This window comes from Hyperolius riggenbachi, chromosome 6, assembly GCF_040937935.1.
Source record: "Hyperolius riggenbachi isolate aHypRig1 chromosome 6, aHypRig1.pri, whole genome shotgun sequence".
In the NCBI taxonomy this organism is placed as follows: domain Eukaryota; kingdom Metazoa; phylum Chordata; class Amphibia; order Anura; family Hyperoliidae; genus Hyperolius; species Hyperolius riggenbachi.
Genome location: NC_090651.1, coordinates 311,061,187 through 311,133,275, shown reverse-complemented (window position 1 = coordinate 311,133,275; position 72,089 = coordinate 311,061,187). Strand labels below are relative to the sequence as shown.

The following is a 72,089-nucleotide window of genomic DNA, read 5'->3' as shown; positions in this document are numbered from 1 at the left end:
GCCGCAGAACTATATGAGAGGTTAATAGAATTTATAAACGTTTATCTTATGGTTCTTTGTTGCGCTGATTAAGCAGGGAGGAAGAAGGGGTGCATGAATAAGGGCCGCCAGGGTATTTGGGCACCCAATATCGCCTAGTAGAATATCAGTATCATTTAGGGCTCAGCCACACTATAAGCACTTTTCTGAGCACTTGTGATTGGTTAACGCTTTGAGCGTTTTAAAAAAAAAAAATTGCTCCCATTCACTTTCATTATAATTGCGGTAAAAATCGCAGCGATCGCGTACATGAAAAATCGTGACGATTTTTTACTGCAATTTTAATGAAAGTGAATGGGATCGATTTTTAAAAATCACTCAGAAAGCGCTAATCAATCACAAGTGCTCAGAAAAGAGCTTATAGTGTGGCTGAGTCCTCACCAATATTCTACATTTTAAAAGTGTAAATTATTGTATCTAACTATCGGAAAATAATACCAACACTATTCTCACACAGAACCTTCCTTTACTGATGCCTAGCTTTAACCACCCCCCATGCCTAACCCTTAAAAATACCCCCCCCCCCCCTCCATGCCTAACCCTTAAAAACACCCCCTTCACACCTAGCCTGAACCACCTACCCTACAGCTAACCCTTAAAAACACCCTCCCTATGCCTAACCTAACCCCCCCCCCCCCACGCCTGACCCTTAAGAATACCAGCCTCCACATTTAACCTTAACTGCCCCCTCACACCTATCTCTTAAAGCATCCCCCTCCAAGCCTAACCTTAACCGCCCCCCCCCCCCTATACCTTTAAAACACCACCCTCCATGCCTAACCTTAACCACCACCCATGCCTAACCCTTAACCTTCCTGGCGGTAAGCCCGAACTGAGTTCGGGCTATGCCGCCGGAAGGCACTGCTCAGGCCCCGCTGGGCCGATTTGCATAATTTTTTTTTTGCTGCACGCAGCTAGCACTTTGCTAGCTGCGTGCAGTGCCCGATCGCCGCCGCTACCCGCCGATCCGCCGCTATCCGTCGCGCCGCAGCCGCCCCCCCCCCCAGACCCCGTGCGCTGCCTGGCCAATCAGTGCCAGGCAGCTCTATGGGGTGGATCGGAATCCCCTTTGACGTCACGACGTCGGTGACGTCATCCCGCCCCGTCGCCATGGCGACGGGGGAAGCCCTCCGGGAGATCCCGTTCTTTGAACGGGATCTCCGGATCTCCGGATCTCCGATCGCCGGCGGCGATCGGAGGGGCTGGGGGGATGCCGCTGAGCAGCGGCTATCATGTAGCGAGACTTTGTCTCGCTACATGAAAAAAAAAAAAAATTTTAAAAAAAAGATTTGCTGCCCCCTGGCGATTTTTTTGCAAACCGCCAGGAGGGTTAAAAACACCCTCCTCCACACCTAACCTTACCCCCCCCCCCCCACCTAACCGATGCCCGCTGGCAGTCCGCTGCTATTATGATAATTTTGGGCCACCTCCATAAATGCCATTATAAATAGCTATTTATTGGGTGCCCATTAGTGTGAAATTTGCAATTTATCGGGCATCCAAATTCACACTATAGCCACTTTTTATAATGGCGCCAATGGCAACTCCAAAGTTTCTTATGATAGTGGGTGCCCAAATTTTCCCTTTCAGGATGGAACTCACTAGAAGGTGTAAAAAGAGACACCCTCTGCCAAGCCCACCGAGTAGCTCACAGAATATGGTGGCACTTTGGCTCCTCTATAAAGGGAAACATACATCTCTCACTTAGACATTCCAATGCAAGAAGGAGAAAACCTTTTATGGGAGTCATAATAATGGATGTTTCTTTTCGTAAAATGCTTTTTGTTCTCTTACTTGATCTTAAAGGAACCCATTAACAGTGCAATGTTTAGCAAACAATACTATTAGGCTGTCTTCATATTTATCCCTGCAATTTACGGACATGTTTTTCTGTGTTTTTTCACATTTGCAGTTGTGCGTTTTGCGATTTTTCGCATCCGATCCTTTTTTTTTTAGCTTACGTTTTATGCAAATTTTCACATTCCGATTTTTCCATACATACTAATGAAGTTAATGATGATGCGATCAGCAGAAGCCGGCACTAGGGGGGCAGTGCAAGAGAGGTCTGTGATTGCCGCTGGAGCCAATGAATCAGGTGAGCCATTGCTGCTGCTTGTGACTATACACACAGAGCAGAGGGGATACAAGGGACAGCGGAAGGGACACAACAGGAAGCGGGAGACACATAGGGGACAGAAGGACAAACATGGAGGACAGAAGGACACACATGGGGACAAAAAGACACTCATGGGGACACAGGAGGACACATAAGGGATACAAAAGGACACATGAGGGACACAGAAGGTACAAGGGGGACACAATAATTGGGGGAGAACATCTACAAGGTACTTCGGGACCATGGATGCATCACGTTTAGTATATTTTTTTCCCTGTTTTTTTCCCTCTAAACCTAGGTGCGTCTTATAGTCCGAAATATACGGTACTTGTGAAGCGTCTTATAGTCCGAAATATACGGTACTTGTGAAGCGTCTTATAGTCCAAAATATACGGTACTTGTGAAGCGTCTTATAGGGCATGATTCACAAAAGAGTGCTAACTGTTAGCACGGGCGTTTTCGCATTGCGCGCGATCACGAATTTGCACGTGAAACGATACCGTTTTTGCGCGCAAACGCGAATTTTCGCGCGAAACGATAATGATTTCGTGGGAAAATTCGCGTTTGCGCGCGAAAAAGTTATCGTCGCTCGCAATGCGAAAATTCGCGCGAAAACGCCCGTGCTAACAGTTAGCACTTTTTTGTGAATCAAGCCCATAGTCCGAAATATACGGTACTTGTGAAGGACCAATTTTATAGAGGTATAAATAAATATTATTCCTATTAATTAGTTCCCAGTACTCTGTATACCTTCCGATCAAGGTGACATGAATGGTGTCAAACAATTGCATAATTGCAGTATTTGTATAGCGCCTTTCTCCTGTCGGACTCAAAGTGCTTGCGAGGCAGCTCCTAGAGCGCACTCAGTAGGCAGTAGCAGTGTTAAGGAGACTTGCCCAAGAAATTCCTTACTGGTGCTGGCTTACTGAACAGGCAGAGCCGAGATTTGAACCCAGGTCTCCTGTGTCAGAGGCAGAGCCCTTAACCATTACACTATCCAGCCACTGCTCCACCATGACTTTGTTGTTTGAGTGCCATAGCCATGAAGATGATGACACAAAGGTGATTTTCCTGCGACAGACATCGCTGGCAGAGAATTGCCCAAATGCTGCTTAAGTTATAGTAAATGGAATTTCTAGCGACTGGAGCATGGTTGCTATATTGCTAGCTGGAATGCTACAGAATTTGAATTACTAGAAATAAAGTAACAAACTGTTCTGTGGTGAGCAATGCTGTTCATTGTAATGTTCTATGCTTTGTACAGGGGCGGACATACGGCCGTGCAGGCCGTGCCGCCGCACGAGGGCCCCTGAAGTTCCGTTTTCTTCAGGGGCCCATGGCATTAAGTACTTTTTTTTTTTTTTTTTAATATTTTTTTTTTTTTTATTATTATTTTATTCCCGGGGGCCCCCCGACTCCTATCCTCCCTCCCTCCCTCACCTCGGGGGCCCCCTCCCGATATGCGCGGCGGGAGAGCGAGCGAGCGGCAAATGCAGGAAGGGCTCTCCAGGCATCCGCTAGAGGCCCAGCCGCTTGGTCTCCAATATGTCTCCAGTTGGAGACATATTGGAGACTCAGCGGCTGGGCCTCTAGCGGATGCCTGGAGAGCCCTGAAGACTTCCTGCATTTGCCGCTCACTCTCCCGCCGCGCATATCGGGAGGGGGCCCCCCGAGGTGAGGAAGGAAGGGAGGGAGGGAGGATAGGAGTCGGGCCCCCCACCCGGATAGCTACCCACCCGGCTACCTACCCACCCGGCTACCTACCTACCCACCCGACTACCTAACCACCCACCAGGCTTCCTACCTACCTACCCACCCGGCTACCTACCCACCCACCAGGCTTCCTACCTAACCACCCACCCAACTACCTAACCACCCACCCGGCTACCTACCCACCCGGCTACCTACCCACCCACCAGGCTTCCTACCTAACCACCCACTCAACTACCTAACCACCCACCCGGCTACCTACCCACCCGGCTACCTACCCACCCGGCTACCTACCTACCTACCCGGCTACCTACCTAACCACCCACCCGGCTACCTACCTAACCACCCACCCGGCTACCTACCGGGCTAGTTACCAACCCACCCACCAGGCTACCTACCCACCCACCCGGCTACCCGGCTACCTACCTAACCACCCACCCGGCTACCTACCTAACCACCCACCTGGCTACCTACCTAACCACCCACCCGGCTACCTACCGGGCTAGTTACCAACCCACCCACCAGGTTACCTACCCACCCACCAGGCTACCTACCTACCCACCCACCAGGCTACCTACCCACCCACCAGGCTTCCTACCTACCCACCCGGCTACCTACCTACCCACCAGGCTACCTACCCACCCACCAGGCTACCTACCTACCCACCCACCAGGCTTCCTACCTACCCACCCGGCTACCTACCTACCCACCCGGCTACCTACCCACCCACCAGGCTTCCTACCTACCCACCCGGCTACCTACCTAACCACCCACCCGGCTACCTACCTACCCACCCACCCACCCGGCTACCCACCCACCAGGCTTCCTACCTAACCACCCACCCGGCTACCTACCTAACCACCCACCCGGCTACCTACCGGGCTAGTTACCAGCCCACCCACCAGGCTACCTACCCACCCACCCACCAGGCTACCAACCCACCCACTCAACCAGGCTACCAACCCACCCACCCACTCACCCACCCACTAGGCTACCTATCCACCCAACCACCCATGGGAGCTGCGCGCCGGATGGAGGCTGGGACAGGAGGTCTGCTGCTGCAGGTGAGTAAATGTTTTTGTTTTATTTATATTAGCAGGTGTATGTTCTGGGCAGGTCTGCCACATGATTGCATGTATTTTCTTCGCAAATCTGCCGACATGATTGCATGTATTTTCTGGGCATATCTGCCGACATGATTGCACGTATTTTCTGGGCATATCTGCCGACTTGTTTGCACGTATTTTCTGGGCATATCTGCCGACTTGATTGCATGTATTTTCTGGGCATATCTGCCGACTTGTTTGCACGTATTTTCTGGGCATATCTGCCGACTTGTTTGCACGTATTTTCTGGGCATATCTGCCGACTTGATTGCACGTATTTTCTGGGCATATCTGCCGACTTGATTGCACGTATTTTCTGGGCATATCTGCCGACTTGATTGCACATATTTTCTGGGCATATCTGCCGACATGATTGCACGTATTTTCTGGGCATATCTGCCGACATGATTGCACGTATTTTCTGGGCATATATGTGTATTTTCTTGAGAAAACCTGCACAATTATGTGAATTTTCTGGGGAAAGGGTCACCAAAACTTGGGCCCACTGTCTTTGCGTTGCACTTTTCAAGGGAACCTGAGGTGAGAATAATATTGAGGCTGCCATATTTCTCTCCTTTTAAGCAATACCAGTTGCCTGGCTGCCGTGCTGGTCCTCTGCCTCTTATTCTTTCAACCATAGACCCTGAACAAGCATGCAGCAGGTCAGGGGTTTCTGACAATATTGTCAGAACTGAGAAGATTAGCTGCATGCTTGTTGCTGGTGTAATTCAGTTTATTACTGCAGCCAAATAGATCAGCAGGGCCGCCAGGCAACTAGTATTGTTTAAAAGGAAATAAACCCTCACCCCGGGTTCGCTTTAAGTTACAGTTAGCTCCGCCCTCATCCGGTCATTGCCACGCCCATTTTTTTGCCGCGGCGCTACGCGCCGCAGGTTGTAGCCACGCCCATATTTTGCCGCGGCGCGCTACGCGCGCCGCAGGTCATAGGGGGCCCACAATTACAATTTTGCACAGGGGCCCACTGCTGGCTGTGTCCGCCACTGGCTTTGTATGAACCTTGCTGGTGGTGTATCATTAGATTAGCAAGAGAGTTGCCTATGTTCTACAGCCCCTCGATGTATTGTAACTCTAGCAATACGAAAAGCAAAACTTGCCTTCAAAAAGCTATCTAACAGTTCACCTCTGAATGGCTCCATGTCAGAATCACCTCCTTTCATCCCCCAGACAAATCATTGGAAATGTTCCTCTCTGCCCAAGAGCTTTCTGTGCCCCTTTGTCACAGTCACCTGCCTTCAGCCCTTAGACAAGCCCTCATGATTGCCAAATCAACCCTCTATCAAAGCCACCTGCCCCCAAAACACAAAAAAAAAATTCTTTAGGGCCCTTTCACACTGAGGTGGTGTGGTGCGGAAATTCTACCCTACTCCACCACAGCCTAATGAAAGTCTGTGGGGTAGTTCATACTACGCTGTACTCTGCGCCGGAAGTGCCCTATCTAACGCAAGTGCATACCTACCTTGCCATGTGGCTCCTGCAGCGACCTGTGGAGATGTGTGGCGGACCGGAAGTCATGTTAGTCTATGGCGATGCAGGTTTTTTTAAAAAAAAATTGGCGGCGGCATTGCGGCGGGCATGCGTGGAAACATATTTTTACAATACGCTTCCACATTTCCAAAACATTAAGTTACTGCAAGCTGCTTCACTTCCTGTTTGAATGTAGGCCAGAAGGGGATTACCGCATACTAAATGCGGCAGCTTGTCCGGTCGTGGTTAAAAACCCATTAAAAAAAGCAGTAAAATGCACTTCTCCAGCATCTCCATTGAAATACATTATGTGTGATTCAGATGTGTCTCACAGAAATATGCAGCAAGTTGTACGTTTCAAAAAATGCACAGTGGAAAATGCAGAGATATACTTTTTTATGTGGCTCATAGACTTTCATTGTGTACAAAAATGCATGTGTTTTCCACAACACAGGTCATTCTGCTACTAGTGCTCCTAGCCTCAAGGTATACAGACCAGGTCCCCCCAGGGTCTGATTTACCATAAGGCACTGTAGGCACATGTCTACAGGCGCCTGATGATGGAAAGGTGGCTCACTCCCCTCCCCTAGTGCCCCCCCTACCTTCTTCCCTATGCAGAGTCCCGAGCAGAGCGTAAATTAGAGGTTACTCACCCAGCTCTCTGCATTCCACTGATGAGATCTCCCTCCAGCACCACTAGCTAGTAGCTATTTAATACTGAGGGTGCCTCTGGCTAACTAATGCTAGGTGACACCTGTAGCTATGACTTGCAAGGGAAATAAGGGAGAAGTGACATCTGGGACAGCCAGGACACTTGCGGTGTCAGCGGGTGTTTGTAGGTTCATGGAGGGAGAGGTCTAGGGTGCACGACATCTGTGCCTATAGACCCCTGTGATGGAAATCTGGGCCAGGGTCCCCTAAACACCTTCTGGAACCAAGGCTCAAGCCCGTCTTGCCACTCTTGTTCTGCCCCATCCAGTAACCCCCCCCCTCGCACTTACTCCTGCTGTACAAACATAAAAGGATTAAGACGAAAACAGGCCTTAGGCAAGATGGCAGTTTTTGCCCACCGCTGAAAATCACCTGGCTTTTTTTTTTATAACATTTGGTGGGAAGTAACATCCATCAGGCCCCGAGACTCATGTTTTTATTCCCATCTGCATTTAGAGAGGAACTTTAGTTAAAAGGGGAAACAAATAAATCAATACATTGCAAAGTGAGAAGTTAAAAAATAGAACAGCGATCAAGAAATGATTTATATTTGCCATGTAATTTGTTCATGTTGTTTGATCCACAATCAGCCTGCATTTTATCATCTTTTATGCTGGCAGACATGAATAAAAAAAAGACAACACGAACTGCCGTTATCTATAACCACACCCCCTAACAATGCTAAAAGTTTTTTGTTCTGTTTTTTATAGATATACATGCACAGAGGGAGATACTGGTTGTTTGTCAGTTGGAAACAGCCATTATTTCCCACAATGCAACGAGGCTCCCACAGTGTGATGTCAGGACTTAGGTCCTGACATCACAATGTGGGAGGGGTTTCACCACAATATCAGCCATACAGGCATCCCTGATGATCTATTCAAGAAAAGGTGAAGATTTCTCATGGAAAAGGGGTATCAGCTAATGATTGGGATAAAGTTCTATCTTTGGTTACAGTTCCTCTTTAAGATGGCCAGATGAGTCGATGATCCGGCTCTGCATAAAAAAGAATTACGATAAGATAATACAAAAATAAATTCATGTTTTTATTCCTATCTGCATTTAATATGGCGGGAGGACTTTATTGAATACTGGATAAAACTGTTTTATTTAGTGTTTTCCTATATTTGCCTGCAGTCGGGCTTTGAGTTGCTCAGAAGCAAGAGGTTAAATGTGCCTTTGGAATTTAGCTCGACCTAAACTGACATATTAACTTCACTGAGCATCTTTGAACAGATGTTGAATCAAACATGAAAGGGAATTGTTTACTGTTATTGGCCAGCAGGAGGCAGTGTTAGCTAAAATCTAGCCGCCTCTTCAGATGCTTAGCATATAATCAGAGACCAGCATTACAACTCTGGTATGTCATTTAAATCAGATCAAACCAAAGATCTTCCTTTTAGAACAGATCAGAATACTTTGTGTCTACAATAGTTTCATTTTAAAATGTGCTGTAGTTCTCGCTGGCATGAAAAACATTAAAGCAGATCTGAACTCAGAACTTCCTCTCTGCTCTAATAGATATGCAACAGCATAACCTGCGATAAATCTGCAGTGTCTACTTCCTGCTTTCATGGCATCAGACATATACTGGTAGTTAAAGTGGACCTGAACTTTTGCACAGGACAGAAGGAAAACAGAGAAATGCACCCTGTATGCATTTAGAAAGTTTAGCCTGTTTAATTCAAGCTCTATTAAAACAGCACAGGAGATTTGGGTAAGCCGGTGCTACCATAGGCCGTAATAGGAATTACCGCTATAGTGGCGCTCAATGAGTGGGTGCCGTCAAAAGACAGAGCTTAAATTACTTTAAAAACACTGTAATTCGACCGCCAGCAATATCTGGCAGCTGAATTACATCTTTCCCCCACTATCCATGGCAAGCTGGAGGGGGAATAGTCATTAACGCTGCTGGGACTTATGCAGGAGCAGGGTGAGCTGTATATCGGCTTCACCCTGCACCCCCAAATCTCCAGGCGGCTATTTCATAGGTGTGCGTTTAATTCCTCCTCATTTGTTTCTAATCACACGCAGTGGTGTAACTAGAACTCACTGGGATGGCAGAGATGGCAGAGAAGCTCATTTGAAAGCAAAGGATGTTAACCTGTGTCTGCTTCCATTACATTTGGAAGAAGAAACAGTGCAGATGTATTGCAGGATTTGTATCAGCTGTAACAAAGAAATGTTTTTCTTTAAAGGTCATTATGCTTTTGCGTATCTTTTGAGGCAGAGAGGAAGTTCTGAGTTCAGGTCCGCTTTAATAGCCCGCGTTTACCAATTAGCTGCTCTGCCAGGGCAGTCAGCTGACACAGCTAAGGAGATCAAATTACAACTTGTGCTTAGAAGGGGGACTTAGACAGGCTAAACTCAGTAAATACATACAGGGTGCATTTCTCTATGTTTTCCTTCTGTCCTGTGCAAGAGTTCAGCTACACTCTAAGGGCCCATTTACAATTAATCAGTTAGTGTGCGTTAGTACGCATTTTTTCCATAGCAGTGCATTGTGAAAAAGATTTCAGTTAAAATGCGTTGAAGAGAAACCGTGACCAAGAATTGAACTTCATCCCAATCAGTAGCTGATACTCCCTTTACCATGAGAAATCTATTCCTTTTCACAAACTGATCATCAGGGGGTGCTGTATGACTGATATTGTGGTTATACCCCTCCCACAAGAAACTCTGAGGACCATGATACTCCTGGCAGTTTCCTGTCTGTGAACCCTGTTGCGTTGTGGGAAATAGCTGTTTACAGCTGTTTCCAACTGCCAAAACAGCAAGCAGCAGCTACATCACTTTCCAGCAGTAAAAATGTCACCATGTGATAAATGTCAGAATATAAATCAGGGATTTTAAATATTTTACAATGGGCAAACACTGACTAAATCATTTATACATAATTATTGTAAAAATGAAGCACTTTTTTTATTACATTATTTTAACTGGAGCTCCTCTTTAAAGAGAACCTGAACTGAAAATAAAAAGTCAAAATAACCATACACAGGTCATACATACCTCCTGTGTAGTCTACTCCTCAATTTCTTTCTCCTCTCCTGCATCCCATTTGTCCACTGTGATCAATGGAATTCTCCGTCCTCCATTTTAAAAATGGCCATTACCCCATAACAGCTTCCTGGTCAGCACACAGTTAAACTGTAATATCACCCACTTGAGCCATAGGCAAACACGGACATTACCTTACACATTCAGTTGTAACTGACAGCTGCTGATCTATAACTGACAGCAACTGGTATATTTCAGTTCTGACAAAATATTGTCAGACCTGGAAGTGATCACTGTAAGAAGAAAATGGCAAGCTTCTGAGAGGAACAGATGGTGAGCTTAGTATGTAATATTCATTTGCAGCTACTTCATGTGTTTATTTTAAATACGGTAATTTTACTCACTTCAGGTTCCCTTTAAAGGGAACCTGTACTGAGTAAAATTATTTAACCACTTCGCATCCAGACCTTGTTTTCCCCTTATTGACCAGAGCAGTTTTGACGCTTTAGCGGTGTCCCTATTCAATCAGCAATAACTTTATCCCTACTCACTACACCTAAATGATCTATATATCGTTTTTTTCAAGACAAACCAGGCTTTCAATGGGGGGTATTTAGTCCCAAGAACAATTTTGTTTTCTAGGCATTTTAATTGAAAAAAGGGAACAAAAATTAAAAAAATGCATTATTTCTCAGTTTTTAACAATTCCAGTTTAAAAATAAAAAGTACCACAGTTTATAAAACCATTCCACCAGTTAATGTCCCCCCTAATATAGTCAGATGTGCCCCGAGTATCAGCCCAACCTTCCCAGTTTAGCCAGATGTGACCCCAATATCGGCACCCCGGGATAGTCAGATGTGTCCCATGTATCTACCACCCCCCAGTACAGAGAGACAGTAACGCCGCCAGGATTGGCACCCCTCATTATAGGCAGTTGTGTCCCCCGGATAAAATTTCCCCCTTTATAGCCATATGTACCCCCAGAATTGCCCCCCCCCACCAATTATAGCCAGATGTGCCCCCAGTATTAGGTTACCCCCTCCCCCAGATAATCAAATGATCCCCCATTTTTAGATGTCATCCCCCCCAGTTACCCAGATGCCTGGCAGTTTTTTGCACCCCCAAACCCCCCCCTCCCCCCCCCAGTGTGGGTAGCCAGATGTATGACACCTCCCCCCCCCATTAGGCAGCCCCTCCGTGCACAGATGCTAAAAAAATGTAAATAAAGCCACCTCTCTCACCTTACCTCGTTCCAGCGATGAGCCTGCAGCCCGAGCATCCGATCCCAGCTCTGATCTCAGCCGCGTATTGCCGGTGACCCGGGTCCCGGCTTGATGACGTCATCAAGCCGGGACCCGGGTCACCGGCAATACGCGGCTGAGTTCAGAGCTGGGATCGGATGCTCAGGCTGCAGGCTCATCGCTGGAACGAGGTAAGGTGAGAGAGGCGGCTTTATTTACATTTTTTTTAGCCATCTGTGCACGGAGGAGGGGGAGATGAAGGATCACGCTGTTTGTTACAGCGGTGATCGTTCATCCGCGGGGGGGTCACTAATTGGCTACAAGGGAACATGTTCCCTTTTGCCAATTAGTAAGGCAACCGACAGTGCCGGGGGGTGCGCTCTGAAGCGCACCTGTCCCTGCACAAAAGGGCTTAAGGCAGGTCAGTATATCTACGTGGCTGTGGCTTGGAGAGTGCCACAGCTGACGTAGATATACTGTAGTGGTGGGGAAAGTGGTTAAAATAAACACATGAGGTAACTTCAAATGAACATTAAATAGTTACCATGCCATCAGTCCCTCTCAGAAGCTCACCATTTGCTTCTGACAATGATCCCTTCCAGTTCTGACAACATTTTGTCAGAACTGAAATATATCAGTTGTAGTCAGTTATGTATCAATTACTGTCAGTTATAGCTGATGTGCCCGGTAATGTCTATGTTTCCCTATGGCTCAAGTGGACGATGTTACAGTTTATCAGTGTGCTGACCAGAAAGCTGTTATGGGGTAATGGCCATTTTCAAAATGGAGGACGGAGAATTCCATTGATCACAGTGGACAAACAGGATGCGGGAGAGGAGAAAGAGATTGATGAGTAGACTACACAGGGGGTATGTATGACCTGTGTATGGTTATTTTGACTTTTAATTTTCAGTTCAGGTTTTCTTTAAGTGTGAAACCTGGACATTACTTTGAAAATCAGTTTTCTTTCAGTTATAACTGAGAGCAACTGATTACCGTAAGTGTAAACAGGGCCTAAAGCAGAACAAACTATTTCACAGCCTGTGAAAGGAGAGGTCTAAATCGGTGTCAAAATTAAAAAGCCCTGGTATCTATTCTGGATCCTCCTCAAGGATTTCACAAAACAGAGCACTGCTTAACTATTTCCAATTAGTAGATATTTTAAAAGGTGTCGCTGGGTGATTTTTTCTCCCTCCTGTAGCACTGGGCTCTGATGATAAGAGGGAAGACGAGACTGATATTAAAGGAGACAGGAGACCGGATAGAGAAGTAATTTGATTTCAGATCAAAATGCTATCAACCGAACGTATTTGTTAGGCACCTTTGAAATCCCACTGGCTGTTTTGAAAATTCAATTTTAATCATGGTGGGGTGTGCTGGAGATCAGCTGTACCGGGCAAGTCAGCGGGGAAGGCTTTCCAGGGCGCACATTAAGTCCCGTTTATACGGCTTGTTTAATGCTCTGCCAGTGATAACGGCTATTAAAACATACAGACCTGTCTGTGAATTGATTTTTTATTTTTTTTTACCCTGCTCATGTTGTGCTTATCCGAATTATATTACTGGAAAGAAAATGTGACTGAGAATTTCGCATTTACGGATAACTGTGCTTCCGACATTTATTATATCTTATTGTATATTTTTATCTGTAAATCTGTAAGATTTAAAATAGCCCCGGATATCTAGCTTTACTGATTTTGCTTCTAAAAGGAGATATGAGAAGACAGCAGAGCCCAATTATTTGAAAACAGCAGCTACACCAGAGTTGGTGCATCCATAGGGGCAAATTGGGCAGTTGCTCAGGGCCTCAGAGCAGGTTGTGTGGGGCCCCCAGGTATTTCTCTTCAGTTAAAGGGACAGGGAAGAACACCAAAATGCCATAATGAACTTACCTGGGGCTTCCTCCAACCTGCCCGCCCCCCTCCTTCTCCCCCCGGAGACCATGAGGTCCTTTTTTGACCTCTGGGCTCCCTCTGTTCTCCCGCTGGTGGCTACATTAGCCACGCAACGTCGCCAGGATTCATGCACAACTGGGTATGCAAGTCCCCTTTGTGCGTCTGTCTCGCTCACGTGCTTATCGCCATGCACAGTCCTCGAAAGAGTGAACCATGCCTGCGCAGAACACTTACTTACAAGTGCGTGAGCAAGACAGACACGCGGGGGGGGGGGGGGTCGCGCATGCACAGTTGCGCATGACTCCTGGTGAAGTCGCACGGCTAATGGAGCCACTGGCAGAAGAACGGGGGGAGCCCAGAGGACGCCGAGGGACTTCACAAACTGGGGGGGGGGGGGGGGGGGGCGGGGGAAGGCTGGAGGAAGCCCCAGGTAAGTTCAATATTGCAGTGTCGTGTTCTGTTTAGGGTCCCTTTAATGGCAGGTGCCAAATTTACCATAAGGCTTTGTAGGCACGTGTCTACAGGTGCCTGATAGTGGAAAAGCAGTTCACTCTCCTCCCATAGTGTGTACCCCCCCCCCCCTCCTATTAAGAATCCTGAGCAGAGGGTAAATAAAAGGTTACTCAGCCAGCTCTCAGCATTCCACTGACGAGATCTCCATTCAAGTGGGGGGCACCACTAGCTACTTAATACTGAGGTTACCTAATGCCTGGCTATCTAATGCTAAGGGACACCTGTAGCTACGACGGGCAATAAAAATAAGGGAGAATTGACAGCTTGGACAGCCAGCACACTTGCAGTGCAGTTTGGCGGGGGTTTGTAGGTTCATGGAGGGCAAAGTCTAGAGTGCCAGGACATCTGTGCCTATAGGCTCCTGTGGCCTGTTTAATGGTGTTCCCCAAGTTGAGCGCTCTCACCTGTCTTTCTGTCGCCCCCTTTTTTCTTCCTTCAGCATCTTTCCATCTCCTTCCATGTGGCATCTTTGTCCCCATGTCCTGCCGGCATTTTACGTACATGCATATCTGTAGGGGCTGGAAAAGAGGCATGAGTGGAGATGGAGACACAGGGATCCTGAAGAAAGAAGGAGGCTACACGCTGGCCGAAGAGGTAAGAATTCTCTGCTGCAGCAAATGCCACCTAAAACTGCTATCTTGGGGTGGGGATGGGGGAGACAATGCCACTAATTGGGGGGGTGGGTTGAACAAAAGACACTTAATGGTCCTGTCATCCTGTTGGGGATAAAGGTGCACCTAATAACACCATACAGGCAGTCCCCTACCTGCAAACGACTCAAGTCACAACGTTTCAGAGATACAAAGTTGTCTTCATGTACAAAATATATACAATACTGATTTTTATATTACATATTTTTCTTGTTATACCGCAAGTTTCAGTGTTTTATAAACTGTTATGTAAACTATACAAACCACTTTGAAAGCACATTGAAAACAACCCAAAGTATATACTATATGTCCAAATCCGGAGTTGTCTGAAAGTAAATAATTTATCCCCATTTCAACATGTTTAACACACGGCTCAACATGCAAACAAATTCAACTTGTAAAAAATCTCCCGGAGCGGAACCTGTTTGTAAGTAGGGGAGGGCCTGGATTGCGAGGGTCAGTGGGGACCCATGTTAATTTTTGCCCAATTTTATCTAGACTCCGCCCTGAGCAGCACAAAGCCAATAGCACCTAACTGTCCCTTTTTCTTTGGGAACCAAATACCTCTGTCCCTCTTTCTTCCTCGTTTGTCCCTCTTCTGTTTAAATATATGTATTTTTCTACTGAAAAATGTTTAATTCACTCTAAACTTGATTTCCATCCTTCAAACTGATATATTTCTAATTTTCAAATGGTAATTTGAAGGGAAACTAATTATGATAGAAAGGTCTAGCGTGGTCTGAATGATACAACTACATCTTTTGCTTCAGAATTCTTTAGGATATGCATGAGGTGGGGTGTGGTGGGTGTGGTTAGAGGTGTGGCAGGGGCGTGTCTTAAAGTGTTCCTCTTTCTCATCTCAGCATGTTAGAAGCTATGCCAAGCCTTGTTTTCTCTCTTTATCTGCAGTGGATTTTGTACATCCTAATTCCTTTGTTTTGCTACCTACTAAATTACAGACAATATGCTTTTATTGCCTGGAACCTTCATTGCTAATATCACCACCACAGGATTTTAGTACAAGCAGATGTGTTCCTAGGCAAGGAATAATAAGGCAGAATGAAAATGATCAGTAAGTAATAAGAGGATCCAATGAGTCTATTTATAGACGTAAAATATAATTTTAGATCTCTTATACCAAAAATACACTGCCAGGCCATTTATAATGAGGAGATGATGCATTTCACTAACAACGCATCACATATTTTGGTTGTCAAGGTCTATTCATTTTGATGGGTGCATAGAGGGGCTCGTACTCTGTAAAACGCACATGTCCCTAAGGTATTTTCCCACACATCTCAAAACTGTTCCAGTAGGTTAATTGGCTTCGCCCTAATTGGCCCTATACTGTGGTATGGACATTACATTGGGAGCCCCTCTGAGGGCTGCTAATGGCATGAATTATTCAATGTACTCTATACAGTGCTGTGCATAATGTCAACACTATATAAATGTGTAATAATAACAGTTCCATGAGAGTTAAAATGGTGATCACTGTGCAGGTAACATTAATGCTTTCAATGCTGTAAATTGCGCTTATGTTGTGGCCACCATAAAAAAATCTCCTGGATGAAAATGGGTGATTTTGTTGCTATGTACCTTATTCAGGGCCCGTTTCCACTTGTGCGGTGCGAATCACCGCGGTAAAAATTTTCATGCGGATGCGAATTTTGCATGCGGGTGTATGCGAATTTTTGTGCAAATTCGCATGAAAATTCGCATGAATGACGCTGTATGCGAATTTAACCATGGCAGTGCCGGTGTGTATTTCCATTGATTTCTATCCGAATTTGCATGAAAATTCACATACCAAAGCCGCAGGCGATTTCCCTATTCGCATGCATTCCACTCGCAGGCGAATTCTGCGGCTCTCTTGTGCGTTTTTTCACCACTGAAAAAAACGCACCTCAACAACGCTACAGTGGAAACAGGCCCATCCACTTGCATTACATGTGCGAATCCGCATGCATTAGACGCATGCGGATTCACGATAGTGGAAACGAGCCCTCAGTGTATTTGTATACACTGAGATTGGGAAGCTGCATTATTTTAGCACACAGATGCTAGTGCTGAAAGATATAAACCCAACTCCAACAAAATGTACTTTAGTTTTTGATAGTATTTAGAGTTGTACTGCCATCTCTCAGCTTCTGTCTTTGGGACCTACTTCACTAAAACCTGTCTAGCAGTATGGTTGGGCCTGACTCTTCCATAAAACAATGGTTAGGGCCCTTTTACACTTAATCAGTTGGTGTGCGTTAGTTTGCGTTAGTACGCGTTTTTTCAACAGCATTGCATTATGAAAAAGATTTCAGTTAGAACATGTATAGTGGGAACTGAGCCATAGGGAAACATGGACATTACTTTGAAAATTAGTTTTCTTTCAGTTATAAGGGCCCTTTCACACTTGATTCACAAAGCGGTGCTAACCTAGCACCGTTTTTAAAATGAACTCACGCACAAAGTCCCGCGGGCACAGTGTGATGCACGCAAAAACGTTGCATCGCGGTGCGATGAAAACGGCGCACCTGATGCGCCTATAAGGTCGCATGGGGTGCGACATTAAGGTCGCACCCCATGCGACCTTATAGGCGCATCAGGTGCACCGTTTTCGTCGCACCGCGATGCGACATTTCGCACGCACCACGCCGTGCACGCGCAAAGTTTTGCATGTGGGACTTTGCGCGTGAGTGCTATTTATCCCGCCTAAACTAACTTTAGGCGAGATACAGGGCTTTTCACAAGCGTGCTAACACTTAGCACTGCTTTGTGAATCAAGCCCTTAATGCGTTGGTACGCGTTAGTGTGCGTTTGTGGCCATAGCAGTGCATTGTGTAAAAGCTTTCAGTTAAAGGACCACTATTGCGAAAATCATAAACATTTTAAATAACATCAACACATACAAATAAGAAGGACATTTCTTCCAGAGTAAAATGAGCCACAAATTACTTTTCTCCTATGTTGCTGTCGCTTACAGTAGGTAGTAAAAATCTGACCGAATTGACAGGTTTTGGACTAGCTCATCTTCTCATGGGAGATTCTCGGAGTTTTGTTTATTTTCAAAAGCACTCAGTAAAGGGCACTTGCTCTGCCCAACTCCCAAAAAAGTGTGAAAACAGGTAGGGGGGTGGCTGTCTGCATCTTCATACAAATTCTTTTTCAGGGATGGTCTCTTTAGAAATAATAAAAGCCTTGCAGAGAATCCCCTTTGAAGAGATGGACTAGACCAAAACCTGTCAGTTCTGTCAGATTTCTACTGCTTGCTGTAAGTGACAGCAAAATAGTAAAAAAAGTAATTTATGGCTCATTTTACTCTGGAAGAAACATACTTCTTATATGTATATGTACAATTTTCGCGATAGAGGGCCTTTAAAAACGCATATAGTGGGAACTGTGCCATAGGAAAACATGGGCATTACTTTGAAAATCAGTTTTCTTTCAGTTTTAAATGAAAGCAACTGGTTAAGTGTAAAAGGGGCTCATCCAGCAATAACATTTACATGACTGCAGCATCACTGGCATGCGGGATCCCTCGTTGGCACCTCATTGCTTCCCTGCGAGCGTATTCCTGACGTCTTCTCGGTGATCTCCGTTCTCCTTCCTTCATCGTTTCCTGTCCCTCGTGGTGTCGGGCGTACGCAGCATCATGACATCAGGCAGCAAATTCAAATTTTTTTTTTGTATTGGATGCAATACAAACATCAAAACTTTTTTTTAATTATATTGCATGCATGCCATGGTCCGCCAAAATGCTTACAATATAAAGAACGCTTAAAGGGACTCCGAGCAGTGCAGAAACTATGGAAAGATGCATATCATTTTAAAGCTCTCTTTCTCCTCTTTCCAATGATATATAAACCACCGCCCTCCGCCTTTTAGTTTTTGCTATTTTCGCGATCGAAATTGCCGCGCCGCGATTTCGATCGCGAAAATAGAGAAAACTAAAAGGTGTAGGGCAACGATTTAGGGGTCGTCAGAAAGAGTAGAAAGAGAGCTTTAAAATGATATCCATCTTTCCATGGTTACTTGTATTACACAGGGCGACTTTTTCTCAAAGTCAGCAGCTCCATTCAGCAGAATGGAGCTGTTGACTTTAGGAAAAAGTCGCCCTGTGTAATACAATGTAAACATGGAAAGATGGATATCATTTTAAAGCTCTCTTTCTCCTCTTTCTGACGATACTTAAACCGCCACCCTACGCCTTTTAGTTTTCTCTATTTTCGCGATCGAAATCGCGGTTGCAAAAATAGCAAAAACTAAAAGGCGTAGGGCGGCGGTTTATATATCATGGGGAAGAGGAGAAAGAGAGCTTTAAAATGATATGCATCTTTCCATAGTTTCTGCACTGCTCGGAGTCCCTTTAAACCATTGCACCTCTTTCGGTACAAAAATTGTGTGTCAATTAAATGCCGCGGAGCTTACTGCGAGCCCTGGTTGTGCCGTCTTGCGTCATCAAGACTGAGAAAGCGGTCGGGAAGGAGTCAGGCGGTACCTTTTACTGTCTTGCTGGTTGTGGAGCTGCATACATGCGCAAATATTTGTCAGGATTCCCAGGTCTTGGGCCCCGTATGTAAGTTTTATTGATTTTTATTTCGCTTTCTTTATGGCTTATGCTAGGTTTACACTTAGATCTGCCGTTTGTTTGCTTGTTTTATCTATACCGGATTCCTGGATGCTATACCTGGGCTAAGATAAGGAGTGCTGGACATCTGGATCCCTTGGTGATCGTTTCTTGGCTCCCTTTACCACGGAATACGAGACACACAACCTTATGATGTGGGTTGTTAACAGCTGGTAAGCTCCTTTTAGTCCTTTGGGTGATGCTCTACCACTTGAATTTATGAAATGGAAGATCGCTGTAGTGAAGTATAGCTGATTGTGAATTGTAGGACTCACGTTATATGTGCTGATTTCTTATACTATTATACTATTTCTGTGCAGACTTTTGTCTATTGTCTATTGTCAGCAGCGATAAAATGTTATATGTATCCTGCAGTGTATGTATCTTAGTCTAGGGCCAGTCTAGGGTTTTTTTTTTAAACAAAACACACTACAAATAGCAGCAGCAATCAAATAGCAGCAAAAGAAATCTCTATTTGTGAGAAGAAAAGGGGGTGAAATTCATTAGGGTGCTAAGTTGTATGACCGAGCAATAAACCAGGGCTTTTCAATCTTTTCACTAATTGTACCACTTTTATCACCTGAAAATTTACAAGTACCACCCGTGTGCCTGCGCAGTAGAGCGCACCCGATCAGGCTTGGCTGTTTCCACCAGAATCCAAGCAGAGAGCTGCTACTGCATTTGCAGGTATGCGGACAAGGAGATGTTTGGGTGTCCTATCGCTGGATCCCCTCTACTGTGGAGGAAGGGGGAAGCCTCTTTAGCCCCCTGATGTCCTCGCTGTCCTGCCCTGCAGAATAGTTCAGACCTCAGATCAGCAGTAACCTGACTATCACTATGCACCATTCGCCTGGCTGTCTCTTCACCACTGATCTGAGGTCACAGGGCAGCACAGCGAGGAGCGAGCGAGGGGGAGCTGAACTTTGTGGAGGCAAGATGGGAACAGGACAAGTGGCAGGCAAACCTGAGGTGTACCACCTGGCTCACAGCAAAGTAGCACTGCAATAAACCATTAAAGTTGTGACGTGCCGGACCTCAAGTGGTTAAAGAAAAGTAAAATTTGCACACTAGAAGGATTTGTAGTAAAATTCAAATACTCTGGCCAAATTAGCACATATCACTGGAGAAGACCTTGATGTGGAAGGTAAGAGAAGGCGGAAGTGGTAGGGAATAAGATGGACAGATGACATTTATGAAGCTGGCCGCTGCCAAGGTGATGGCCACATTCTGAAGCTTCATTCTTGATAAGTTTTGTTGTGTTGGAGATTTCATCATCCAAGGCATTTGTCTACAAGAATATGTCAATTTCTTAAATGTTATGGCGCCACAGCTGCGCAATTCATTCTGGAAATGTGTGTGCAGTGTTAGTCTATGGAGATTCCCTCTGGGTCCCCTAAAAGTAGACTAGCGCCTGCAAAACTGCTTTAGGGCTCAAACCCACTAGCAGCCTTTTCTAAACGCTAGTGATTTTATAAAGCTCTTGGAAATGCAATGCTATTGGGGATTTTTATAAAAGCACATTACTCAAGTGGTATCATACCCATAGCACAACATTAGCATTAGCAAGAGCTTTTCAAATCCCAAAGCGCTCATAAAAGCGCTCCTAGTGGGTTCTAGGTCCTGAAGTCTTCAGATTTCACAAATGAATTTTCCATTGAAATGTGCAATGAATGTGTAGGCACTGCTTTTCAGCTTGTGCACGCTGTAATCCATGGGTCCCTCTTGCACCTTCTTTTTATTATGTTCACTGACTGATCATCCACTGTCAGGAACCAATGATGCCTGCGACAGCTGTATTTCTCCAGTGGTTTAATAGATATATACCCACGGCAAGACAGCTAGTGAGCACTGAGCAGCGGCTTTGGTTGCACACTTAAGAGCCATTCCCTAAGCTATGTTGACTCCATTAAGGCTGCAGATAGGGGATCCAACATCAGACCTAGAGGATGATGGACAACCAGGTTACAGCCAAAGCATCTCAGGCTATTCTATCATTGATTGTGTGTTATAATTAGTCTGACTCTTCAGATGAGGTTTTCTATACATACATTTATCATATTGGCTTCGTATTGTACCTGTGAGCAGGGTTAAAGCTAAAGATACTAATAAGAAAGCATATTTATAGTGCTGTGGAGGATGTCGGCACTATATAAATACTAAATAATAATAATAATAATTTATAGAACTTTGTTCTAGATTAAAAAAAAAGACTTGAAGGATCATTATCACGACAAATTGTGAAATTTGAAATACATGAAAATGCATACATAAAAAGTACTGTGTACAAGAAGAGTGAATTGTGCTATAAATTAATTTTCTCCTATGTTGCCAGAACTTATATTAGGTAGCCAATCTCCCTATGGGGGATTCTCGGGGGTTTTCTTTACTTTTAAAGGCACTTAGTGGACAGCAGTTGCTCAGTCGCCTGCCAGAATAGTGTGCAAACAGGTAGGGGGGGTGGCCTGCATCTTTATATAGATCCTTTCCTGGGGATGCTTTTATAAAGAATAATGAAATACTGAGAATACCCCATGAAAAGATGGACTAGTCGAAAACCTGTCAGTTCCATTACATTTCTACAAAACTACAGTGACAGCAACACAGAATAAAGGGAATTTATTCTAATCTACTTACATGTATTTTAAATTTTAATTTTTTTTGTTGCATTAGCGGTGCTTTAAAGCCCTTCTTCTCTATATTTTAACGCATATTTACTGTACTTTTATAGCAATTTGCAGCAAAGGAGGAGCTTGCTAGGAGGAAATGGGCAAGGGTGCATATTCACTTCTTGCCTCTCCTTATGCCCCCTCCCACCAAAGCACACAGAAGAATGTAAATAATGCATTATTTGCCATATAATTGCTACATTCTTTCCTCAAGCTCCCATGCTGACTGCCTCAGTATGTCTGGCAGCTGGAAGAATCGGCTTTGATGTCACTAAATGTTAGGGCTTGGTTCTTGGTTTGGTGCTTGTGTTCTGCTACAACATGAACAATACCAACACCTGTGAGATTTATTGCCAGGTTTTTGGCTCTGGGATGGCACTGAGCTATACCATAGCCAGTGATGTTGCTCAGAAAATTCTGTCACCCAATGCTTGGATTTCCAGCTGGGGCTAAAAAAAAATAATGTAAGTATCTTTTAGGGTTAGGTGTCATTTGGATGGGTTAAGGAGACACGTCAAGGCTCTGAGAAAGATTTTGAAGTAACCTCATGGGACAACTGTGCACACTCTAGATTCTCGGCCAAAGTAGCCGTTTGGGTTCCATCTACTGTGTGAATGAGAGTTTAGTATGAGGGGGTATGATAGGGGAAGAATAGGTTTAGACATGAGGGTTAGAAGGTTACAGTTAGGCCTCAGAAAAGTTAACGTTATGGGGCAGGATGGGGTAAGGGGTCCTATAGGACTCAAAGTGCATGATGCCAAATATCGCCCATTACAGATCACTGCTGTTCAGTACAGACTAGGGATGCTCATTCGGATTTCACAGAATTTAAATTTCCAATCAGAAAATGGAACTCGGAAATCAGATTTCTGCAGAAATGCTGCATTACTGCCATTCGGCAACTTTAGCCCAATCACAGGACTAGAAATCAATGGACAAATCAGAGAATGCAGAAACAACTCGGAAGTATTTGGCCAATCAGAAAATGCGAAGAAAATGACCAAAAAAAACACTACTCGGAAATCCGAACTTGGAAATCGGATTTCTGTAGAAATACTGCATTACCACAGCTCCGTAATTTTAGCCCAATCACAGAACTCGGAAGCACTGGACTAATCAGAGAACGCAGAGTCAACTTAGAAGTATTTGGCCAATCAGAGATGCAAAACATGACCCCCCAAAAAAATACTCGGAAATCCGAACTCGGAAATTGGAAACTGAACGGAATTTCATGAAATCGGTAATTGGCATTGGCGGAAATTGGAATCTCTGTGGAATCGGAAATTGACATTTCCGACCATCCCTAGTAAAGACAGGCAGTGGGGTTTTCAGTACCATAAGTGGCCCAGTAAGGAGGGGCCAGTAATGGGGGGAGGAGAGGAAGAGACAGTATGTTACCTGCCTCCTTCTTGCGAGGTTTAACGAGCAGGCATAAGTGAAAGCTTCCCAGTTTGACAACTCTGGGAAGGGAAAACAGGTCTTGAAGTACTGTTTAGATCAAGGTGGGAGGTCTTCAGAGGAATAGATGATAACCAATCAAGGTCACCATTACACTAATCCCTCCCTGTTTAGCATTAACCAATGAGAAAAAGATATTAAACTCTGGAGATCTTCTGGCATCTTAGAGTATGTCCTTTTGCCTAGGCTTTTAAAACCTCTAACCACCCATTAGTCTTTTAGTATGGGGGGCCCAGGGCTCAATTCTTTCTCCCCTGCTTTTTACTATTTACATATTACCACTTGGAAAACTAATCCAAAAACATGGCCTGACATACAACTGCTATGCCGACGACACCCAACTATATCTTTCCTTCAAGCCTGGTGTGACAGACCCAACTCCAACTGTAAATGCCTGCTTAGCCAAACTACAGCAATGGATGAGTGACAACTAGCTGAGACTAGATGCAGATAAAACTAAAGTCCTCCTGATCGGTGGGCAGCACACGACAACCAAACCACTTCCCCTCGCAGTCTTCACCACTGGGAATAGGAGGCGCATATCTTCACGACTCTAATTGATAGGGATTAAAACTTCAGAACTCACATCTCTGCTGTGGTGAAATCATCCTATTTTCACCTGAAGAACATTGCAAAAATCAAGCACCTCATCCCCCCAAAAGATCTACCAACTTTAGTCCATGCCTTCATCACATCCCAACTGGACTATTGCAATGCTCTCTACAGCGTCCTTCCAAAAAAGGACTTGTACCGCCTACAGCTGATACAGAATACTGCTGCCAGACTGTTAACCAACCCGTCACTGCCACATAACACCAGTCCTGCACCCCCTTCAGTGGATCCTATTCAAGATCGGCCTACTGACATTTAAGTCACTACATAATCTAGGCCCTGGATACATGAAATAAATGTTGCAGCTGCATAGGAATCCCTGCAATCTCAGATCCACAGGTTCTAATAATCTAGTCATACCCAGAGTCCACCGGACAATGTTTGGTCCCAGAGCCTTCTGTCATACCGCCCCTACGTTATGGAACTCCTTACCTTAGCAGATCAGGACAGCTCCATCTCTGGTCTTGTTTAAATCCAGTCTGAAAACCCACCTGTTCAGTTTGGCATTTGCAGAAATATAATTTTTGGGGTGTTAATACTTCATCCTACTACCAATTACTGAATCTGAGAGAGCCTAAGCACTTTGAGTCCTATGGGAGAAAAGCACTATAAAAACATTATTGTTATACTATGTTTGGTTATCCTCAGTCAGATAGCAACCATGGTGTGTGACAGGCTCAAGCTGCTGCCTTCACATAGTGTGAATAAGAGGCCAGGCCTGCAGACTCATTAGTCCTCAAATGGAGAAGATGCGACTTCTTTTGTTTTTCCTACACTTCACCCTTTTCCAGGGGCGGACTGACAACTCATGGGGCCCCCGGGCAATAGGAGATTATGGGGCCCCACATACCAGTGTTTTCCCACCTTTCACGTTATATTTTTACAGACTAAGATATAATAATTTATTGACAACAGTAAATATGTTATATTGAGATATTACATAGTGACAAAAACCGCTGCGCCGCGCGTAGCGCGGCGCGCCAAAAAATGGGTGTGGTCACGCAACAGAATGTGGGCGTGGTCATGGGTGGGGCAAAATATACATGACCTTAGCAGTGGTGTAAAAGGTCTGCTGGGGAAGTTTGCACTCTGCCATAGTGCTTTCCCATAATGCTTCTACATGTAATCTGACAGCATTTCACAAAAAATCCATGCAATTTGGCAGAGGTTCCTCCAAAATACAGATAATATGGCAGTCGTTCCCCCAAAATAGACGTTATCTGGCAGCAGCGGTTCCCCCAAATATACATAATTTGGCAGCGGATCACCAAAAATACATGTAGCAGCAGTGGTTCCCCCAAAATACACAGAATCTGGAAGCAGCAGTTCCCCCATTATACACAATCTGGCAGCGGTTCCCCAAAAATACACATAATCTGGCAGCTGTTTCTCAAAATACACTTAATCTGGCAGCAGCAGTTCCCCAAAAATAGGTGCTCCCAGTATAGGTAACCAGGTCAAAGGGTATCCCCAGTGGAAGTATCCAGGTCTATAGGTTTTCCCAGTGCAGGTATCCAGGTCTATAGGTGTCCCCAGTATAAGTAGCCTAATCTACAGGTGTCCCCAGAATAGATAACCAGGTCTATAGATGTCCCCATTTAAGATAGCCAGGTCTATAGATGTCCCCAGTTAAGATAGCCAGGTCTATAGCTGTCCCCAGTATAGGTAGCCAGGTCTACAGGTGTCTCCAGAATAGGTAGCCAGGCCTATAGGTGTCCCCAGTACAGATAGCCAGGTCTATAGGCGTCTCCTGTATAGATAGCCAGGTCTTTAGGTGTCCCCAGTATATGTAGCCAGGTGTATAGGTGTCCCCAGTATAGCCAGGTCTATAGGTGCCCCCAGTATATGTAGTCAGGTGTATAGGTGCCCCCGGTATATGCAGTCAGATGTATAGGTCTCCCCAGTATAGCCAGGTGTATAAGTGCCCCCAGTATATGCAGCCAGGTGTATAGGTGTCCCCAGTATAGCCAGGTTTATAGGTGCCCCCAGTATATGTAGCTAGGTCTATAAGTGCCCCCAGTATATGTAGTCAGGTGTATAAGTGCCCCCAGTATATGTAGTCAGGTGTATAGGTGCCCCCAGTATATGCAGCCAGATGTATAGGTGTCCCCAGTATAGCCAGGTTTATAGGTGCCCCCAGTATATGTAGCTAGGTCTATAAGTGCCCCCAGTATATGTAGCCAGGTGTATAGGTGCCCCCAGTATATGCAGCCAGGTGTATAGGTCTCCCCAGTATAGCCAGGTCTGTAAGTGCCCCCAGTATATGTAGCTAGGTCTATAAGTGCCCCCCCAGTATATGTAGTCAGGTGTATAAGTGCCCCCAGTATATGTAGTCAGGTGTATAGGTGCCCCCAGTATATGCAGCCAGATGTATAGGTCTTCCCAGTATAGCCAGGTCTATAGGTGCCCCCAGTATATGCAGCCAGGTGTATAGGTCTCCCCAGTATATGCAGCCAGGCTTGTAGGTGTCTCCAGGAGGGGAGACAGCCAGTGAAGGAGGGCGATGGGCATAGCAGCGGAGAAGGGGGGAAGTTTCCCCCCCCTCCTCTCACCTTGGGGCCCCCCTTCCTGGCTGTCCCCTCCGTAATCTGTAAGACAGCTGGAAGCGGCTGACAGCGGGCGGAGACTTACCGCTGTTCAGCCACCGGAGGCATCGCTGATCTGTGTGCAGCTAGTCTGGGCTTCTCAAGCCCACACTAGCTGCACACAGATCAGCGATCCCTCCAATGGCTGAACAGCGTCTCCGCCCGCTGTCAGCCGCTTCCAGCTGTCTTACAGATTACGGAGGGGAGAGCCAGGAAGGGGGGCCCCAAGGTGAGAGGAGGGGGGGGAAACTTCCCCCCTTCTCCGCTGCTATGCCCATTGCCCTCCTTCACTGGCTGTCTCCCCTCCTGGCTGCTCAGGGTTCTATGGCGGGTGGCGGGCCCCCCCTGACCACGGGCCCTCGGTCCGTGCCCGAGTGCCCTAATGGTCAGTCCGCCCCTGCCCTTTTCCACTTGTGAGTGATACAAGTCCCTCCCCCGCCCCACCCCCATGTTGCCCTAGTACTGGTACTACCACTAATAGCATAGCTCCCAACTGTCCCTCTTTTGGAGGGACAGTCCCTCTTTGGAAGCCATGTCCCTCTGTCCCTCTTTCCTCCTCATGTGTCCCTCTTTCTACGTAAATATGGGTATTTTTCTCCTGAAAAATGTGTTTGACTCTAAACTTTATCCCCATCCTATAAATTGATGTATTTCTAATTTTCAAATGTTAATATGAAGGAAAATGAACAGGATAGAAAGGATTGAGTAATAAAACAACATATTTTTTTGACGAAATCTTCATGATATTCATGATTAGGGGTGTGCCAGGGGTGTGGCTTAAGTGTCCCTCTTTCTCATCTCAAAAAGTTGGGAGGTATGGCTAATACTATATGTGTATTATTTTCAGTGATTAAGAATTTGTCAGCTTATACTTTATAACACAGAATATACAGTATTCCTCCAGCTATAAACAGCCTTTTTATGTCTCCGTACAAAGATGTTTGGAGCTAATGCACACTGGAGCATGCAGCTATGAAATCCCATGTGCATGCAGAGAGGCTGAAAACATGTACTTATGATGCCTTTGGAAAGATAACGTAATTGGAAGCTTCATATTTACTTAAAGTGACACTGAAGTGAAAAAAAATCCTCATTGATATAATGAATTGTATGTGTAGTATGGATAATTAATAGAGCATTAGTAGCATATAAAAGATTTTCATATTTTTATTTTCAGTTATATTGCTTTTTTTAGATAACATTGCATTATTCTCTAATATTTGCAGTTTAAAAACTACACTCTGTATTTTAAACTATGAAACAGAGCAGAAATAATGACCTTTTGAACTTCCCTGCAGTAAAACCTAATCTGAAGTTGTCTTTAACTGTAGTGGATCAGCCTCGGAAGAAGCACCGTCATGCAAAATGCGGCCGTTAGGCTACCGTTTTTGCCCTGCACCCACCACCCCCACCCTCTGATATGGTAGGACATCTATCTCATGCAATAATCTTAAAAGCACTAGTTGTTTACACATGACTTTTGCACCTACCTCATTGAATGCAAGATATTTATATGTTGTGATTTAAATCACACTAAAAACATGATTAAACTTGAATCAACTGCAGTGCCTGATGGAACTTTTTCTTTTCTCTGATGATCCATGATATATATATCTACAAGCAACATCATGAGCACGCAGTTTCTTTAATCAAGGTGGCTTTTGAATGTCTGTCATTTCCTACCTCTAGTGATACGACTGCATGCCTTGTAGTGCCGGTAGACCCTACACTTCCCGACTTGATCGGAGTTAGTATAGCTGCCCTTCCCCCAGTGTAGTAGTATAGTTGCCCCCAGTGTAGCTAGCATAGTTGCCCCCAGTGTAGGTAGTATAGTTGCCTCAGGAGGGGGAAGCAACGCTAGAAGGAGAGGCAGCGGGGACAGTGGTGGGGAGGGGGGCCTAACCCCCCCTCCCTCACCTGGGTCCCCTCCTTCGGCTCTCTCCCCCTCCAGGATAGCGGTGGCAAGGAGGCACGGCGGGTGAGCAAGCGGACAGCGGAGCATTACTCACCTTCAGACTTCTGCGTTCCAAGCGCTGGAGCACATCGTCCCCGTCGTTACAGGTCTCCGCCTTCAATGCCGCCCACTGTGCTTCCTGATTAGCAGAGGCTTCCTGATTAGCAGAAGCACAGTGAGCGGCATTGAAGACGGAGATCTGTGACGACTGCGACGCTGCGTTCCAGCACTTGGAACGCGGATGTCAGAAGGTGAGTAGTCCTCCGCCTGCTGCTCCTGCTTGCTTCCGCGATTCTGGAGAGAGAGAGAGCTGAACTAGGAGACCCAGGTGAGGGAGGGGGGGTTCTGTCCCCTCTACCCGCCGCTGTCCCCACTCTGCCCCTTCTTCTAGCGCTGCTTCCCCTCCTTCCTGCTGTGGTGCTGTAGGGGCCAGGGGGCTTGGTGACACCCCCTTGCCTGTCAATCACCCAGTGCGCTACACCCCGCTGCGCCCAATGATAGGAACGCCACTGAAGTAAATCTGCACCCAAATTACATGTACTCAGATGTGAACTATAACATTGCAGCTATAGCAGCACCCATATCAGGTGCTACATGGCTACATGCATGCACCAAATTGACCTGCTTCGAGCCCGGGGGTCCTCCTACCATCTCTTGAGGGGGAAAAAATCAGTACTACCTTAAAAGTGAATTATTGGCCAGGGAAGGATGTTTCTGATCATTTCATGCACCAAGTAGTGCTGAGCAGAGAACACCAGAGTGCTATAAATAATAGTTAAAGGAAGAAAGAGGAATTTGGAATACTTTGAAGTTTCTCATAATGACTATAATTTACCTCTGTTTTCAATTCAGTCAGCATGAAATTAAAAGGCTGTCACATTGCTGACACCTTGTGCCGGAATATGGTCTAAATGTGTCAACAATGTGACTGGCTGCACTTAGGGATCTCTCTATACACAAGAAAGGAGGAAGAAACAAGAAGTTAAAGAGTGAACTGTGACATTAAAAAGTCTTTTCCAACCCGCCACATCTTCCGATCGGCTGTCAGAAACTCCAGCAATCCTTTCACAATGAAACTCCAGCTTCACGGAGAAAAAAAAATAATCCTTTAAACTGCTGAGCAGTTATGTATATTAAATATAATTTACAATGCTTCTCTGCTGCCATTCTGTGCAGTGTTATTATTATTATACCGCTGTACATTAAATAATAGGGGCTACAAATGACACGTTTCAGGCTCATATGCACTTCCAATATGATAATCATTCCAAAATGGCAACTCTTGGATGTTTCCAATGGCCTTTCCCGTATAGGGAAAACAGACATGCTTTTTTTGTCTCTAGCACTGCCCTTCCAGTGAAGTTAAAGAGGAACTCCAGTGAAAATAATGTAATTAAAAAAAAGTGCATTTTTACAATAATTATGTATAAATGATTTAGTCAGTGTTTGCCCATTGTAAAATCTTTCCTCTCCCTGATTTATATTCTGACATTTATCACATGGTGACATTTTTACTGCTGGCAGGTGATGTCAGTGGAAAGAGATGCTGCTTGCTTTTTTGGCAGTTGGAAACAGCTGTTATTTCCCACAATGCAAACGGCTCCCACAGTGAGATGTCAGAACCATGGTCCTGACATCACATTGTGGAAGGGGTTTCACAACAATATCTAGAGCCCCCTGATGACCCGTTTGTGAAAAGGAAAAGATTTCTCATGGGAAAGGGGGTATCAGTTACTGATTGGAATGAAGTTTAACTCTTGGTTATAGTTAATCTTTAAGCCTAGGCTGTTTAGCTGTTAAGCTGTGTGGAATTTCCCAGCAGTAGTACTGTGCAGGCACAGAATGCTCCCAGTGACAGGCGCATGATAGGCCGAGCCACACATGTGCAGTACACCCCCACTGGTGGAATCCTGATGGCCTAGGTTGCCTGAAGGGGGCTGAAGGAAGCTCCAGGTATGTATACATTTTTTCCTGTTCCTCTCAGGATTCCTATACGTTTTTTCCTAGGAGATATTTTCATGCCTTATTAATAACATGTATTTTAAGCCACCAGTAAGCAAGAGAATACAATCATTTTAACAGTACTTGTTCATCTACTTTTTAATACTTTGATTTCATTTAACTTTTTATTTACTTAAAGGAACACTATTGGTTAACATATTTTTTTCAATTGAGATATGAAATGTTTGGGAAGTGCTGCTACGTACTGGTGTATACATTTGAATCCTTATCTTTTTGTTTACTTTTATCTAATTCCTTTCACACTTTTCTGATGGCAATTCTGATGGCAGAGTTTGCCATGAGGGGAGGGGGAATTCCCTCACAGTGCATCTGTTATTCCTGTGTGTGTGTGAGAGAAAACTCTGCCTGTCTCTGACTGAGCTCTCTGCAGAGGACAGAGGAAATATATGTTATGTGCAACATAAAAATTTGTAATTGTGTGCGAAACCTGATACCTGACAGGCTTTCAATATAACACTGCAATATTACACTGTTCTTAGCATGTCAGACTGCAGAGATTCATACCTCTGCAAATGAGACATTCCAAACGTAGCTAAATCCTACACACAATGAATTAAAGCTTTTGCCTCAAATATTTAACCTGAAAAGTTGGAAAATGTTTACTTAGACATTATTTGTGAATTGTCATTTTAGAACACTTGGTTTAATAGTGTTCCTTTAACTTTTATTTTGATACGTTTTATTTAAAACATGATAAAAGATGATGAAAAGTTATCTCCTAGGATGAAACTTAGGAGAAAACGTTAATAGGATCGGGCTCAATCTCTCTTGGCTACAACAGAACAAAAAATGTTTCTCTGTTTCTGAAGACATATGACATAAACTTTTCCTGTAAAAAGGTTTGAATCAAGGTAATTTCTATTGGGTTTTGTAACAGAAAATAGCATTGCCAACATAAGGCATCATCAGCATAAATCGTAGATTATTACATTTATGAAAGATTTAGACAGGTCTATGTAACAATAGGTCTAAAAAGTTCTAAACTATGCAACATCATTCGTTTCTTCTACGTAATGTATTCAAAACATACGTGCGCTACTAGCTGTTCATTTCACATATTAATCTGCAAACTGTACGATTGTCTTTTTCCAAGTAGAATTCAGATTGCTTCACTCGCTAAAAGATCCATTCCACCAAATGATGAAGACATTCTGCTCTCCAAATTGGCCTCAAGAGGCCACAGCTGGGAACGCATCCAACCCATTGCTTACAGGAGCCCCATACTGAAAGAAATATGCATGCTGCCCATTGCTGATCTCATTCTACAAAATTATACTTGCCTGGCCATTGTACTGCTCCTCTACCTGCAATACTTTCCAAAACACTGACCCAAAATAAGTATGTAGAGCAGTTGTTCTGATTCCACTGGTTGTGTGCTTGCCTCGGGTCAGAACGCAGAAGCCAAAAGGTCAGCTGAATAGTTATGCTGGTATCATTCATAAGAAGGCTTCAGTAATAGCTTCTTCCACATTATTTTCAGTACAAAATAGTCTTGTATCGTGTTAGCTAAGAAAAATATGTATTTAGACATGACCAGGATCAGGACAAGATCCTTCAGTGCATATATGCTAAAGTGCTTAACCCACCCTCTTCTGCATCATACCTTGATTGCGTGCTCAGGTTTTAGGTGCCCCCATCACTCTTTCAGGATATTACCACCCCCCCCCCCCCCCCTTCGCCCTTCATAAGCAGACCCTGCTTGCAACTTACTCGCCTGAGAGGTGATCACTATTCAACTTATCCCCATTCCCTCCCCAGCAACTATCTCCCATGCGTAAAATTACATGTAAAGACTCGAGTCTCAACAACCAGCCCTGCTGACATTGCCACACCTTCACAAGGGGCACAGCAAAGGGAGTCCCTATTACGGTGCTCCTGCACAAGTTGGGCACCGGGTGGTGCTGATAATAATCAATATTGGTAATTTAAATTACCAATATTTTACAATGCACTACCCGGCACCCATTCTCACTTGAACTCTCCCCTCCGCCTATCCCTAATCCCTCCCTCTAAGTGCCTTAAACAACCCCCCACCTAATGCCTATCCCTAATGCCCCCCCCCCCCTTTAATTGCCTAAAACATCCCCCACACACCTAATGCCTACCCCTCGTGTAAGTGCCTAAAATGAACCTCCTAACTCCAGCCCCCAAATGACCGATAGATGATTGGCTACCACCATTAATTCCTATGTAGTAGCCAATTGGCTACTATTCGCATCAGGTGCCCAACTCACTGCTTGGATACCTGATTACCGATAATTAACACAGGCGTCTATTAGATGCCTGCAGACCCCCATGTCCAAATGACCTGATCCACAGCAGAGGCCCCACATAGATGCAGCTCATAAGTCTCAGCCATGTGCTCTGATCAGCACAGGAACAGCAGGGGATGAGAATGCAGTTCACTGTACACACTGGTGGATGTTACTGCCATGCATTCTTGTCTGTGCGCCCTCCCCCCTCCCACCCCCAGCCTCTCCTCACAACCAGTGCACTCAAGTCTATTTCCTCTCTCACCTCTGCCATGCTTTAGCAACAACTATTGTTATTTATAGTAGTGGTGAGCACTATATAAGTAGCTACTCATAATCGAAATTTAAATTAGATAGCGCTACCCGCAGCAGAGGGGGGATAACTTACCCATGCCGCTGCCTCTAGCTGATGCGTTCCACTTGTGGTCCGCGTAACTCCACTACTCCCTCCTTCAAACCCGGAAGGAAGAAGTAGTGGAGTTATGTGGACCGCGATTAGAAAGCATTGGCTATAGGTGGCGGCCTAGGTAGCTAATTTTACAAGCATTTATTTTTCTCCTACTCACATATTTCTTACAGCCCAGGTTTTCATTAAGGCACTTCAGTTGCTTAGTCGCCAAGTGTTGTTCAATGACTGCCATTAATACATTAATAAGCTTCCAAAATGTGCATTTTCACCCTAATGACCTAGACAGAAATAATCATATTATGTGTGGTTTATATGTATGATTTGTATTGACCCACAGCATATGAGGAAGCTTTGTTAGATCATAACTAGAGATGGTCAATACGATGAAAATCATTTTGACTTGTGTGCAAATTTAAAGAGACTCTGTAACAAAATTTCAGCCTTATTTCTTCTATCCTATAAGTTCCTATACCTGTTCTAATGTGCTCTGGATTACTGCAGCCTTTCTAGTTGCACTGTCTCTGTAATGTGTCTAATCTTCTTTGTCAAGCTTTGTCGACCCAGAGAGGAATGCACTGCCTCTGCTGTGATAGGGAGAAGTTATGCCCCCTGCAGGCTCTTTGTGTGTGTGCTTTGTTTATTAGTCACAGACAGCTCTCTGCTCTCAATTTCAGCTTGTCTGAGGGGGGAGGGAGCTGCTCATGCTGAGAAACTTTGAGAATTCCTGACTGGAGTTCACTATGTAATAAAAACTTGTAGTATACTATATCATATTATATATATATATATATATATATATATATATATATATATATATATATATATATATATATACACACACACACAAACATCACTTCCTGGTTAGCGGCCATGATTTGTGTTTGTAAACACTGCCTAAAACTGGCGATTAAAAGCCAGGATTGCGGCGGGGAACGATGGAAACGGCAAAGGAGGATCCAGGAGATCACAGTGACTCGATTGGTATGTTTTTTATTGTACAAATCGGACAATACAGATTCTCTTTAAAACCAACTGTATGCAGCATGGAACTAAACCAAATACAAAGTGCATTGAATTAGCTCAATTACAAGTTTCATACAGTTTGCAGTAAATTTGTATGCAAGCCAGAATTATTTGCATTGCCTTGACTGTCTCTAACTATAGCATAGGTAGACTTTGCTACATAGTTGCCACAGAACTCTGCTGGAAAATAAATTGTTCTCTGCAACATCCTGGCCTGCCTCCAGGGCTTCTGCTGACCTTACGAAACCCTTATCTATTACTTCTGACTGCTGCAATTTGTATGGTCTACCACTTGGCACGCTTGTCCAATTCCTTATTGGCTGTATGGAACTGACATATCAGGTCAATTTTCTGCAGGATTTTCTTATTGCACTGATCTAAATTGCTGCAGAACTGATCTGATGCAACTTGACAGCATATCCATACTTACCTGAAGATCACCGTACCAATCCGTAGTCTTTGTACTTACCTGTTTTATCTCTTCCTAACACATGAATTGTACTTTTTAGTATTATTTTCCTGTTAACCGGCATTCTGAAAATGGTTAATGCTGCAACCTCTAGTTGTTGGGAATTCTATTTTTATTACACCCATCTGCTATAATCTACCCATTTTTTCTTGCTCTTTCTTTTTTTGTAGTTTTTTGAAGCAAACCAATGAGGAGAAAAAGTAGTTAATTTAGATACATTCATTGAAACCTGCTGAAAATACCTCTTTAAATGTGCAAGGGCAGCGTCAATGGGAATATAACAAATTTAACCACAAATAATATAACATGACATCAAAGCAACACTATGTATCCTAAACATGCACTTGCCAACGTAAATCATGTAAAATATCAAAGAGAAGAGAATTGGCTCTTGGGTGCATGAAAAGGATGAAAAACCTTTTAATAGCATATATCAAAAATGAGCAAACACATTACAAATATACAAATAACAAAAGTGCAAAAAACCCCACAAATACCCAAAGGAAACCCCATAAAATTCTCCTCACAAACCCTTCAAAAATGAGTTAGGGGCTGCAGTCCCCCATATTGAAATACACTCAGCAAAAGCTTGGTAGTGGTCCCACTGTAATGAGCAACTGGAAGGGCCGCCAAGGTGAAAGTCCAGCAGATAAAGGGCAATGCAGGGCAGTCGATATAGGCAAAGCTTCTGATTAGTGTTCCTGAAGTTGGTAACAAGCACAAGTAAGCGGATTAAAAGGCAGCATCCACAGCAAAGGCACAAGCAAGCTTGTAAGCTGGAAGTGAAAATGGCATCAAGCAAATTGGTGGCATGCAGTGTGGTTAGATGGCAAGCGATGAGCACATGCAAGCAAAACAGTCCCCCAATCGCAGGGCATGTGACAATGGGACACAAGACGAAAGTCTTTTCCCAAAGTAGACTCAGGGGATGACAGAAACACAAAATCAACCACTCGCAGGGCACATGAAATCATCCAGCCACCTGTAAGCGTGAAAAGCTGTTCTCATATAGTTACCACACTGAAATGATGAAATCCGGAGCCAGTGTGCGTGCCAGCAAAGTTTCTTTATGTGGCCATGCAGCTGCCCCGAAGCCAAAAAACTGGATGTCCGTGGGACCAGAAGAACCAGCAAATGTCAAATGGAGGAGGGATGGAGGAGAACATCCGCGCTGTCAGGAAAAGCCTGACATGTTTCGCCGCATCTTGCGGCCTTATCAAAGGCAAACAGCGTGGTAATAGTATGGACGCCATAACGGCGTCCATAAATGCCGAATGCGCCTGCGCGGCCCGCCCCACCGCCCGCCCAAAGCCGTGCGCGTCTCCGCCACACGCCCACCACCCGGCCGGCGTATGGGCGGCCCCCATGTGGAGCGCGGATGCGCTCCAGCAATGCGTCACAGGCGGGCGCCAACCGGCGCCCATCAAATGACACACCAGGACGCCATCCAATGGGGAGGACGGGCAGGCCGGGCAGAGGGCAGGGCGGACACCACAGGCGCACACGGCAAATATCCATCAATGCATTATATGAGGAAAATAATAAACAAAAATATATATATATATGAGTGAAAAACAAAAAATATAAAATATATATTGACTTAACTTTGTTTTGGTAATTTAGTTACTTATTCAATAGAAATCTATAGTGCAAAAAGAAAAAAAAAGTTTAACTTACTTGGGGCTTCTTGCAGCCCCCTGGAGTCATCCTGTTCCCTCGCCGTCCTTCCAAGACCCTCTGGCCAGCAGCGGTGACCCCCACAAAGCTGAACGGCCACACTCCTTACATCGTTCTCCGCATGCACAGTATGGGAAAATCTCTATTGCGCAGAATGCTCCTGGCCATGGGAGCTTGATCACGGTGCACATGGCTTGGGTCCACGTATGTGCAGTAGCCACTGACTGGCCAGCTTTGAGGTGGTCGCCGTTGCTGATAGGAGGCTCAGAAAGAACGGCGCAGGCACAGAATGACTGCAGGGGGCTGCAAGAAGCCCCATGTAAGCTAAACTGATTTTTTTTTTCACTTAAAAGTAACCCTTTAAGTAATGTAAAGCCTTTGGATATTTCAGAGGCTTCCCAGATCTTCCCCAACCCCACTGTCGCTGCCCAGGACAATCATTGTCTTTACAGCCACATTCTTTACAGCCACACTGGAATGGTGGGCCACTGCATGATCGGGGAAGCTTTTTGTATTTTTTTTTTCATTTCAGGTTTATACTTACCTGGGGCTTCTTCCAGCCCCCTCTTGGCCGTGGGCTCCCTCGGTGTCTGTCCGTTTTTTTCTGCTGTCTGACCTGGTAGTTGTGGACTACCGCAAATTCTTGGCTTTGGCTGCACCTGGCCCACAGCCTACAGGGGCCGGGAGGAAGCCCCAGGTAAGTATAAATGCTTGTGTTTCCTACATCTCAGGTACCCATTGATTAATTGCATTCAAAATAGGTGAAAGTAGACATGAGGGATTTATTTAGGCGGGTCCGCATCACCATAAAACTTTGTATCATAATGTTTACAAACATTTTATAGCTTTGTTTGAGACGCCAGTGAGAATGGTTGAAACACAACTTGTTATGTTGGGGTCTCCAAAAAATATGCTCATGATTATTTTACGTGGCAGTTTTTTTTTTTCACTGGTGTTTTCACACCTCTGAGGAACTTCTGTTTAAAAAGCCCATCTACAGAGGCCTAGTTAGCAGGACTGATCAGTGGGAAAAACAGAGCCAGCTGCTGTCACACACGGAACACCCTGCTGACTTTCTCCCTGCAGTCTCCAACGACACTATCAAATGTGTAGAAGACAAGTGGTCTCTTATATCTCACGTCTTTTCTCTTAGCCTTGGGATTTTCTATTTATTAGAAGCTTGGCAAGCTTACTACTTAAAATGCTGCTCCTCTGCATTCAAAGAGGGCCTTTCAATTCTGGAATATCCTATTCATCAATCAGTTGGAGGCAATACAGTGCATGAAAAGTTCTAATATACTTTATTTGCCAGTTATGGTAATTTGTGCTAGAATCTGTTTTTTGTAGAAAAGCTGAAAACCATGCAAAAGATTAATTTACCTCTCAAATGTGACTGTCGTCTTCATAATGAATAGAGCAATCATACTATTAGGATCAATGTGGTGCTCAATCCTGACAATATATGACAGATGTGCTCCTGTCAATCAAGAACCACTATTTTTGCAGGCCTATAAAACACTTTGACCATGGTGTTAGGGGGGCTATTCACTGCCTCCCAGGAGGCAGAACCTAAGTGATCACCTGGTTTTCACCAGCGAGCACCACAATGGACAAGGAACTGTTAGCCCTTGTGGGCCATCTTGCTGAGGGTGGCCCCTAGGATTGTCCCCCTTGCAGAGCCTGCATTCAAAAGACAGAAGATTGGCAATGGAATAGTAATTCTCTGTCTACCGGAGCTGGTCAAGTTGTGTCCTTAGGGTCACTTTGAGAGGCTGGGTGTATAGAATGGTATTCAAGAGAAGATTTGGAGCTAGTTGTTGGCTAGATTGGTCAGTATTGAGGCAAAGAGTTGGGTGGCTGTATTGCAGAAGGCTACAGTCAACCAAGGCTTTAAATACAGTCCATGGCCATCAGGCATGTCCATATTGCCAGTTATTGTGAGTGGGTGCAAACATGGCTGGAGCATGCTGGGGGACAGAACTTAACCACCTTGGGACCACTAATAGTTCAAACTACGCCACACTTGTGGCTTCCTAAGCCGGATGCAGTGTAGTTTTAATGCCGCCAGTTCCTGAGCTCGGGACACATTAGTGCGTCTCTGCCAACACAGATCTGAAGACAGCAGAGTTCCGTGCATTGGTCAGGAGCCGTTTTCATTGGCTCCTGACCGCCTGATCACACTGAGCCAGTCACAGTTATCAGGAACAGAAAAAAAAGGCTCTGGTCCTTAAAGGGACAAGAACTTTTGGTCCCAAATTGGGTAAAGTGAACCTGAAGTGGAAAAAAGTGACCCAAATAAGTATTTACCTCTTTAGAGGGAAGACTCTGGATAATCAAGAGGCTACTCCCATTGCTTCAACCAAACTATTGCTGATATCCCCCGAACATCTTCAAGAAGGTCTTGTCAAAGAGTGCGCATGGCCATGCTCCAGGCTATGAAAGAGGGCAGTCGCACTGTGCAGGTGCAGGATGGCTTGCGTCTGCACAGTAGCACAGGGCCAATCAGCAACAGCTTTTTCTGCTGAGCCCAAGTGGGCTCCGTGCTACTGTGCAGGGATCCAGAGTGTTTCCTCTACCTCGGCAAGTGTCTGAACTTCTCTTCCATTAATGTTACAGGTTTACTTTAAGGAGAGCGTTAACACCTTGTACATGCAGTTCTAGCTTTTGAAAGCTAAGCAATGTGGGCTGATGTCGTAATCTCAGAAACCGCTGTCCTACAGATGTGCTGTGTCACATGAGCTTCAGAGTTTGAGGCTTGATTTGCATTGGACTCCTACTGTGCACGGCGACAGCTGATTATTCAGCTTTACTAAGTCAGCCCGATGCTGTACTATATACTGGGGATTATGTCTAGGATTGTCTTAACCTCCTGTAACGGGAGACTAAACATAAAGGACCAAAGAGAAGCAAGATAATGCAGGAAACAAAAAGAAAGAAGCAAACAGCATTGTATATACTACAGAAATGACTCAAAGGTGTTTGTTAAAGATGATCTCCACTTACACCATAAAATTAAACGAATGATAGCTGTATTCAAATATATATTAAAATGCAGCTTGACCAAGATCTCAGGCACAAGTATTGATGCAAAAACTTCCCATCTGTTGACCAACTTTCGCAGCTGCTGCATGACTTGACAAGTCTTTCATTTATTTCCTCCGAACAGCAGAGATTCAGCGCAGTGTTCTCCAGACGCAGCACTCGCACAAACGCGATCGGCGAGCTTAACTGAGGCTCCGTGGTTATGTAAGTAAAACAGGATGGCAATGTAAACCTGAAATGTATTCTTGGCAGGAGGAACACACTGAATAAAACTATTACAGGCCACGTTTAAAGATAAAATAGAGCGATAGCGAATTGCTGAGACGGTAAAAATTTTACAATCATTCTAGGTTCCTGTAGTCTAAATAAAGATTTACACCTTTTAATGAGAAAACTCAAGGATAAAGTAGACTTAAAGTCAGAATTCAAAGCCTTTATTTATCACCTTTCCACATTACGGCGCTTCTGGAAGGTGCAAAGATTGGTTTTAAATAACTTACATTTTTATTATTTTTATAGAAAACCTTTTGTATTGTAAGCTTATCCTTACATTGAACCTAAGCTTCAAGTGCATTCACAGACTCAGCAAGAGCATCGGCAAAATCACCTCTTTATATCTTTGGGGTTAAAGTGAACCTGAGAAGAAGTAAAGAATTGATACTTACCCAGAGCTTCCTCCAGCCCCATGAACTCTGTTGCCTCCGTCGCCATTCCCCCACAGTGCTTCCATTCCTTGGTAATAACTCCCGTCGCCGGGAGCGTTCTGCACCTGTGTCAGTCCCGGCGACGGGAGCACGGCTGAAGCCCTATTGCCAGAGACTATTACAGTGGGACGGAGCCATCAAGGAGGACGGCGAGGGAGGCTGCAGAGTTTCTGGGGCTGGAAGAGGCGTTAGGTAATTATTGATTCTTTACTTTGTTTCTTCTCAGTTACACTTTAATTCACAAAAGTTAGCTCTTGACCTTGCTTTTTCACCTCAATCATAAAGAGAGATAATTTATGAGATAAATAAGGGGGTCAATTCACCAAACGTAAGTAAAATTGCCATGGGCAGGCAATTTTTAGCAGTACTTATGGCCAGTGGCGGCGCTACACTGGGGCTTGCCCAGGCTTCAGCCCCAGCTGTCAACCAATCAGCCCCCACTAAAGCCCCCCTGCGGGCCGCAGCCACTGCCGCCGCCGCAAGTTCAAGGAAGGAGGAGGACTGGAGGAGGGCTGGCCTGGCTGTCACTCAAATCGGAGTGACTTGACCCCGCCCCACCAGAAGCGCAGCCACGCAGGCACAGAGCGGCCTGCAAGGAACATTGCTGCTATAAATTTGTGTCACGTGACACGCACCGCACGCACTGTGCAGCGCTCTTGCCTCACCTCGCCCGCCCATCTTCAGAGAGGCTGCCGCTTGCCGCTCCGACGGCCGTTAAGCAGCCAGGCCAGCCAGCACAGCACTGAAGTGCTCACAGTGTGGGGACTCTGCAGCTGGACACCACCAGACCAGAGAGTGACTGCCAGCCACATACATCCGAGGACTGCCGCAGGAGGAACCTGGAGGACTCAAGGTGGGTGGAACTGGGCAGCCAAGCCAACTTGAGTGATTTTTTTTGTTTTGTTTTTTTTTGCATTTGATGCTGGCAGCCTGGCACTAGCCAGGTCTGAGCTGCCCTGGGGCCCCCAGCCCACCACACCACTGGCCAGACCTGAGCCACCTAAGGCCTTCAGCCCACCACCTCCAGCCAGGCCTGAGCTGCCCTGGGGCCCCCAACTCACCACCACCAACCAGGTCTGATCTGCCCTGGGGCCCCCAGCCCACCTCCACCACCAGCCAGGCCTGCGCTGCCCTGGGGCCCCCAGCCCACCACCACCAGCCAGGCCTGAGCTGCCCTGTGCCCCCAGCCCACCACCAGCCAGGCCTGAGCTGCCCTGGGGCCCCCAGCCCACCACCACCAGCCAGGCCTGAGCTGCCCTGTGCCCCTAGCCCACCACCACCACCAGCCAGGCCTGAGCTGCCCTGGGGCCTCCAGCCCACCACCACCAGCCTGACTGGGGACATCTATACATCTGGCTACCTATACTGGGGACACTGGCTGTCTGTCATTATGTGCATTAACTGGTGAAAAGCTGTCTCTTATGTGCATTTACTGGTGAAAGGCTGTCTGTCATTACATGCATTTACTGGGGAAACGCTGTCTGTCATTATGTGCATTGACTGGTGAAAGGCTGTCTGTCATTATGTGCATTTACTGGTGAAAAGCTGTCTCTTATGTGCATTTTCTGGTGAGGGGCAGTCTCTCATTACATGCAATTACGGTCATTATGTGCATTAACTGGGGAAACGCTGTCTGTCATTATGTGCATTTACCTCATTTTTTTTTTAATGTAACTAAATTAGCTGGTACAACTACGTTACAGTTAGCCCCGCCCACATGATGTCATGACTACGCCCATTTCTTTGCTGCGGCGCAAAAGTGCCCCCCGTGAGCCCCACCTGCTAACCCTTGTGCCCCCTTTGAGCCCCCCCAAAAATCTGAAGCTGGAGCCGCCGCTGCTTATGGCAGTCCCGTAAAGGTGCCCATTAACAGTACAAAATGTTCCTCAAATGTGATCATTTGATAAGATTTTTACAATTGAATTGTACAGTAAACTGCACAGTATGTGGGAAAAATCAACGAGAAAAGAATTCTATGGTTAATTGGAATACACCATTGAAAGGCATGTTAAATTTTACATTTGTATCAGAAGAGGAACAGTATCCTAATTGACCCGTTTATGGGAACAATCGATGATTACCTTCTGATTATTTACGATCCTGCAAATCTGAACGAGAGGCCGCATCTGAAGAAAATATTCTACCGTTTTGCACATCTGAAGAAAATATTCTACCTTTAATGGGCATTTTAGCTGATGTTGCACCAGTAACATTATGCATATTTTGAGTATTTTCTTTCCTTCTGGGGACTTAACAAATGTTTTATTGATAAGGTATGAAACCACTTACTGGGCTCCTATTCAATTAACCTTTCTCCTAAGTTTTCTCCCGCAAAATACTGAAACGTTACTTTGAAGAGAAGATGAAAAACGATCCCTTTGGAGAAAATTAAGGAGAATAGTTAATTACATAGGGGCCTTGGGGAGATAATTGTTATGAGATCAGACAAATAAGGAGAAAGAAAAGTTAACGAAATAAGAGCAAAGATTTCTATCATCTCTTTTATCCCATTAATTATTTCTTCATATCTCTCTATGGCCCTTATTCCATTTTTTATTCTCCAAAGTTTTCTACTAGGAGATCATTTTTTATCTTAAGTAGGTGAAAATTACTGTCAAAATGATGCTGTTTTCTTGCTTGCTGGTCGCTTAAAAGGCAGATTACTAATAAGTTGGCCCATAAGCAATTCACTTTTTCTCCTGAGTTTTCTCCTAGGTTATATTTTTAAACTTGTTAATAAGATGCCCTTAAAGGAGTGGTCCGAGGTAATTAAAAAACTAAATTCTACTTACCTGGGCTTCCTCCAGCCCCTGGCAGCAGTCCAGTGCCCTTGCCGCAGCTCCATTCCCAGCCGGCGTTCACGGGTCCACTCTAGTGTAGAAGCTAACCTCGTCAGGTCGTACTCTACTGCACCTGAGTGAGCGCCACTGTCAATCATGCTGACAACGTCTGGAGTGTAATGTGCAGGCACAGTAGTTCTGCGCCTGCGCAGAACACTCCAGATGATGTCAGCGCAAGTAGATGTGTGTCGGCATCTACACCGGAGGGGACACAGTGGATGGAAGCGGAGCTGCAAAGAGGGACATATTGGCTGCCAGGGGCTGGAGGAAGCCTCGGGTGAGTCGAGTTTTGTTTTTAATGCACCTTGTATCTGTCCTTTAAGCCACCAACAAGCAAGAAAATATTCAAAATAATTTTGATAGCACTTGTTCACCTACTTTTTGGTACTTTTTCAATTGTAAGATGATGGTAAAAACATTTTTTTAAATGGAAGATGAAATGAAAAATTATCTCCTAGGAGAAAACTCAGGAGAAAAAGTAAATTGCATACGGGCCAAGGTATGAAAAACACCTTGGAGAAAACTAGGAGAAAAAGTGACTTGAATAAGGGCCTTGTCAATAAAATGACTTTGTAACCACCAGCAAGCAAAAAAAGACTCAAAATAATTTTGATAGTAGTCTTTTCAACAAGTTTTGGGTACTATTTCAATTGCAAAGAGCTGAAACTTTTATTTATTATTTTTAACTATTTTCTAGGAGAAAACTTATGATAAAAAGTAAATTGCATATATGCCTCTCTAAAATAAATTTTCATCTCTTTGCAGTTGCAAATGTACCAAAAAATTGATTAAAAAAAAGTACTGCCAACATTATTCTGAGTATTTTCTTACTTGCTGGTGGTTTAAAAAAGCATTTTATTGATAATGCGAGATATCACCTAGGAGAAGCAATGTGAGTTCCAGGGATGTAGTGAGGAGAGTTGCAGGAGGAGGGGGAGTTGAGACACCACTGATCGGAGCTGAAGCAAGTTCTGGCCCTTATTCAATCAACTTTTGTATTGAGTTTTCTCCTAAGAGATAATTTTTCAACTTCCCTTTAAATTACATTTTCAGCAATTTCCTATATAAAAAAAAAGTAGAAAAGTACTATCAATATTTGAAGTATTTTGTTGCTTGCTGGTAGTTTAACCACTTTGCATCCAGACATTGTTTCCCATTTATGGACCAGAGCAGTTTTTACATTTTAGCTATGTCCCCATTTATACAGCAATAACTTTATTCCTACTTATGACACCTAAATAAAATATATATTGTTTTTATTCATGACGAACTAGGCTTCATTGTACTGCATTTTTCCCTCAATCAAAAAATAAAAAGCACTACTGTAGATAAAAACACTAATTTTGTTTGGCTATTTCTACCTTTCATCACAAAACTTAGATTATGTTCATGTCACAATTTATGGTGAAGATATTTGATTCTGAAATAATGCTACAGAGTGTATTTCTCACTATGAACTGAGAAAATTATTTTTTTTTTAATGGTAAAAATCAATCTTATTGATTCAGGGAACATATATTCCCTTTCACCAATTAGTGCTGCATAAGATAATGCTGGAGGTGTGCACAGGAACAAGACCAATCCTGCACAGCACTGCTTCAGCTACAAGACGTATATCTACATCCTTGTGGCTTAGATGAAGTCACAGAGGACGTAGATATACTGCAGTGGTGGATAAAGTGGTTAAAAGGCATTTTATTGACAAGGTGTGAAAATATCACTTTGGAGAAAAAGTGAATTGAGTAGGGGGCCTCTGAGTGCTTCTGGCTTCATAGCTTGCTAACCAAATAGTGGAGTTTGAAGTTGAAAACCCTCAGAGGTAAGTGTGAGCAGTGTGAGTGAGAGCAGAGATTTGTTATGACGCAGGGTAGTACATAATTTATTTTTTATTTTTTTACAAAAACTTGCTTTGAATACATATGAAAAAAGCATAAAACACATAATATGAAAAAACACTAAACTAAATAGGGATCCAGTATTCAGGCCCAACATGCGAGCTCAACCACAATGATTTGTCTAATCAGACATTAGCAGTGGCTGCTGCTAGGCCTCTCCTCCCTCCCTGCAGAGTCACGAGCGGAAGGAAACCGATGGCTACCACTCACCTAATTGCCGCTTCCTGGCAATACACAGGGGCTTGATTCACAAAATGGTGCTAACTGTTAGCACGCTGTGAAAAGTGCTTTGCGCAAAATTTTGCGTTCGCAGGTTAACGCAAATTTTTCTCACGTTAACGGTCAAGTTCTTGCAATAAATTTGCTTTATTGCGTGAACACAAATGTTAATGCACAAAAAAATTGTGTTAACGCACCAACGCGAATTTTGGCGCGCGATTTTTCGTGCAAAACACGTGTTTTTCACGCAAAAACAAGCTAAAACACGCGAAAAGCCGTGCTAACAGCTGTGCAAAAAGTTAGCACCATTTTTTGAATCAAGCCAACGGCATCACATGAGACGCTATCAGGATGTGCCAGCGTATTAGACGCCATCATAAGGGCGTGTCAGCATATTATGTGCTGGCACGTCCTGAAGGCACGTCACGTGTCCCCCTGTGGCCATGGAGACCCAACGCAGGATGTGGCGTTTAGGTGAGTTTTAACCCTCAGTTTCCTTCCACTTGCGACTCTGCAGGGAGGAAGGAGGAGGGAATGTATTTTAGGAATGCGGCCCGCAGTCTGTGCAAAGTCTACCCAGCTCTGTGCTAGGCAGAGAATCCACCATTGTGCAATTTGCATTCCTCTTTCCTAGAATATTTTATTATTCTGCTAACGTTATCACTTGTTTTGGTTGAAATATTTTCAGTGAGAATTACACAAAGTAAGAAAAGAGATTTTGACTTACTGCAATGTGACATGCTTATCTGTATTCAAACTATGGCCTACCAGCAGTTAGTTAGTAATCATAGGAGGAAGCATATTACATAATTGAAATACTGTCTAATTAAACAAAATTGTGATTTGCACATAAAAGTTTGCTAAGAAATAAATGTACACTTGTGATTAGTTACTTGGTCAAATATTATTTCCAGAGTAAACAGAACTATTCTGATAAGTGAAAGAAAAAAAGGCTATAGCAAGCTTGGCTCTATACAGCCCATGAATTTAGACTTCATCAGCCAATTATTCTTTCCCTCTGCTAGAAACTGACTAAAAGAAGTGACAGTGAAGCTGTTGTTTCATAACTTTCGTTTAAAGTACACCTGTAATGAAAAAAGTGCCCCTAGGCCTAGGGGGTACTTCCCTCGGTAGGGGGAAGCCTCTGGATCTTAAAGAGACTCTGTAACAAAAATTTCATCCTGTTTTCTACCATCCTACAAGTTCCTAAACCTATTCTAATGTGCTCTGGCTTACTGCAGCACTTTCTACTTTCACTGTCTCTGTAATAAATCAATGTATCTTTTCCCTATCGGACTTGTCGCCCTGTGTCTGGAAGGCTGCCAAGTTCTTCAGTGTTGATCTGCTATGCATGCCCCCCTCCAAGCCCCTCTATGCACACTCCCGTGTGTGTTATTTACATTAGCCAGCTTTTCTCTTCTCTCTTATCTTGTACAAGCTGGATAAATCCTCTGTTGTGAAAGGAGTCACATACTGAGGAATTACAGACACCGCAGAGCTGTCGGCAGGAAGAAACAATCAGCCTGTAACTCTTCAGTGGGTGAGAGCTGCAGGGGGAAAGAAACACACAAATGATCTCTTGAGATTCAAAAGGAATGCTGTATACAGCCTGCTTGTGCATGGATGTATTTTCTATGTGTGGACATACTGTACATCAACCTACTTCCTGTTTTGGTGGCCATTTTGTTTGTTTATAAACAAACTTTTTAAAACTGTTTTTGACTACTTTTAATGCGGCGGGGAGCGGTGAAATTGTGACAGGGGGGGAATAGGAGATGTCCACTAACGCAGGGGTCCCCAACCTTTTTGAGCCCGGGGCCCACTATACCGACCAAAATTTTCTTCGGGGCCCCCCGGGGCGGGGGGGGGGGGGGGGGTTAGGAGGGGCGTGGCTAGTGGCGGCGGCAGTTAGCCCAGTATAGCAAGTATAGTTACCACAGTATAGCAAGTACAGCTACCACAGTATAGCAAGTACAGTTAGCCCAGTATAGCTAGTACTGTTACCACAGTATAGCAAGTATAGTTACCACAGTATAGCAAGTACAGTTACCACTGTATAGGAAGTACAGTTACCACTGTATAGGAAGTACAGTTACCACAGTATAGCAAGTACAGCTACCACACTATAGCAAGTACAGTTAGCCCAGTATAGCAAGTACAGTTACCCCAGTATAGCAAGTACAGTTACCACACTATAGCAAGTACAGTTACCCCAGTATAGCAAGTACAGTTAGCCCAGTATAGCAAGTACAGTTACCCCAGTATAGCTAGTACAGTTACCCCAGGATAGCAAGTACAGTTACCACACTATAGCAAGTACAGTTAGCCTAGTATAGCAAGTACAGTTACCCCAGTATAGACAGGAGGGAGAGAGAGAGACAGTCAGACAGGGGGGAGAGAGAGAGAGAGAGAGAGACAGGAGGGAGAGAGAGACAGACAGGAGGAAGAGAGAGAGAGAGCAGAGAGACAGACAGGAGGAAGAGAGAGAGCAGAGAGACAGACAGGAGGAAGAGAGAGAGCAGAGAGACAGACAGGAGGGAGAGAGAGAGAGAGCAGAGAGACAGACAGGAGGAAGAGAGAGAGAGAGAGAGAGCAGAGAGACAGACAGGAGGAAGAGAGAGAGAGCAGAGAGAAAGACAGGAGGAAGAGAGAGAGAGAGCAGAGAGACAGACAGGAGGAAGAGAGAGAGAGAGAGCAGAGAGACAGACAGGAGGAAGAGAGAGAGAGAGCAGAGAGACAGACAGGAGGAAGAGAGAGAGAGCAGAGAGACAGACAGGAGGAAGAGAGAGAGAGAGAGCAGAGAGACAGACAGGAGGAAGAGAGAGAGAGCAGAGAGACAGACAGGAGGAAGAGAGAGAGAGAGCAGAGAGACAGACAGGAGGAAGAGAGAGAGAGAGAGCAGAGAGACAGACAGGAGGAAGAGAGAGAGAGAGAGCAGAGAGACAGACAGGAGGAAGAGAGAGAGAGAGAGCAGAGAGACAGACAGGAGGAAGAGAGAGAGAGAGAGAGCAGAGAGACAGACAGGAGGAAGAGAGAGAGCAGAGAGACAGACAGGAGGAAGAGAGAGAGCAGAGAGACAGACAGGAGGAAGAGAGAGAGAGAGACACACTGGCAGCCGTTAGGGATGTCCAGTGATATACTGCCCGCAGTGGAAGGTGTTGTGGCTCAGAGCTGAGGCCAGCCGTGGTGTACCTGGACTGGTGGCCAGGAGTTGTGGCGATCAGGCCTCTCCCTCTCCGATCAGACCTCTCTCTTCCCTGGTGTAATGATCCGGATGGTGGAAAGTGCAGTTGGGCCAGCCTCTGGGTTCCCAACAGAGAACTGGAATCGCGGCGATGCAGAGTTCACGTGCTGAGGAGCCGGAAGAGCAGCATGGGTGAGACCCAGACAGCCTCCGGATCCTCCTCATGTAGCGGCGGAGCAGCCAGCACATCCATACTTTAGCAGCAGCATCTGACAGTTCAGTGGAGCCACTGGGGGGTGACAGCAGCGGCGATCCTGCAGAAATACGATCCTCCCTCCCTAGCAGGAAGACTGTGTGCCCCATGTGCTGCCCTGGTTTTCGTAGGAATTGAAATTACGAGCCGGAATGGCGGAGGCGGGGCCAACGGGGGTCTGAGCCAGCTGCAGCCAAACAATGAAGAGGAGGTAGGCGGAGCAGGTACTGCTGGCCTGATCTCTAATGGACTCTGGCTGGCCTTTATGACACCCCCTCCCCGCCTGTCACCCGGAGCGCCACGCCCCCTTGCACTCAATGGACCGTACGCCACTGAACAGGAGCGGCGGTCGCGGCAGCAGGGGGGAGAGGGAGAAAGGCCAGATCCACCGCGGCCCCCCAGAAATTTGCCCACGGACCACCAGGGGGCCGCGGCCCCCAGGTTGGGGACCTCTGCCCTAACGCACTGGTATGTTTACTTTTGTGCGATTTTAACAATACAGATTCTCTTTAAAGGGACTCCGAGCAGTGCAGAAACTATGGAAAGATGCATATCATTTTAAAGCTCTCTTTCTCCTCTTTCCAATGATATATAAACCGCCACCGTACACCTTCTAGTTTTCGCTATTTTCGCGATTGAAATTGCCGCGGCCGCGATTTCAATCAAGAAAATAAAGAAAACTAAAAGGCGTAGAGCGACGATTTAGGTGTCGCCAGAAAGAGGAGAAAGAGAGCTTTAAAATGATATCCATCTTTCCATAGTTGCTTGTATTACACAGGACGACACTTTCCCCAGACAGTGTCAGCAGCTCCATTCAGCAGAAAAAGTCGGCCTGTGTAATACAATGTAACTATGGAAAGATGGATATCATTTTAAAGCTCTCTTTCTCCTCTTTCTGGCGACACCTAAATCGTTGCCCTACGCCTTTTAGTTTTCTTTATTTTCGTGATTAAAATCACGGCCGCGGCAATTTCAATCGCGAAAATAGCGAAAACTAAAAGGCGTAGGGCAGCGGTTTATATATCATTGGAAAGAGGAGAAAGAGAGCTTTAAAATGATATGCATCTTTCCATAGTTTCTGCACTGCTCGGAGTCCCTTTAAAGCACATTAGCCTAAATTCACTAAGCAGTACCATATTCGGTAACATAGAAAACAGCTGATTTTACCGATCACCTTGTTTAACCAGTTGCCTACCGCTGGTATGTATATATACATCCGTGTACTTCAGTTGCGGATCAAGGGCGCATGTATACGAACTGTTTACTTACCGGCGTTGTTACCAATTGTCGCGTTTCTTATTCGTCAAAACCCCGGCTACTGTGCCTGTGATGAATCATAGCCTCCAAAAGCAGCGCAAGGCTCTGAAAAACCAACAGAAACACATGTACATACTTGGTTCCTGTTATATTTAGAGAACACAGAAGTTAGTGTAGCACCCTCATGTGGTCAAAAGTAAAAACACACCCAAATACACTATAATACGCTAATCCATATGAAAATTAAATACATTTTTATTATTTTTTAACCCTTTCCACCCCTACCCTATAGTTAACAAAATAAAAAAAAGTTCAGTACACAAGGGAGATATTGTGGTTAAGCTCCTTCAAAAGGAAGCTAGATGAATCTACAATTTAGATACCAAATCCCCTAAAGGCCTCAATGAGAAATTAGATTTTTCAGGTTTTTTGTGATGTTTATGTATCTACAAATTCAATTGTCTAACATTGTTGTTCTCTTTTTAGACCATGTATCGGTTTCCAATATCTTAACATGAATGGTTGTAACTATGATGTCACGTATGAATATACATCTGTATAATACCTTCATTGTGGACATTGCCTGCCTGGTTTTTCTCTCCATGGACTATCCCCGGATTTTGTGGACCCTTATAAGGACACTTCAGTTGTTTGTGTTGCGATCGGTAACTGCGCGGTACCCTTGGGACTTAATGCGCCATTTTCGTCGCACCTTGTCTGGATCTCATGGATTAAATTGCATTTGGAACTTTGTGCTTGGGCCGCTATTTGGGACTGTGTTTTGGGACCCTCTGATCTACTGGGACTGTGTCCCCTTTAAATGTGTATGTAATTGAAGTGCATAGAATTGTACATGTATGATTTACTGTATTTTTCGGACCATAAGACGCACTTTTTCTCCCCCAAAAGTGGGGAGAAAAAGTCCCTGCGTCTTATGGTCCGAAGGTAGCAAACAAAGTAGTACACATATTGCAAAAACCGTTTCTCATTATTGTGCTGTAGGTCTCTCTCAGCGTGCTGCATGTCAGTCACCTCTCCTCCTCCTCGCTCTGCCACCAGCCTCATTTGGTGCCCCCACTTCAGCCGCGTATCTATAATTATGGCAGCCACTCAGGCCGGGTCCATGCCACCAATCATCCATGCCCGCCCTCCATGCCGCCGCCAATAATCCTCCTTCATGCCTGCTCTCCATACCTCTGTCACTCATCCGCTGCCTTCGTGCCAGCGAGCGTTCACCGGCAAATCGGGATGTCATCCTCCCATGTCACTCATCTGGCACCCGCCGCCTTTGTGCCTGGTTTGATGCAGCCACCCTCCATGCAGTGAGCGTTCGGCGGCCAATCAGGATGTCTACGTGTTCAGGGGCCTCCTCATGCGCCAAAACACTGCCCACCGATGGATATCCTGTTTGATTGCTGGGCAAACGTCCCTCGGATCGCCGCCTACCATTCCACCCTCCGTTTGATGCCGCTTGATGGTTGGGCAGAAGTTTTGATGATCTTTGCCCAGCACTTCGTCCTGCACGATTGATGGGCAGAACACCGCGGCCAATTGGGAAGTCCCCGTGTCTCCCGTGCTCATCGCTAAAACTCAGCCCACTACTGGATATCCTGCTTAATTGGTGGGTGAACGTACTCCGGATCTCCGCCTACCACTCCGCCCTCCGCTGGATGCCGCTTGATGGTTGGGCAGAAGTTTTGATGATCACTACCCAGCCCTGCACGATTGATGGGCAGAACATCGCCCACCCCGACGTCACACAGCACCTCTATGGTATGAGCTGCTGACATTATTGCAATGATACTTATTGTAAAAATGTACTAACAGTTACTGTAAATAGTATACAGTAAGCCTCACAAGTGTTCCATATGGCATACTGTATACTGTAATCACTGCTACTCAAAGCCATAAAAGATGTTATAACTGCTCCATCATACCATATACTGGCCTATAAATCATGCAGAAACTGTATGTTATTCAGCAAATAACTTGTGCTATTGTGCAGTAAAACATTCTACAGGGAGTGCAGAATTATTAGGCAAGTTGTATTTTTTGAGGAATAATTTTATTATTGAACAACAACCATGTTCTCAATGAACCCCAAAAACTCATTAATATCAAAGCTGAATATTTTTGAAAGTAGTTTTTAGTTTGTTTTTAGTTTTAGCTATTTTAGGGGGATATCTGTGTGTGCAGGTGACTATTACTGTGCATAATTATTAGGCAACTTAACAAAAAAACAAATATATACCATTTCAATTATTTATTTTTACCAGTGAAACCAATATAACATTTCAACATTCACAAATATACATTTCTGACATTCAAAAACAAAACAATAACAAATCAGTGACCAATATAGCCACCTTTCTTTGCAAGGACACTCAAAAGCCTGCCATCCATGGATTCTGTCAGTGTTTTGATCTGTTCACCATCAACATTGCGTGCAGCAGCAACCACAGCCTCCCAGACACTGTTCAGAGAGGTGTACTCTTTTCCCTCCTTGTAAATCTCACATTTTATGATGGACCACAGGTTTTCAATGGGGTTCAGATCAGGTGAACAATGTCATTAGTTTTTCTTCTTTTATACCCTTTCTTGCCAGCCACGCTGTGGAGTACTTGGACGCGCGTGATGGAGCATTGTCCTGCATGAAAATCCTGTTTTTCTTGAAGGATGCAGACTTCTTCCTGTACCACTGCTTGAAGAAGGTGTCTTTCAGAAACTGGCAGTAGGACTGGGAGTTGAGCTTGACTCCATCCTCAACCCGAAAAGGCCCCCCAACTCATCTTTGATGATACCAGCCCAAACCAGTACTCCACCTCCACCTTGCTGGCGTCTGAGTCGGACTGGAGCTCTCTGCCCTTTACCAATCCAGCCACGGGCCCATCCATCTGGCCCATCAAGACTCACTCTCATTTCATCAGTCCATAAAACCTTAGAAAAATCAGTCTTGAGATATTTCTTGGCCCAGCCTTGACGTTTCAGCTTGTGTGTCTTGTTCAGTGGTGGTCGTCTTTCAGCCTTTCTTACCTTGGCCATGTCTCTGAGTATTGCACACCTTGTGCTTTTGGGCACTCCAGTGATGTTGCAGCTCTGAAATATGGCCACACTGGTGGCAAGTGGCATCTTGGCAGCTGCACGCTTGACTTTTCTCAGTTCATGGGCAGTTATTTTGCGCCTTGGTTTTTCCACATTCTTCTTGCGACCTGTTGACTATTTTGAATGAAACGCTTGATTGTTCGATGATCACGCTTGAGAAGCTTTGCAATTTTAAGAGTGCTGCATCCCTTTGCAAGATATCTCACTATTTTTGACTTTTCTGAGCCTGTCAAGTCCATCTTTTGACCCATTTTGTCAAAGGAAAGGAAGTTTCCTAATAACTATGCACACCTGATATAGGGTGTTGATGTCATTAGACCACACCCCTTCTCATTACAGAGATGCACATCACCTAATATGCTTAATTGGTAGTAGGCTTTCAAGTCTATACAGCTTGGAGTAAGACAACATGCATAAAGAGGATGATGTGGTCAAAATACTCATTTGCCTAATAATTCTGCACTCCCTGTACAGCCTCTTCTCTCCCAAGGCTAAAAGCTGTCAGCAAAGTTCAGTGCTGGATAGGATGCATGGATAACCATGCATTCACACTGCATGACAGTATGGTATGTGTTATACTGTAGATTGCTGGATAGCATGGAGTCTCTGCATGATGTATGGGCACTGCTTTTGGGACACTGTCCTATGAGAGCACCTGATGGAATATAGGGGTATCCCCTCATAAGAGGGCCTGATGAAATATGGAGTGATAAGAGAGCTCTTGAAGAAATATGGGATGACATGAGACACTATTTGGTTTAAAATCTTTTTTTTCTTCATTTTCCTCCAAAAAACTAGGTGCGTCTTATGGTCCGGGGCGTCCTATAGTCCGAAAAATACGGTATAATGCATATATTTAGATCTAATATGTATTGCCTTTGAAAACTATATGCTGGAATGTATAATATAATATATATCATATGCAAACAACAAGATTGATGTGCCCCCACTGCCATATTAATTGTGTGGCAGGTGATGTAATCCTTGTATCCCTGCGTAGTTACGCTGTTTCTCCAGGTACCTGCAATGATATACTTACTTCCCTGCGCTCCAGCATGGCTCTGTGCGTATAGGAAGCATATCCGACCGCCTTCCTGGTTGCATCACGTGGGCGGACATGACGTCTCGCTCATGTGACCTCCTCCTCCGCTACTTAGTTTGGCGTTAATACGCCACTCAATACAGAAGCTTCTCTCCTGCTACATCTCTTGAAAAAGCGGCTTGGACGCCACAATACCGGTGGAGAGTCGTCGGCCGGGGCCTCCCCCTTCCTCTCCTGGCCCATCCATCCTACCTAGGTCTCAGTAATGGTATCGCCTTCTATGCTTACTGTCCATTCTGGTGCCTGCTATTATAGTCACCTCAAGCACTTTCACCATTATATCTTGTTGTTTGTTTTTGTCATTATAGTTTGTTATTTCACTGGATGTCATTTCTCTGGTCCTTATGACCTCGTAATGCTTGCACTATTTGCACTATAGACGTATACTGTCTGAACCCAGGTTCCTCACCTATTGATGGTCTTGATTGACCACCATAGGTGATAGTTATATACCTAACTAATCTGCCTATACCTACCTATGATTAAGATACTATATTTATGATATAGTATGTGATGTTACTGTGGCAAGTGTTATGGAGCAGAACATTTTAAGTGTTTTTTAACATGCTATTTAGTGGTGTTCATTAGTGAAATAATACATTTTTATACTTTTCTATAATCAAGTGTAGTGCTATCTATGGAAGTGGTACTTCCTTTTTATGGTATTTTTGGGGGGTATATTACTGAACTTCTACTGTACGTGGAAAATCTTAGTGAATTGGGAAGAAAAGTGTAAAATACTTGTAGCTGGAAGCTGGTTCGTCATGTGTGGTAACACCATCCCTTCTTTCTGCTCAGGGTGTGTTCTCAGCCTTTTTTCTCTAATACAATCATAGAGACTAGTACATTTACAAAGGTTCAAGGTGACGTTGACAGTTCAAAAGGAAGTGAACTGTAAAGAAACCCCCTCTCAATTGTCACGTCTTTCGGAAATGGACTATGTGTCTTTCCACTGGCCCAATGCCGCTGTCAGTCACAGTGACGTCAGGGATATGGGGCCAGTGGAAACCCAAGCAGTTCAGGTTCATTTCCGCTTGACACGTCAGCTGTTGCCACAGCTATGCTTCTCTAAGAGGAAGGAGGCGGGGAAAAGTGAGCTGTAAGGAAAAGAAAACTGTTACACTAACTACTCTTGTACCTAGCAATAAGTACAAGAGTTTTCAATTTGCAGTTCCAACCCACTTTAAAGCAGAATATAACCCTGCATTTCAACTTTGCTCTAAAACATTATTTACAGCATATTATATGCAACCAGCATTTTTTTTTACTAGACCAGCATTGGAAGGGTTACCCAGAGAGCTTTAAGTTCCATGGAGAGTACTGCTGCCGCATCCGTAGTTTAGATAGATACATTTAAGCAAAATAAAATGTAACAACTGTGGAATGACTCACTCTCTTTGACTGTGCAGGAGCTGGAGGACAGGCAAAGAGTGTGTAACATTCCTCACTTGTTACATTTTGTTTACTTAAATGTATCTATCTAAACTTTGGCTGAGGGGAGCAGTTCTCTCCAGGAACTTTAAAGCTCTGTGTGTAACCCTTCCAATGCTGGTCTAGTAAAAATAAAATGCTGGTTGCATATAATATGCTGTAAATAATGTTTTAGAGCAAAGTTGAAATGCAGGGTTATATTCCGCTTTAAAATGGCTTGTATAGTTGACATGTTTTAAAGATTGGTATGAAGTGGAGTTACCTTTAAGATGTGAAGCAAAGACACAAATGGAGCCCGTATAATAAATATATTGCAAGTAAGAAGGAATTATTCCAGCAAGCTCCTCATCCTTCATTGTTACTGTAGCTACTGTACCTCTGTGGGCTGAATGCCTTTTATGCACCGTTATAAAGAAAAAATAAAATTTTATAAATAATAATACATTATTAATGGGGTATTTCTTTCTTGCATGATGAAATGATGAGAGAAAGGTTGGTGTGACCTGGAGACATCTACTTTGACTCCAGTGGCGGCTCCAGGAAATTTTTTTAGGGGGTGCTATGCAGGTGCTGGACCAATTTCTGGGGGAGCTGACGACCTGCGGCGCGCGAAGCGCGCCGCGCCAAAAATGGGTGTGGCCACAACCTGCGGCGCGCGAAGCGCGCCGCGGCGAAAAAATGGGCGTGGTCATGACCGGATGAGGGCGGGGCTAACTGTAATTTAAAGTGAACCCAGGGTGAGAGTGATATGGTGGCTGCCATATTTATTTCCTTTTAAACAATACTAGTTGCCTGGCAGCCCTGCTGATCTATTTGGCTGTAGTAGTGAACTGAATTACACCAGAAACAAGCCATGCAGCTAATCTTGTCAGTTCTGACAATATTGTCAGAAACCCCTGACCTGCTGCATGCTTGTTCAGGGTCTATGGTTGAAAGAATAAGAGGCAGAGGACCAGCACGGCAGCCAGGCAACTGGTATTGCTTAAAGGGAGATAAATATGGCAGCCTCAATATTATTCTCACCTCGGGTTCCCTTTAAAAGTGCAACGCAAAGACAGAGGGCCCAAGTTTTGGTGACCCTTTTCCCAGAAAATTCACATAATTGTGCAGGTTTTCTCAAGAAAATACACGTAATGTGAGCAGATTTTAACAAAAAACACGTCCAATGACCCCAATATGCACAATCGTTATCAGATATGGCCCCAATATGCACAATCGTTATCAGATATGGCCCCAATATGCACAATCGTTATCAGATATGGCCCCAATATGCACAATCGTTATCAGATATAGCCCCAATATGCACAATCGGTAGCAGATATGACCCCAATATGCACAATCGTTAGCAGATATGACCCCAATATGCACAATCGTTATCAGATATGGCCCCAATATGCACAATCGTTATCAGATATGGCCCCAATATGCACAATCGGTAGCAGATATGGTCCCAATATGCACAATCGGTAGCAGATATGGTCCCAATATGCACAATCGGTAGCAGATATGGTCCCAATATGCACAATCGGTGGCAGATATGGTCCCAATATGCACAATCGGTGGCAGATATGGTCCCAATATGCACAATCGGTGGCAGATATGGTCCCAATATGCACAATCGGTGGCAGATATGGTCCCAATATGCACAATCGGTGGCAGATATGGTCCCAATATGCACAATCGGTGGCAGATATGGTCCCAATATGCACAATCGGTGGCAGATATGGTCCCAATATGCACAATCGGTGGCAGATATGGTCCCAATATGCACAATCGGTGGCAGATATGGTCCCAATATGCACAATCGGTGGCAGATATGGTCCCAATATGCACAATCGGTGGCAGATATGGTCCCAATATGCACAATCGGTGGCAGATATGGTCCCAATATGCACAATCGGTGGCAGATATGGTCCCAATATGCACAATCGGTGGCAGATATGGTCCCAATATGCACAATCGGTGGCAGATATGGTCCCAATATGCACAATCGGTGGCAGATATGGTCCCAATATGCACAATCGGTGGCAGATATGGTCCCAATATGCACAATCGGTGGCAGATATGGTCCCAATATGCACAATCGGTAGCAGATATGGCCCCAATATGCACAATCGGTAGCAGATATGACCCCAATATGCACAATCGGTAGCAGATATGACCCCAATATGCACAATCGGTAGCAGATATGACCCCAATATGCACAATCGGTAGCAGATATGACCCCAATATGCACAATCGGTAGCAGATATGACCCCAATATGCACAATCGGTAGCAGATATGACCCCAATATGCACAATCGGTAGCAGATATGACCCCAATATGCACAATCGGTAGCAGATATGACCCCAATATGCACAATCGGTAGCAGAAATGACCCCAATATGCACAATCGGTAGCAGAAATGACCCCAATATGCACAATCGGTAGCAGAAATGACCCCAATATGCACAATCGGTAGCAGAAATGACCCCAACATGCACAATCGGTAGCAGATATCGCCCCAATATGCACAATCCGTAGCAGATATGACCCCAATATGCACAATCCGTGGCAGATATGACCCCAATATGCACAATCCGTGGCAGATATGACCCCAATATGCACAATCCGTGGCAGATATGACCCCAATATGCACAATCCGTGGCAGATATGACCCCAATATGCACAATCCGTGGCAGATATGACCCCAATATGCACAATCCGTAGCAGATATGACCCCAATATGCACAATCCGCATCACCTGAAAAAGAAAAGAAAAACCCATTTACTCACCTACAGCCAGAAGACCTTCTTTCCCGACCTCCCGTCCCGAGTCCCGACCTCATTGTGGCGCGCAGCGCCCGCGCGCCCACGATCCTCTTCCTTCCCGACGTCACGACGAGACTTCCTGCCTGCATGCAGAGAGCAGGGCTACGGGAAAATGGCCGCCCGAAGTCTGCAGAACAGGGCTCCGGGCGGCCATCTTACCGTAGCCCTGCCTGCTGCTCCGTGCTGCCGGTGTGTGAACTGACTTGGCGTCTTTTAGACGCCTGAAGTCAGTTCACTCCAGGGGGTGCTTTGGGGGTGCTTGGACAATTCTAGGGGGTGCTCGAGCACCCCCAAGCACCCCCCTGGCGCCGCCACTGTTTGACTCTGAATGCTTTGAATCTCCACAATGCATGTATCAGGCATAGCGTTGTAAAAACACACATGGTTTGCATGATGTATTTCTGAAAATAATGTATTATCACAGTGCTGCGTAACACCTGGGGAGAGGCAGTTATGCCTTCTTGGGCAGGCATAATGCATAACAACTTTGGAGATAGTCTTTGTTATTCAAAAATACCAGAGCTTTATATGTGCCTTACAGCCTATTTACAAGAAACAGGGAAAGAAAACACATAAAGAAAAACCTTGCCACTAAATACTAACTAAAACTTAAATGTGAACCTCCTCTCTAATGGGAGTAAATCTAGTGTTTGTCCCAGATCAAAATAACAGAAAACACAAGCAAGGCTATTTACACCATAAACCGTAGATACCTTTGTTTGTCAGTCTAGCACAGTGATGGCTATCCTTGGCACTCCAGCTGTGGTGGAACTACCCATGAGGTAGTTCAATACATCCCATGAGGCATTGCAATACTCCAAAAGCTCTAAGCATAACTTGGGGAGGCAAAAGCATGATGGGATTTGTAGTTTTGTCACAGCTGGAATGCCAAGGTTAGCCATCGCTGATCTAGCACAACCATGTGGTGGTAAAAACATAAAGTGCATGGTAACCAATGCTAGGAGCCTTGCAAATAAAATGGACGAACTAGAGTTCATACTGATTGACAAAGGCTATGACATTGTGGGAATAACCAAGACATGGATGGATGAAAGTCATGACTGGATAGCAAATTTAGAGGGATACAATGGCCTCAATTCACTAAGATCATGCTGGAGATAATAAGGCAAGAGAAAACTTACCTCCACATAAGAGAGAGTTATCTTATCTCTTCATTCCTTAAGTTACCTCCTCTGTAGTTAATTTACCTCCTCTGTAGTTATTTTCACACGCAGTTAATAAACAGCCTGTCTTTAACTCTGGAGTTATTTTAAGGATTGAAGAGTTAACTTAAAGACCGAAGAGTTAACTTTAGGTTTGCCTGAGGTAAAATGTTTCCTGAATACTACATGCCTTATCACCATGGTAACAACTCTAGAAGAGTTATTAAAGACAGGAGATAAGCTTAGTGAATTGAGGCCAAAGTGTTTAGGAAGGATAGAACAGGGAAAAAAAGGTGGAGGGGTTTGTCTCTTTGTTAAGAATTCTTTTACAGCTGTCCTGAACGATGAGATGGAGGAAGATTGTGAAGATGTGGAGTCAGTTTGGGTAAATATTCATGGTGGAAATAAAGGTTGACAATTACTTATTGGGGTATGCTACAGGCCACCACATATTCATGAAGCTGCAGAACTGCAATTACTACAGCAGATTGAAAAGGCTGCAAGTAAAAATTAGGTCATAGTTATGGGTGACTTCAACTTTCCAGACATTGACTGTAGTATTGAGGCTACCCATTCTGATAAAAGCAGCAGATTTCTGGCATCACTACAGGACAATTACTTGACTCAAATGGTTACGGAACCAACTAGGGTGAATGCGTTACTGGATTTGATCATTTCTAATAGACCAGACAATGTATCAAATGTGCAGGTTCAAGAACATTTGGGAAATAGTGATCACAACATGATAACGTTTGATCTGGTGACTGATAGGCCACGGGGCAGCGGGGCCACTAAAACTATGAATTTTAGAAAAGCAAAGTTCAATCAACTCAGGCAGGAACTAAGTTTGGTGAACTGGGATAATGTACTACAAGGGGAGGACACTGAAGGGAAATGGCAAGCTTTTAAACTTATTCTCAATCAATATTGTAGTATGTATATCCCATATGGAAACAAAATGTCTAGGAATAAATAAAGGCCTCTATGGATGAATAGAAAGGTTAGAGATAAAATGAAGGGGGAAAAGGAATGCCTATAAGGTCCTAAAACAGGAGGGGACCGAGGCTGCACTAAGCAATTATAAGGAGTGCAATAACAGTTGTAAAAAAGAAATTAGGCTGGCAAAGATTGAAGCTGAAAATCAAATCTCTAGGGATATCAAATCTAACCCAAAGAAGTTTTACAAGTACATCAACTCTAAAAAAAGAAAGGTTGACTGTATTGGACTCCTAAAGGATGAGGGTGGGAACTCAATGGTGGATGACCAAGGTAAGGCAGAGTTATTAAATGCTTTCTTTGCTTCTGTCTTCACAAGGGAAACATCACTGTTGCAAATTACAGATGCAGAAGAGTCTCATTCTTCCAACTGTAATATTAAATACTTAATGCAGGAAGAAGTGAAGGCAAGACGAAATAAATTAAAAATAGACAAGGCACCTGGCCCGGATGGCATGCATCCTCGGTCCTAAGGGAATTAAGTTCAGTTATAGATAAACCCCTTTATTTTATCTTTTGTGACTCTCTTTCAACTGGCAGAGTCCCAGTGGATTGGCGTACAGCCCACGTTTTCCCATTATTTAAGAAGGGCAAAAAAATCAGATCCAGGAAATTATAGACCTGTAAGCTTAACATCAGTTGTATGCAAACTATTTGAGGGGTTACTAAGAGATACTATACATGACTTCATAGTAGAAAATAATCTTATTTCTCAGCATCAACATGGGTTTACTAAAGAAAGGTCCTGCTTGACTAACATGCTTTTATGAGATAGTGAACGCTAATGTGGATATAGGGAATGCTGTAGATGTGATATACTTGGACTTTGCAAAGGCCTTCGACACTGTTGCATACAAAAGTCTGGTGCAAAAGTTGAGAATGCAAGAACTGGGGAAGAGTCTGTGTGCATAGATAGGGAACTGGCTAATGGACAGAAAACAAAGAGTTGTGGTCAATGGATCATACTCAAAATGGGAGGCTGTTAGCAGTGGGGTCCCACAGGGGTCTGTACTGGGTCCACTGCTCTTCAATTAATTTATTAATGACCTAGTAGATGCAGTAGTAAGCAATGTTGCTATTTTTGATGACACAAAATTGTGCAGAATCATCAACTCTCAGGAAGATAGGGACATATTGCAACAGGATCTGGATAGGATGGCTATATGGGCACATAAATGGCAGATGAAATTCAATGTTGAAAAATGTAAAGTCATGCATTTTGGTCGTACCAATGGTCTAGCACCATACAAAATAAATGGGATACAGTTGGGGACATCAAACTTGGAGAAGGACATAGGAGTACTCATCGACAACAAGTTAAATAATCTCACTCAATGCCAAGCTGCTGCAGCTAAAGCTAACAAAATTTTGGGATGCATTAAAAGGGAAATAAAAACTTTGAGATGCTAGCATAATATTGCCCGTTTAACTCTCTAGTAAGGCCACATCTGGAATATGGAATTCAGTTCTGGGCACCACATTACAGGAAAGATATTGCAGTTTTAGAGCAGGTGCAGAGACAAGCAACAAAATTGATACGTGGGATGGACGGTCTCACTTACCAAGAAAGGTTAGATAAACTGGGTTTATTTAGTCTAGAGAAAAGACGCCTTAGAGGGGATCAAATTAACATGTATAAATACATCAGAGGGCAATATAAAAGCTTGGCGGATGAGCTTTTTGTCCCTAGGCCTTCTCAAAAGACTAGAGAACATGATCTGCGCATGGAGGAAAAACGTTTTAGCCATTTAGGAAAGGGTTCTTTACAGTAAGAGTGATTAAGATGTGGAATGTATTGCCACAGGAAGCAGTTATGGCAAATTCTATATCTGCATTTAAAGGGGGCTTAGATGCTTTCCTTGCGTTGAAAGACATCCATGGCTACAATTACTAGGTAATGCCCAATGATGTTGATCCAGGGATTTTATCTGATTGCCATCTGGAGTCGGGAAGGGATTTTTTCCCTTTTGGGGCAAATTGGACCATGCCTTGTAAGGGTTTTTCACCTTCCTCTGGATCAACAAGGATATGCGAGGGAGCAGGCTGGTGTTTTACTTTGTTCTCTGGTTGAACTCGATGGGCGTACCGTATGTCTTTTTTAAACCCAAATAACTATGTAACTATGTGAGCTATGGACTGCATTAATTAGCCCTTTTACTCCCATGTGAACATATGCCTGTGGGAGAACACCACATGTTGGAGTGGATTTGTTTTCTTACCTGACCACCTGTCTCAGTGAGAACAATAAATCCTGAAGTGAATTTGTAAAAATGGCGGCGCACAGGAGAGAAATCTTGGACATACATAAATACCTTTGATTACTTTTCCAAACACTTTCTCTCTGCAATTGCCACAACACTTAACACATGCAAACTTTTTGGAAAAAAAGTTATACTTTTCTAGCAGTTGTATGACAAATTTTAGGCCTTCCAAAAAAATTAAGACTTTGAAGCCCACAAAATTCATCATTGAAATCCAGGGAGCCATATATAAAATGGACCCAAACCAAACATTTTTTTTAATTAAAAATATTTAGTTGCACCACTCTAACACATACAAAGATAAATAAACACTCCTTCAAACCTATGATCATTTCAGTGCATGCTTTTCACCCTTCTCTTTTCATAACTAGGGTTATACAGGTGGCAGCCATTAGCAATTCCTCCATTGCCGGACACCATCTACTCCAGCAGTTTGCCAGATTTTGTCCCGGCAATTTGAAAGTAAGGGAGGGGTTCCTCCAGTAAATGTAAAATATTTTATATTTGTCATCATGCAGCTGAAAAAAGGCTGCTATTTATTATTATAATTTAGAAAATAGATTTTATTTCTGAAATCTTTTATTTTTAATTTGGGTCCAATTTAATCAAACAGGGTTACTACTTACCCATGATCAATCCAAATAAGCATGCATGGATGACTTCAGCTAAACCTTAAACTGTTTATTTGGATTAACTTTTAACCGGGATGAAACTCAATCAATAACATTTTGAATAAAAATGTGAACCCCAACGTCAAGCATTTTGAATACTGTTCATTACCTTAGATATCGCCCAGTTAATTTGCCAGCTCTGTTATTTTCCAGGCCAAGGAAGAGGAAGTAGATTTTTCAGTGATTGTGATTTTTCTGCGTTTTTCCTGCATTTGGGAGTGTGGTGCAATTTCAGTGCACTTTTGGGTGCAATTGCTATTTTGGCACAATTGCAGTGTTACCGTGATTTTGATTGGATTACAATTTTAGTGCGATTTTGGAGCTCAAGATGGATGCTTACCCAGGATGTATATAAAGAAAAGAATAGTGTTTACCAATTACCATGTTTTCAGGCTTCGAAACAGAGGAAAAGGTGTAACAGATACAGTACATTTAAAACAAAACAAGCATGAATCCAAATACAAGCAATCAATGAAGTACTGTATATACTCGCATATAAGCCTAATTTTTCAACAGAAAAAATGTGCTGAAAAGTTACCCCCTCGGCTTATATGCGGGTTAGTGGAGCAGAACTGATTGTGGAGCAGGTTTTGTTACTGGCAGAGGAGTGTAAGGATCATGCACTAGTGATCCTGCTCTTGCCAGCTGGCTTCCGGCTGTGTCCGTGCCCCCCATCCACTGAAACATGGTGTGCAGAGTGCGCTGCTCAAGACTACTGTGTCAGTGGTACAATGATCAAGGATTCTTCCTGTGTGGCAATCGCTGTCTTGTATCTATGACACCATCTAGTGGCGTCGAGACACAGCTGTATGATCCTGGGGCACATCTGGCTATGGGGAGAGGGGCTGACTTGCACTGGGGGCACATCAGGCTACTGTGGAGGGGGCTGTACTGAGTAGGGGGCTTATACGCGAGTCAATCACTTTTTCCTGGTTTCTGTGGGAAAAGTGGGTACTAGAGATGGGCCGAACGGTTCGCAGGCGAACTTTGGGGGTTCGCGTTCGCCTGCATCAGGCGAACTTTTGCGGAAGTTCGATTCACCCCCATAATGCTGTATTGAGCAAAATTTTTAGCCTCCATTTCACTGTCAGCAGACATGTTATTGTCAAACACACTGCTTTCAGTGCTAGAGAACCCGCCCACCCTCCCTTCAAGCTAGGTCCCTTTATACCATTTGACTCAGTTGTCTGCCTACACTAATTAGTTATGGGACAGCTGCTACACACTCTGCTAGGGAGATTTTAATTGGCCTCCCTCCTCCCACCTACCTCCCTCCTACCGGAGGGAGGAGGGTCTCTTCTGCCAGGGAATTATACTATTTTAAAAACCAGTATACATCATACCATAGCCGGGAATTGAACCCAGATCTCACTGTGTGGTGGGCACGTCACCCTAAGCACTGTACCACTACAGTAGTAAGTGAAGCTAGCCTAAAATGTACCATTTATGCTCAACGCAATAGAACCATTAGGTTGCTTAACCTCCCTGACGGTTTAATTATTTTGCCAGGGAGGCTGCAATGTGGTTTTTTTTTAATAAAAAAAAAATATTTCATGCAGCCAACTGAAAGTTGGCTGCATGAAAGCCCACTAGAGGGCGCTCCGGAAGCGTACTTTCGATCGCCTCCGGCAATCGAAAGTAACAAGATAGGCCGCAATGAGCGGCCTATCTTGTTTCGCTTTCCTCGTCGCCATGGCGACGAGCGGAGTGACGTCATGGACGTCAGTCGACGTCCTGACGTCAGAGCCGCCCGATCCAGCCCCTAGCGCCGGCCGGAACTGTTTGTTCCGGCTGCGCTGGGCTCGGGCGGCTGGGGGGACCCTCTATCGCCGCTGCACGCGGCGGATCGCCGCGGAGCGGCGGCGATCGGGCAGCACACGCGGCTGGCAAAGTGCCGGCTGCGTGTGCTGCTTTTTACAGAATGTAAATCGGCCCAGCAGGGCCTGAGCGGCGACCTCCGGCGGCATACCCCGAGCTCAGCTCGGGATTACTGCCAAGGAGGTTAAAGGAGAACTGTAGTGAGAGGTATATGGAGGCTGCCATATTGATTTCCTTTTAAGCTATACCAGTTGCCTGGCAGCCCTGCTGATCTATTTGGCTGCAGTAATAATAATAATCCAAACATTTGTATAGCGCTTTTCTCCTGTCGGACTCAAAGCGCTCAAGAGCTGCAGCCACAGGGACGCGCTCAAGAGGCCACCCTGCAGTGTTAGGGAGTCTTGCCTTGAACTCCTTACTGAATAGGTACTTGACCTAGCCAGGATTCAAACCCTGGTCTCCCATGTCAAAGGCAGAGCCCTTAACCAGTACACTATCCAGCCACTGTAGTGTGAATCACACCAGAAACAAGCATGCAGCTAATCTTGTCAGATCTTACAAAAATGTCAAACACCAGATCTGCTGCATGCTTGTTCAGGGTCTAGGGCTAAAAGTATTGGAGGCAGAGGATCTGCAGGATAGCCAGGTAACTGGTATTGCTTAAAAGGAAATCAATATGGTAGCCTCCATATACCTTTCACTACAGTTCTCCTTTAAGCAACCTAATGGTTCTATTGCATTGAGCATAAATGTTAAATTTTAGGCTAGCTTCACTTACTTCTGTAGTGGTACAGTGCTTAGGGTGACGTGCCCACCACACAGTGAGATCTGGGTTCAATTCCCAGCTATGGTATGATCTGGTGTTTGACATTTTTGTAAGATCTGACAAGATTAGCTGCATGCTTGTTTCTGGTGTGATTCACACTACTGCAGCCAAATAGATCAGCAGGGCTGCCAGGCAACTGGTATAGCTTAAAAGGAAATCAATATGGCAGCCTCCATATACCTCTCACTACAGTTCTCCTTTAAGCAACCTAATGGTTCTATTGCATTGAGCATAAATGTTAAATTTTAGGCTAGCTTCACTTACTTCTGTAGTGGTACAGTGCTTAGGGTGACGTGCCCACCACACAGTGAGATCTGGGTTCGATTCCCAGCTATGGTATGATGTATACTCGTGTATGTATCCCCAGCTATGGTATGATGTATACTCATGTATGTATTCCCAGCTATGGTATGATGTATACTGGTTTTTAAAATAGTATAATTCCCTGGCAGAAGAGACCCTCCTCCCTCCGGTAGGAGGGAATAGGTAGAAGGGTGGAGGGTGGAGGGAAATTAAAATCTCCCTAGCAGAGTGTGTAGCAGCTGTCCCATAACTAATTAGTGTAGGCAGGCAAATGGTATAAAGGACCTTGCTTGGAGGAGGGAGGGTGGGTCCTCCAGCAGTGATGTGTATTTCACTCAATTAGGTGGGGCTCCAGGTATTAGAGCTTTTGAAACATGTTTTCTATCATTTTTCCAGTTGATAGAATTTTTTTAAACTTTCAAAGTTCGCCTCCCCATTGAAGACTATTGCGGTTCGCAAACTTTTTCGCGAACCGAACCTTTCGCGGAAGTTCGCGAACAGGGTTCGCGAACCTAAAATCGGAGGTTCGGCCCAACTCTAGTGGGTACCTCGGCTTATACGCGGGTTGGCTTATATGCGAGTATATACGGTACATATGTTTCCTGCTATGCTCAGAGCTGGACTTTAGAGATGGCCAGTGTAAGGCAGGGTTCACACTTATTACAAATCATATGCAAACTGCGAATTGGTAAAAAAAAAAAACATATTCGCCGCACATTGCAAAATAGTTTTTGTGTGCACAACCCCTTCCCCCACGAAAAAAAAACAAAAGGCCTCTGGAATATTCCATGCCATCCTCCTGTCCCATGTTGCCGAGCAAAAACTTCCCCCTTGGAGAAATCAAACAAAGGCTTGGGCCGCTCTCCTTTTCAGGTACGAGAGCGGCCTTATTGAGCCTGCTTAACTACGACTGTACATGAGCAGTAAGCTGGAACCACTCGCGCATTAACGGCTCTGTGCTACTGCGCAGGTGCGGGTGTGCTTGTGCAGGTGCAGCACAGCTTCGCTCGTGCCTGAAGGTAAGTATAGCCCTTATCTTCCAGGAGGTCCAAATTAGTGGCAGCAGTGGCGTGGAGGACATGGGAAGCCTCTTTAGCATCCAGAGGCTTCCCATATCTTCGGTAAGTATGTCTTTTTTTACCTGAGGTTTGCCTCGGGCTTCCTTTAAATTATTTACAAATAATATTATTAAGAGTTTACCCAGTTGCGGATGTTATTTGTGATAGCAATCCAATGCCCATGGGAGCTCTGCAGGGGTCTGGCGCTAGCAGTAACAGAACATAAAGGTATGTGACAGCACCTTATGGCGACTGCTGGAACAAACTGCTGTCACTTGATCTATGTTTTACTGCTCCCAGGATCATGTTAGACTGAATCACTATTGAGTTCATTGTTTCAGGTCAGGACAGCTAATAAAATGTCCAGAATGTGTCTCAGCTAATTGGAATGAAGATTTCCCAGAAGCCACCGCTATCAAAAAGGAAGTGACCAAGGTGCTGATGGATGTGAAGTTTTTTAAAATTAAATCATAACAGCCTCTTTCACTTTTTTTTTATCTGGATGTTGATTCCATTATCCCATTGCCAAGACTTCCTCATATCAGCGTCATCCTTCTCTCTGATAAAAGCATGACAGGGATAAAACCAAAATGTAACACAAAAGAGAAAAAGAAGAAATAACTGACGTATCCCCATCTGTGATCTGTCCGCCATTTGAAATTGTTTCAACGCCTTCCTGATAAAATCGCCTCGATTTTCTAGTCTTTTCTATGCAAGGATTTCTCTAGAGGTGCTTGCCTCTCGCTGTAAAGAAAGAGAGTAGAGGGAGTGTCGGCCATTGCAGACTTTTTAATGTGTTCTTTTAGAAATGGATTTATAAAAGAGATTAAAGGAGGAAAGTGAGAATAGTTGTGATTGATGCAATGTCATCCACTTTCAACAAACTGCAGACTCAAGAAGCAGATCTAAGGCCTGATTACTGAAGGAGATGTTCATTGAAGTGAAGATGTTTTTCCTTTATATGAGTTCCTGCTTTTTCTTTTTTTCTGTTTCTATTCTTTTGGACATGCTTGACCTTGCTTCACATCTCCTGCAGCAGATTGCCTCGTACAACTCTGCCATCTTAAAATAGAAGGTATTTGCAAGTTTCACCCATGATGCACTGCTTCTTTTAAGGGGAGGGGGGTTACATTTTTTAACCATCCACTTGCATTTGGAAGTCAGGCATACGTTCAGAACTGCTGCTTTAGGGCTGGTTCACACGGACAGTTCTGGGGTGGTAAACGACGGCCTCTGCACTCGTCATTTAACCTCCTGGGGGTTTCAATTATTTCGCCCAGGAGGTGGCGCAGCACTATTTTTTAAATTATTTTATTTTTAAATCATGTAGCGAGCCCAGGGCTCGCTACATGATAGCCGCTGTGCAGGGGCATCCCCCCACCCCCTCCGATCGCCTCCGGCAATCAAAGCAAACAGGAACTCCCGTTCAGAACGGGATTTCCTGTTTGGCTTCCCCCGTCGCCATGGCGACGATCGGGATGACGTCATCGACGTCAACGACGTCGTGACGTCAGAGGGAGTCTCGATCCACCCCTCAGCGCTGCCTGGCACTGATTGGCCAGGCTGCGCACGGGGTCTTGGGGGGGGGAGCGGCGCGGCACGGCGGGTAGCGGCGAATCAGCGCGGAGCGGCGGCGATCGGTATATACACGCAGCTAGCAAAGTGCTAGCTGCGTGCAACAAAAAAAAAATTATGCAAATCGGCCCACCAGGGCCTGAGAAATCCTCTGTGGCGGCTTACCCCGAGCTCAGCTCGGGATTAGCCCCCAGAGGGTTAAAACACTGTCCATTCAGATGAATGGACAGCCAGGAGTCCGATCGCTTACTGATGTTTACCATCATTTTTGATCCCAATTCTTGCTGTCATCTGCTTAGTGCATAGCCAACATGCAGAGGCATCACTAGGGTTAGTGTCACCCAGTGTGGAATCTCATGGTGTCACCCCCTCTTATCCAATGAGCCTCCAACCTCACCAGGTAGTAATGTTGCTTGTGATAGGGGATGTCGTCACCATGTGGCCTCTGAAATCCATTATCAGCTAAATACGGAACAACCAGAAGGAAGAAGAGCAGGGGGTAGATGTACATCAGGCACTACCCTGCTGGTCTGTATATAGAAGTACATAGCCTACTCCACTCTCCCTTAGCCTGAAGCTTGGTGTCACCCCCTCTGCAGGTGACACATGGTGCGGTCCGCACCTACTGCACCCTCCTAGTGACACCACTGCTAACGTGTTGCTTTCAGGATAATTTACTGCCACACTTTTGTGTCCCCCTTAAAGGAGGAAAAACACAGCATGCCGGCGAAAGCCAACAAATGCTTTTCTGCTAACGGGGGGACAACATGGGAGCGGGCAGCTATCATGCACGGGAGTGAGCAGCAGCGCAACAGCACGTGACAATCACGTTCAAGCGGCTAAAATAGTTAAAGCGCTTGAAGACAGATCATGTTGGCAGCATCTCTGCATCAACTCAGAAGTAAGGAAGAGTGAGAAGGGCCACAGCAGAGAGGGTTAACTCACCTCTGCATCTGACCTCTTACTGATGCGCTGCACACTGCTCTCCATCTTCATGACACTTCTGCCTTCACAGCTGGAAGTTTCACTGTGAAGGCAGAAGTATCAGGAAAATTGAGAGAAGCGCAGGGAGGACCGGTGAGAGGTAGTACATAGGAAAAAGTAAAGCCTCTCTGCTGCAGTACATGCTTGCTCCCACGGCGGGTCAGTTTCAGGATTTTTTTTGCGAAACTGTTCTTGCTACTTAGAAGACTGCAACTAACACAGAGGAGTGCAGCCAGGATGCAATCATCTGATAAGATTCTTACAGGGCAACTGAAGTGAGAGGGATATGGAGGCTGCCATATTAATTTCCTTTTGAACAATACCAATTGCCTGGCACCCATGCTGATCTATTTGACTGCAGTAGTGACTGAATAACACCAGAAACAAGCATGCAGCTAATCTTGTCAGATCTGACAATAATGTCAGAAACACCTGATCTGTTGTATGCTTGTTCAGGGTCTATCGATAAAAGTATTAGCAGCAGAGGATCAGCAGGGTAGCCAGGCAATAGGTATTGCTTATAAGGAAATAAATATGTCAGCCTCCATATAACTTTCATTTCAGTTGTCCTTTAAGGCCTCTTTCACACCAAGACGTTGCGTTTTAGGGGACGTTATGGTCGCATAACTTGCCCCTAACGCAACGCCTGGTGGTGTTGAAGCAGGATGCCAGAGTGAGCCGCGTTATGCAGCTCTTTGTGCGCTCCGTGTGTCTCTGTGTGTCTCCGTGGCGCTGATTGGCTGGCGGGACCACGTGATGCGGAGTGTTCCAATCCGCATCACGTGGTCCCGCCAGCCAATCAGCGCACAAAGCGGCCGCTCCAGGAAGAAAACACTGCACGTCAGCTGTGCAGTGAATATTAATTATCCATGTGGCTAATTACTGCGCATGGGCAACCAGTTTAAACGCACAGTATGCTGCACTTTCTCAGAACATGCAGCGTTACAGTGTAACGCAACGTGGGCACTGTGAACAGCCCATTTAGTTTTCATTGCTGTGAGTTAGGCTGCGTTACAGGCTGCACTAACGTGGCACCATGTGTGTGTTTGTGTTAAATAGGCAATATGTGTAGGCCTAATTGTGTGACGTACACTACCTTACTGTTGGAATACAGGTAAAATAGCTGTGTGCTCTCTGGGCACAGCAAATTTACAGTTCTTTCCTTAAAGGGAAGATCCGCGCATTATATAAAAAACAAACAGCACTTACCTGGCGCTTCTTCCAGCTCCTGGTAGTTGATCGGTGTCCTCGCCGCAGCTCCTCTCCCTCCCGGAATCCAGCGGTCGGCGTCATGTGCGTTCCACGGCGCGGGTCACGTAGTAGTGTGATTATCACAACACATGTCAATTCATAAAGATTAGAGCAAGCGGAATTCGGATGGAGAATACCGGCTGTTTAGATATCACGATAAGCATGCGGATAACAGCCAAGCTAATAGGGACAGACCACCCAGGCAGCAGCAGTGAGAGCAGAGCAAACAAGGCATCCCAGAATACCAAGGCTGTGTTTTTTAACCCCTTGGGTACCTGTTTTCAGATAAATTTCACATTAGAAAGCCTGCATGTGTAACATTTCTTGAAGTTCTTCTAAGCTGCGGCAATTAAATAGATTGTTTAGAAACACTATTAGACAGATTCAGAGAAGATTCAGGGCAAGGAGAGGCAGTTTTTAAAAAATGCACATCTAAAGGGATGCTGGGGCTGCCTCCTTTATAGTAACTCTGTCTCTGCACAGAGAAAATGTATCAACTCAGGCAGCACCGCTAGTTTAGTGCGGGAATTCCCCCGACCTTTCATCGCAAGTGTAAACTTTTTTATGAATTAGCACACAAAAGTCTAAAATACCGATGCGGTGTTTTCCCTCCAAGATTTTTTTCCCTGCAAATGTTTTAGGACTAGAGCCCAATGTGTTGCCATTCGCATGTTCATGCAAAGGAATGGCAGCCAATATACTTCAATACAGCTCCATAGCATGTTATTTTAAAGGAAACCTGTAATCTGCTTGTCCACCCTTGTTTATGGCTTGCTCATGTGCATTAGCATGTAAGTCAAGCTTTCGGCGGAAAAGGCCAAGCTTGATCAGGTCCATGCTACTGTGCATGCACCAAGCTGAATGTGCCTATGCAGTAGCCCAATAGGTCTCAGCTTTTTCCACTGGAGTCCATGCTACTACGCAGGCGCATTGTGGCCGCTCTTCAGGGGTGGCTGCTTGTAAACGGCTTGATGGAGGAAGATAGGTGAAGACTCTTAAGGATCCTGAGGTTTACCCTCACCAAGGTAAGTATCTGTTATTTCCTTTCCTCAACCTTACATATTTACTATAAACAGTTCGTCATTCAAAAACATTTTTTTGAAAAGCTGACCTGGTGCACTGTGTTA

The 72,089-nt window shown here is 44.7% G+C and overlaps 2 long non-coding RNA genes across 2 annotated transcripts; one reads left to right on the top strand and one right to left on the bottom strand.

Moving 5' to 3' along the window:
• Positions 1-14,246: 14,246 nt before the first annotated feature.
• LOC137522846 (uncharacterized) lies at positions 14,247-58,168 on the bottom strand. Its single transcript, XR_011022459.1, has 3 exons — positions 58,021-58,168; positions 49,622-49,714; positions 14,247-14,335 (listed from the first exon to the last, which is right to left on the bottom strand). It is a non-coding gene; the product is annotated as an uncharacterized lncRNA (long non-coding RNA).
• LOC137522845 (uncharacterized) lies at positions 14,260-50,362 on the top strand. Its single transcript, XR_011022458.1, has 4 exons — positions 14,260-14,411; positions 19,085-19,261; positions 27,741-27,832; positions 50,096-50,362. It is a non-coding gene; the product is annotated as an uncharacterized lncRNA (long non-coding RNA).
• Positions 58,169-72,089: the final 13,921 nt, after the last annotated feature.